At 39.0% G+C, this 72,089-nt stretch overlaps 1 pseudogene; it reads left to right on the forward strand.

Annotated features, from left to right (window-relative positions):
- Positions 1–24,267: 24,267 nt before the first annotated feature.
- Positions 24,268–42,189, forward strand: LOC149158784 (GPN-loop GTPase QQT2 pseudogene; annotated as a pseudogene).
- The last annotated feature ends 29,900 nt before the right edge of the window (positions 42,190–72,089 follow it).

Consider the following 72,089-nt stretch of genomic DNA (forward strand, 5'->3'; position numbering starts at 1 on the left):
CATGTTGTAATGGGGTTCTTTTTCTTGGATGAAATGGATTGCTGGATGGTTTCAAAACTGAGTGGGGTGGTCTCAGGAAAATTTCTAAAGGCCTAGAAATCCCTCGACCGGTAAAGGTGGTATATGCAGTAAAGCCTAAGGGTGGAGACAAGAAAATTACTCATGGTTTAGATCGAGAGATCAAGAGGAATCCATACTTGTATAGGCCTAGTGATCCCTGAACTGGTATATGGTGGGATTGTGGTAAAGCTTGTTAGTGTACATTTCTTGTTTGGACCTTGGAATCCTTGACCAGTATATGTCAGGATTGTGGTAAAGCTTGGTTGTAGAGATGAGGGTTTTGTACTAGGAATCCTTGACTGGTATATGGCGGGATTGCAGTAAAACTAGAGGAAGCCCTAATTGTTTTGTTGTGAGTCCCACATTCATGCTTGGGATATGGAACGAGGGTGATTGGCTAAAAGAATTATTTGGTTTAGCCCAATCTATGGTCGGGTGCTATTTGGAAGTCCCTGACTTGGTTTGATTTCACATATGTTAATAAGAGATATTTTCCTCTTGTGTATTATGTGTAAATGTACTTGTTATTATGTGGCTTTAATGGCTGTTATATCATTGATATTTCTCTGGTTATATGCTGGTTCTAAGCAGGGTTTATGATAGACTTCAGTTATGGATCTCATCATGTTTTGATTAGTAAATGATTTTTTAATGAATGAATCACCTAATAGATGATATTTCTACTATGGTGAGAAGTAATCAGACCTTCTTTATGATTCTCAAATAAGTATGAAATCCCTATGTTCAAATGTGTATTTATGACATGTACATTACATGTTCATGATGTGTTTGATGGAATGTATATCATGGTTAGGATGAGTTAGGTTAGGTCCTTGTTCAAGTTTTGCATTAGAGGCCTTTTATTATTTTTATTTATTGCTTATGAGTGTTTCATCAAATTCTGGGCAGAGGCCTAGGTCCTAGCCCTGAAAAAGTGGCTTAAATCCCACGGTTGCTGACATAGAATTGGTTAAAAAAGTTTGCAGTTGCATGGAGGCCTTGTTGTGGGAGCGACTAGAGGGTTACAGTCATATGGAGGGCTTTTTATGGGAGTGACTGGGGGTTTAGTTTAGCTAAAAAGCAAGTTAACTTAGGGTTTGGGAACCTGGAGTGGTTGGTTCACCTTTGGGGCTCATGAGGAAGATAAGTTTGGTTTTGGTTTATCGATTCCACTTCCTTAACTATACTTGGGGATTTGAATAATATCATAGTAAATCCATCACACATTTACCCTAGTAGGCCAGTTATCTTGGGTAAATGTGGGAGGAGGGTGTTACATAATTCATCCAAGATTCATGTGGAATATGAATAGTACACAATAGTTGAATATGTCGAGACATTTGAAGAGTCATGAGAAGGTGGAAATTCACCTCCCCATCTGTATAACTATATCCTTGTACATCTTACATAGGGATTTTAGCACTTGAGTCCAGTTAGTAGAGAGATAATTGTTAGTACTAGAGCTTTGAGCACTCTTGCCCTTGGAAGGTAGTAGGTTGAGTTGTCGTGAGGCAATATGGTTTTCTTGGAGATGATATGAGTAACCCTCATTCCAGTATTGGATTTTGATGGTATTGTAGTGCATGGACTTGAACTGTAACATTATTAATGAGAAGTTCTTCATTTTTTTTGCATCGATTCCCATGCATTCCTCTACTAGTTGTAATGGCTAACCGATACTCCAATAATGTGTTCATGTGTGATTTCATGTGGGTTATATGTTGATGAAATAGTTTTTTTCCTATTGCTCATGCGTTTGCTTGATTCCATGTTTTCTCGTTCCATGTTAATACTAGTTAACTGTTAACTAATTTGCAACTAAATCTAGTACTTTGTTACTTGTATGTATTGGATGTTTTTTGCAGCTGATTCCTCTTTGAGATGTACTTCTTGTATTTGTTTTATTGCTATATTCTTGTACATTGTTTTGCAAAGTTTTTCAATCGTGGGTTGATTTCGTTCTCATATTCTAGGCATTTCATACTTGTTCTCACACTAGCTTCTTTTGACTTGATATCCAAGAGGAAAAAACACACGATGTTAGTCACACCCACATACTAGATGGGGCTCCTATCCCAAATGGTGTGAGGACTATTTGGTACTTCAAACTGGGGTGACCCCGTCACTGCTTGCGATACATTTTGGCCCGTCAACACATTTGGTGCTAGAAGGAGGGCATATGACAAGATTACCTTGTGGAGCTTACATCTTAAATATTTGATCTTAAATGGCTCCTTCTTGAATCTCTATTTGGGGTTGTTTTTATGGAAGTGTAGATATTGATATACCCATCAAGATAGTTGATCTCTTGTCTCAAAACAAATTTGATGGCAAGGGTGATATCCTTGCATTTGAACATATGCTTCAATTTCTTCAAAAATGTGTTTCTAATGATGTGTAATGTCAAGATTTCATTTGCATATTTTTCTCTTTTGCACTTGAAGATCGCACCAAAGCATGGTGTGTGACCACATCTATTCATTGTTTGGAGCAATTCATTTATGAATTTCAGTATTCTTTTCATAGGTATAATTGTGAAAATCTATTTAAGAAGATCAATGAACTTAAACTGAAACGAAATGAACCATTGGAGGATTTTGCTAATAAATTTCTCAATATTTGTTATAGATTTCCTGAGAGAGAGGCAGATTGGAATCATTTGCACAAAAAACTACCACGTTTGGTTTACCTCCCTAAATATGAATTGGATGTTGATAATCAATTAAAACATGATTCTAACAATATGTAATATATCAATCAACTTGATTTTGTACCTACCTTTTTCATACCAACTTTTTCCTCTTTTTTGAATGTAATTCAAGGTGAACCTCATGCCTTAGACGGGGAAGTGTCACCTCTGATATATGTCATCCTCCACCATATTCATTACCCAATGACCTAAGTCCTTGTGCAAATGATGGTCTTGATTATCCATGAATCAGGCAATGAAGAATTTTTGCATGAAAAAGAGCAAAGTTGTCTTTCTTTACAAGCTATTCTAAATCCCTCAAAATTAGGACAAGCTGAAAATGCCATTGGTAAACCATCTCTTAATTATCATGTTGATGAAATTCAATTTGATTGATTTAATTTTCCATCCCCTCATGAGGTGCTCTTATCTTCACATTCCTGCCATGACAAACATTGTCTTGGGCCCATTAGAGGAAATTTGATTTTAAAAAGTTATTTCTGTGTTAATTAAATGATTTCCATGTCAAAATAACATGAATTTTTATTTTAAAAAGTTAACATTTGTTGAAAATAACAACAAGAAATGTTAAAAATAACATCTAGAAAAATCCTAATTTAATTTGTCCTTGAATTAGATAGGAATTAAATTGTAATTCTAATTCTCATAGCAACTTATAACAATTAAATAAGTTAAGTTGACTTAGTTGGCTCAGTAAACTCGAGTTGGGAGTCTATCTAGAGTCACATAGAGTTATCCCTAAATTTTAGGTGCCCAGGTTGAGTTCTTATTGAGTTGTAATTATTTAATTCAGTTAAATTTAGTTCAACTAGTTCTAACTGATGGAGGAACTAGTGAGAGGTCAAGTGAATTAATTTGGATTTAATTCACATGCAATGATCAATCAGATAAATGATAATTCACTCATAAATAACTCATGCATGTCAGTTCAGAGGAAGACCCAGTTGAGATTAGAGTTCAGGGACAATGTACTATCAGTTGTAAAATCATCTAAATTAAACCGATGGTGCATGCAATCAGAGGAAGGCCTATGGATGGATTGCACAGTTATGAGTGAGGAATTTCCCAATTAAATATGGGATAATTCCCAAGGGAACAATGCAAGGAAGTAGGAGCTTGGAAGGCAACATATTTGGCTAAGTATTGGCTTGAGCTGGTTTGTGAAGCAGTGAGTGAGATTGTACTTGTGCAGAGATTGTTTAGGTTGAACAAGCATTGTATTTTCTTCTCAAATCTTCTAGTTAATGCAATATATAGATAGCAGGGGTTTTTAGCTAAGGATTTCCCCATAAAATTATTGTGTTATGTGTGATTGAAATTCTTCCTTTTCTGCTTCGTGATTTCATCAATCAATTTTTGTTTCTGCTGATGAGTAGAGTAGATTCAAGTCAATTATTTTAGCATATCACAACATGCAAGTTGAATATACAAGAAAATTCTACATGGTATCAGAGTTGAAATCACTATAGAAGAGGAGAATACGAGTTTGTTGTGCATGTGAAATAGAATTTTCAGTTTCATAATTCAAAGCCAGTAGGATGATGTTCTACCGATTGAGACTTGATATGCCCTTGAGGGTAGCTCGACCACCAAGTCTCCATCAGTTGCCTCGCTGCTCAAGGCTTTGCATGCATCTTGAACCTCAAGAGCATACAGGTTCCTGACCCATGAACCAATCTCATGACAACGAAAGCATCTCACCTTCGACTTGTCAACCTTCTTCCCATCACTGGAAGAACTGGATTCGGAAAGAGAACCCTTCTCCTTCCCCTTCTTCACCTTACTCGCTAAGGCACAGTTCTCCTCATCCTGCATGGATGAAGAACCATCTTTGGTGCTCCGTCTAATCTCCTCCTGCATCAAATCCGACCATAGTTGTTCCCAATTTGGCAGTTTCTCCCTTCCATTCACCGAGTCCTGGTAGCTATGCCAACTCTTAGGAAGGTCAAGGAGTGCTAGACTCACCATCCTCATCCGACAGTCATCCCCACACTTCCCAGCTCATCCCCGCATTAGGTGAACTTCGTGAGATACTGGGGCATACTGTCTCCATTCTCACACTGAATTTTTCTAAGTTTATCCTTGAGCACCAACTTCGTCTGATCGCTCTTGCTTTGGAATAAATGAATTCCACCAGCTCAAAACTCAACCGCTTCCGATATAAAATTCATGAGAACAAAGTATTTCTCGTACAGAGATCGACTGTACGGGAATTCACCGGATATCTCACCTTCCAAAAGAAGGATGAATCCAGAGGCTACCTAGCCTGATTACAGACTCTGCCTGAAGAAATAGAATATAAATACTTCCTAAATAGTAGATCAAATGATCAACAACTCTGATACCATGTAGAAATTTTGAATAATATGACGCATATTCACAGAGATTATCCTGATTATACACTTATAAGCGGAACATGCATAATACATAACCTCCTCTACATTGATCATCAATTTACAGAAGCAGAAACATTCATAGGCGTACATAGAAGCATCAATCACACATATCAACACAGTATTTTCCCGGGGAAAGCATCTCGCTAAAAACCCCAACTATCTGTATATTATAGTGATTGAATCATGTAACATTACAAAGTACAATTCTTATCACAAGCAATCTAGTACCAGCTCCACCTGTTACACACAATACAGCTCAGATCTGATCTCCAAATCTCCCCCGCTGCTTGCCTGCCTCCACAACTCAATACCTGCTCAAGAATTGATGAGAATGGTTTACCAAACTTGTATTTGACCTGCAAATAATCACTCACACTATGTTGGACGTGAGCACAGGCTACAATTCCTGGTATTGGCCAATTCATTGGCATACTCAATCCCTCTGATTGTGCAAATCCTCATGCACAACTATAGTCACAACTGATAGCAATATGATCCTCTAACACCTGTCCCTGCTGAACTGAACATGGACTGACATGAAACTAAGTTAACTGATGTATTCTATAGTTGCATTATGAGTTAATAACTTGTGAATTAATTAATAACTAATTCACCCAACTCATCTATAGTCTATTGATCAGTTAGACTAAATACAACTAGTTTAACAAAGTTAAACTGAACACAACTCCATCAACTGCACCTCCAGTCCACTAAACTCAACTCACTTGAGTTCTAACTGAAGTCCTGCATGCAAATATTAGTCATCCCATAGGTAACCACGTATTTCCTTATGGGATCTGCATGTACCACATCCGTATCTGATCCTGAAGTGCTCCAAGAGAATAAGATCAAGTTTATAGTCCAAATATTATTATGAGACAATAATATTTGACTTTTCTATTTTTGACAGCCAGTCTAAAAATAGACTTTGATCACTCATACTGTGATCACCCATACTGCGATCACTCATACTGTGATCACTCCTGCTGTGGTCACTCCTGTTGTGATCATCCCTGCTGGGATCAAAAAATAGAACTTGCGCCATAATTTGCCTGCGGGCCCACTTCGTGAAGGCGACTCCTTTCCACCAAGCTCCATCATCTTGTTGCATTCTCAACAAGCATTTCTTATTGCACACTTTTCAACACTCCCTCTCAACAAGAAAGGCTTGCTCTCAAACCGGATCCTGTAACTCTGGAATGTTCTCCATGCAACACATCTGGCCGGTCCACTTGCTCTGTCATCAAAGTCTTTGACTGCTATTGCCTCTATCAACTGAAAACTCTGCATCTCTGTGCTCTTCACTATCTAACTGCTCTAGCCTCTGTCACTTTGATATCTGACTGCATCCGTGCTGCTGCTGGTTCTATCTCCCAGCATTGCATCCGCACTGCACCTCCCAACTGACCTCCCTGTTGGGCTAGAAACACCCTCTGATGCTGAAGCTCTACCTGCTGCTGACAAGTGCTCCCTCTCTGACATTTGCGCTACTGCAACATCTCCATGCATCTCGCACCATTGCACACCTCTCTGTGCCACCTAACACTGTGCAAAACACTTGTGCCTCCTGCATTGCTGCAGCCTGCTAGCTATGCGCTGTCTTGGGATTCCTTGCACTATCGCTCTCTCTGCCGCTCCATCCGCATCTGTCTCTACCCAATCAGTCAGTTCCTGCTACTACATATCTGGGGCTCCCGTAGCAAGGTCTCATCCAAGAGGTTGGGTACCTCAAGGATCCTGCCCCTCCTCCTTGGGACGATCAATCCACATCACCCCACCTCCTACCTGGAGGTATGGCTGCATGCGATCCCTCAGCCCACCTGGCTCGAAGTTTCCCCCTACTGGAGGTCTCTGGATGAGTAGATGTCTCTACTCGATCTCCTCTCAGCTTCCCCTGTTGTGGCTCCTCCACAACCCCCTGAAGCTGCTGCACCAATCGTGGCTCCTCCACAGTCGTCTGAGACTTCTTCTGGCTCTGCATGTTGAGAGGTAATATACGCTCCCTCTCAACCACCAAGTCTCCATTAGTTGCCTCGCTGCTCAAGGTTTTACATGCATCTTGAACCTCAAGAGCATACAGGTTCCTGACCCATGAACCAATCTCATGACAACGAAAGCATCTCACCTTCGACTTGTCAACCGTCTTCCCATCACTGCAAGAACTAGATTCGGAAAGAGAACCCTTCTCCTTCCCCTTCTTCACCTTACTCGCTAAGGCACAGTTCTCCTCATCCTGCATGGATGAAGAACCATCTTTGGTGCTCCGTCTAATCTCCTCCTGCATCAAATCCGACCATAGTCGTTCCCAATTTGGCAGTTTCTCCCTTCCATTCACCGAGTCCTGGTAGCTATGCCAACTCTTAGGAAGGTCAAGGAGTGCTAGACTCACCATCCTCATCCGACAGTCACCCCCACACTTCCCAGCTCATCCCGGCATTGGGTGAACTTCGTGAGATACTGGGGCATACTGTCTCCATTCTCACACTGAATTTTTCTGAGTTTATCCTTGAGCACCAACTTCGTCTGGTCGCTCTTGCTTTGGAATAAACAAATTCCACCAACTCAAAACTCAACCGCTTCCGATCTAAAATTCGTGAGAACAAAGTATTTCTTGTACAGAGATCGACTGTACGGGCATTCACCAGATATCTCACCTTCCAAAAGAAGGATGAATCCAGAGGCTACCTAGCCTGATTACAGACTTTGCCTGAAGAAATAGAATGTAAACACTTCCTGAATAGTAGATCAGATGATCAACAACTCTGATACCATGTAGAAATTTTGAATAATATGACACATATTCACAGAGATTATCCTGATTATACACTTATAAGCGGAACATGCATAATACATAACCTCCTCTATGTTGATCATCAATTTACAGAAGCAGAAACATTCACAGGCGTACATAGAAGCATCAATCACACATATCAACACAGTATTTTCCCGGGGAAAGCATCTCGCTAAAAACACAGTGTTTGTATATTATAGTGATTGAATCATGCAACATTAAAAAGTACAATGCTTATCACAAGAAATCCAGTACCAGCTCCACCAGTTACACACAATACAGCTCAGATCTGATCTCCAAATCTCCCCCACTGCTTGCCTGCCTCCACAGCTCAATACCTGCTCAAGAACTGATGAGAATGGTTTACCAAACTCGTATTTGACCTGCAAATAATCACTCACAATATGTTGGACGTGAGCATAGGCTACAATTCTTGGTATTGGCCAATTCATTGGCATACTCAATCCCTCTGATTGTGAAAATCCTCAAGCACAACTATAGTCACAACTGATAGAAATCTGATCCTCTAACACCTATCCCTGCGGAACTGAACATGCACTGACATGCAACTAAGTTAAATGACGTATTCTATAGTTGCATTATGAGTTAATAACTTGTGAATTAATTAATAACTAATTCACCCAACTCATCTCTAGTCTATTGATCAGTTAGACTAAATACAACTAGTTTAACAAAGTTAAACTGAACACAACTCCATCAACTGCACCTCCAGTCCACTAAAATCAACTCACTTGAGTTCTAACTGAAGTCCTGCATGCAAATATTAGTCATCCCATAGGTAACCACGTATTTCCTTCTGGGATCTGCATGTACCACATCCGTAGCTCATTCTGAAGTGCTCCAAGAGAATAAGATCAAGTTTATAGTCCAAATATTATTATGAAACAATAATATTTGAATTTTCTATTTTTGACATCCAGTCTAAAAATAGACTTTGATCACTCATACTGTGATCACTCATATTGTGATCACCCATACTGTGATCACTCATACTGTGATCACTCCTGCTGTGGTCACTCCTGCTGTGATCATCCCTGCTGGGATCCAAAAATAGAACTTGCACCATAATTTGCCTGCGGGCCCACTTCGTGAAGGCGACTCCTCTCCACCAGGCTCCATCATCTTGTTGCATTCTCAACAAGCATTTCTTGTTGCACGCTTTTCAACAATAAGAAGAAGGACATGTTGAAGACTAAATGTTTTCACTGTCACAAGCTGTGACACTATGCTACAAAGTGTTCGCACAAGAAGGTAGGTAAGAAGCCCTCCGGAGGAGCGACATGTGGAGCTCTAGCTTCAAAATTAGAACTTGATTTCACTCTCATTGCATGCATGGAAAGAACTGTAATGGGAAGCATGTGGTATCTTGACAGTGGTGCCTTGTTCCATATGACGAAGAATAGAGATCTCTTTAATGAATTGGAGGAGAAATAACTGAAGCAGAACATAGAGTTTGGAGATGATGGGAGGTATAGCGCAACCGAAATCGATACAGTTACTTTTCAGAGGGAGTCTGTCTCCCCTCTCAGACTCACATATGTGATGTATGTTCTAGGATTAAAGATTTTTTTTTTTTTTTTTTTTTTTTTTTTTTTTTTTTTTTTCTGGTCGCAGTATTGGAAGACCATGGCTACGATGTGATATTTAGAAAAGGAAAGGTTTTAATTAGACACATCTCCATGGGACAGGTGAAATAGATCGGTGTATGAGTCAAGAACTTGTATGCACTTGAGGTGCAAGATGCATGCAAAGCCTTGAGGAGCAAGGCAAAGGTTAGAGACTTGGTGGTTGAGAGGGAGCATAAATTACCTCTCAACATGCAACCTCAGAAGAAACCTCCACAAGTTGTGGAGCAACCACAATTGGAGAAGCTGAGAGGAGACAGGGTGAAACCATCCACTCAAGAAGAGATCTACAGTAGGGGGAAATTTCAATTCAAGTGGGCAGAGAGAGCACATGCAACCATACCTCCAGGTGTGAGGTGGGGTGATATGAAACCATAGTCCCAAGAGTGCAGAAATTGGGTAGGATCCATTGAGATGTTTTCTGTCTCATGGATCATTACCTTGCTATGGGGGCCCATGGTATTCAGTAGCAGGAGGATTAGTGTCAGTCAAATATTGAGGAGTGCAAAGAGGTTTTGACAACAGAGCAAGAGGCTAAGTAGCAGAGCTAGCCGCAAAACAATTTTTCCCACTAGGTAGTTGCAGACACAATTGATTCAGTTTATTTTATTTGGATGCTTGTTTGGGTTACATATGTCACAGTAGAAACAACAACATTCACAAGTGTTGCATGGATAACATTCCAAAGGTATCGGATCAGGCTAGAGTTGAATTCATTTCTTGTTGAGAGGGAGTGTTGAAAATAGAAACAAGAAATGTTAAAAATCACATCTAGAAAAATCCTAATTTAATTTGTCTTTTAATTAAATTGTAATTCTAATTCTCATAATAATTTGTAAGAGTTAACTAAGTTAAGTTGACTTAGTTGGCTAAGTAAATTTGAGTTGGGAGTCTATCTAGAGTCATGTAGAGTGATCCCTAAATTTTAGGGGCTGGGGTTGAGTTCTTATTGAGTTGTAATTATTTAATTCAGTTAAATTCAGTTCGACTAGTTCTAACTGATGGAGGAACTAGTGGGAGGTCAAGTGAATTAATTTGGATTTAATTCACATGTAGTGATAAATAAGATAAATGATGATTCACTCATAAATAACTCATGCATGTCGGTTTAGAGGAAAACCCAATTCAGATTAGAGTTCAGGGAAAATGTACTATTAGTTGTAAAATCATCTAAATTAAACCGATGGTTCATGCAATCAGAGGAAGGCCTATGGATGGATTGCGTAGTTATGAGTGAGGAATTCCCAATTAAATATGGTCTAATCCCCAAGGAAATAATACAAGGAAGTAGGAGCTTGGCATGCAACAAATTTGAATAAGTATTGGCTTGAGTTGGGTTGGGAAACAGTGAGTGACATTGTACTTGTGCAAATATTGTTCAAGTTGAACACACATTGTATTTTCTTCTCGGTTATTCTGGTTAATGCAATATACAAATAGCATGTATTTTTAGCCAAGGATTTCCTGAGAAAAATATTGTGTTATGTGTGATTGAAATTCTTCCTTTTCTGCTTCATGATTTCATCAATCAAGTTTTGTTTGCGCTGATGAGTAGAGTAGATTCAAGTCAATTATTTTAGCATATCACAATCTGCAATTTGAATCTACAAGAAAATTCTACAACATTGAATTTCCATGTCATAATGTGTAGGCCAATCAAAATCCTTTAAAATTAAAAAGAGATACATGTGTGACTAGGCACCAACAAATTTTTTAATTATATAATTTACCTACCATAAGTGTGAATAGTACCCAAGTGACCCAAAACTACATTAAACATTAAAAATAAAGTTAATATCTTATTCTACAAAAGTTATAATATCGAGAATTTTTTAATGAAGAGTAAACCATGGGTTGGGTGTGTTTTTAATGACACGTAACTAATTTTAATTTTAAATTTACTTTTCTAATTTAAAATTGATTAAATCTATATATATATATATATATATATATATATATATATATATATATATATATATATATATATATATATAAGCGTGCATTTATTTGGGTGATTTAAATTTAAATTTACTCTTTTAATTTAAATGTGTATTATATATATAGTTATTTTGAAAAACATGACTTTTATTTGTGTAATTTTGATAAAAGTAAATAATAAAAGTGATATATTAAAAAATTGTCTACATGCCATTATTTTATAAATTTCTTAATTTTTCTTAGATGACTATTTTTAAGTTGAAATTTCCTCTAATTGAAAGTGAATGTGAAAATAACTTTATAGAGCATAACAAAAATACTAATTTGGTGATTCCTGAGGAAAATATGCATGTGCAAAATCTAGATTTGAAGTATGATTTGATGGGAATTGATATTTCTTCAAGATAATCTTTTCATCTTTTTCCATATTCAAATCATTACTCCTTGTGTCATGATTTGTTTAATGAGTTTGCTACATGAACAATCACTTTAAATCCTCTAGATCTTCATTTTGTTGGGATATATTGTAATCAAGTACAAGATGGTAATTTCTCACATTTGGAAGAAGAAAATGATATAAATACTTTTCATCTCTTGTTTGATTTTCAATCATCAATATGTGAAGATGGGGATTCTGCAAATTGAACCATTCATGAAATATATTTGGTTGATTCATCCCCGTTCTTGATCATTGAAGAATCTTGTGTTTTTACTTGATCAGTGTGAGAAAATCTAAGCATTTAATCAAATCAACGATTCCAATAGTTGTCTTCTTACTAAATGATCTGATCGATACATTTTATGATGGTTTCTTGTGTACATATATTGATCTTACCAAGCCATCCAGATTTGATCATTCAACATTTGACGGTTTAGATACCTATCAAGAAGATGAGGCACTTCAGTGTTTGCTAATGGTTATGTCTGGACCTCATCATCCTGATAAGATCCTTTGACTAGGTAAGATTGGGGTTTTCTCACAAGAATCTTTGTGTAGCTTAATTGCGTTGAATGAATGCACATCTTCAGAATTTTTTTAGGGTTTTCAAGTTGATCATTTTGTTTATCATGATAGAATCACTGATTGGTTGGAAGAGTCCTTTCATGTAAACTCTTCTGCAAGCAAGCAACCACTCATCTCTATTTTTCCTTCTACAAATTTGTATAAATTTGAATACACATCTTGGAAAGGTTTCCAAAGTTTTCAAGTTTATCATTTTGTATATCAGTTTAATATTCCTTTCTAGCTAAGTCTTTTTCCAGTAGGTGAGACCGACTATCTTTTGTGCAAGTTACATAGGTAAATATCATTGTATTTGATTATTGTTTTGCATTGGTGCTAAACGCTGATATCTATGTCTTTGTAGGTCAGACACAACTCAAGTGGCCACATTGGAATTTTGACTTCACATGATCCCGATCTCCTTTTTAGTTATATTACAATTTGGGTTTAGTTCCAAGTATTTGCTTGTTAGAATAGTTTTGCATGGCTGTTTTCTCACAGAGTTTATTTCATTCTTTGTATTTTATTTTTCTCCCACATGTAGTTGCATTTTCTTTGCATTTACTTGGCTTCATTTCATGGTTCTTTCAATCTTCATTTAGTTTTGTCTCCCAATATTTATTTTCTTTTCATTGCATCTAATCTTTGATGGGTTGTGTTGCATTATTCACATACATTTCATTTAACCCCATTTCTATGCATTAATTTTCTCTTTCATTTCATGTGACTCTATTCAGTCTTTGCATCTATTTTATTCCATTAAATTAATTTTCTTTTCCATTTAACATCATTCCCTGCATTTCTCTTCATTTAATTGCATTTAGCAATTGTTTACATTTCATTGCATGGCTCTTTTAGTTTTCCTTAAGCTTAGTTTTGTTGCATTACATTTTCATTGCATGTAGCTTTTGTACGCTTCATTGCATTGTGCATCTATATTTCATTTAGATTTTCCTCACAATGTTTTTATTTGTCATTGCATTTAGTTTTCTATTTATTTTATGCATTGATCATTTGCTTTCTAGTTAGTGTTTTTTTCTTGCATTTCTCTTTTCAGCTGCATTTAGTTTTGCACTGCATGATTCACTTACCTTTCCATTTCAGACTTGTTCTTTGCATTTTCTCTTTAAAAATTGTACATAAATAAAACCGCCAAGAGATTATTTACCCATCTGACCATAATATTGGAATCCCTAATCAATGGGTATGTGTAAGGCTATGATGGTTGCTCTGTGAGGAAATTACTTGCAAACTTTGGTATTGAACTGCATCCTGATTTATATTTTCCATAAGTCTGATATTTTTAATGAGGAAAATATTAATTAGAGGGGAACTATGGTAATTCATAAGGCCTATATATAATCTAAACTCTATTCCCAGTCTAGTCCTGAACATATTTTATTTTTGCTCTTTTACTATTCACTTGTCAGTTGGAGATGTGACATGAGGGAAAAACTAAGTCAAAAAATATTTAGTTTATGTAAAACAAGAAACAACCTCCCTTTCTCATAAAATACGTTGGGATTCCTCATCCACCCTGGTGCAAAGAACACCCTAATAAATTATGCCAAGTTCTTGTAAAGAGAAAAATAAAATAAAAAGGGTAAATGCATGAGAAAGGCTGCTCGTGCAGAGAGTTGAAGTAAGCGACTTTGTTGGGGCTATGGATGTTCGCTGGCAGTGAAGCAATGCTTGTGATTTATTGAGTGATTCCATCAGGGCTATGGACAATTGCTGGTAGAGGAAAAAAACCTAGAACTCACTTTAAGTTCTGAACATAATAAACTCTCTCTGTCATGTTATTCATAGGATTTCCAAAGACTTACATGCATGATAATTTAGTTTATTGTGTGAAGATAAACAAGAACTAACAATGGGATTGATGAATGACATAAATCAAAGTGGCACCCATAGTATGAGTTCAATTCTTCCTCACAATTATTTTTAAAATTCTATCTTCTAAAGGGACAAAGGCAAAGATGCTAGATTCTATGAGTGGTTTGCCAATTATTGTAACAGTTACACCAACCCCCAAAAGTTTTAACTTCTACACCTAAATTTTGGGCCCCCCTTGCTTTTCAATGTCTTTATGGGCATTCCTGTCGCTGACTTCGTCTAAATCCTTAAATAACCTAACTATCATCAAGGCTATGGTTTCTCATTACTCCCACAAGACACATGTCCTATGCCAAAACACATTATTATTTGTGGCATTTTGAGTTAATCTATTTTGCAAAGTATATTTTAGCCTTGTTTTCAGGATTCCTCCATTTATGTTTACATAGGTGAAGGGTGCTTGATTCTTAAGATGCTGTGAGCACTATTCTCATACATGCCTTTATATGTTCAGGTTTAGGGCATGGTTACAATCAGAATAGACAACTTGCCCCCATTAGAGGAGACTCTTGAAATAAATTTGTTACTATTGGATTTCCTATTCCCTTTCATGGTTGGATATGGGTCAAGTCACTTTAATTTCAAGTGTTCGACGATAAGAAATTCAAATAGAAGTTTATGGATCAAGGTTTAACATGGTTTTTGATGTTATACTCTTCGTCATCAAAAGGATACCAAGAGTTAGAGGGAATCCTAGATCAGAATGTTAACTCATTTCAAGGAATTGTGAAGGTTTGTGTTATCAATTGCCAAATCCAACAAAATGATGAAAAAACCAAAGTTTTTGGCGTTAGAAAACACCAAAATTATATGTTCTCTCCATCAAAATAAATGAGAAAGCCTCCATTATATAATACACTGGGGATTGGAACATGAAGGATGTCAGGAACTATTGCTTAGATCTACTATCAAGGTTTTTGAAAATAATTGATAGCGATGATATTTATGATATGTTGAAGGCACCACAGAAGCTACCTTGAGTGTTATTACTCACCACAAAAAAGAAAAAACTGGTAATTTGGCAGGCTCTTAGTGGGTTATCTTTTAATAGAATACTCTATGAATTAGAGGTTGTTGATGCATCACATCCTATTGCTAGGAAGTTTGGAGTCAAGGAACTTCCAACTATGATAGGAATATTGTCTAATGGTGAAATACTTTTTCTGGAAAGTGGCAACAAATTTGAAAAACTAGGGTCATATAAGGTATAAGAACTTGGAATTCTCATTGAAAAATAAAAAAGAGGAATTTGGAGGCTAGTGATTCCAAAAAAATATTCAATCAAACCAAGGTGAAAGGGACGTATTTTTATGCTTACCAAGGAAAATGAAGACATGTTATGTGGAAAAGATACGCCTCTCTCTATGTTTTGTGTGCAAAACAAAAGACATTTTTAATTGTTGGGCATGGATGCCTTTTGGGTTGCTTACAAGCCTCATCAAGGAAGCTATGATTTTTATAAGATCCCTCTTATCATAGATGACGTGGAAATATTTATTAGTGAGATTTTTAATGGAGATGTTTAATTCAAAAAATTTCTTCGGAAGCCGAAATTATCCCATAGGGAGCAGTTGATAGATCCAAGGTCCCCACAAGTCATATTTATTTAATAGATAAAATTCTCTTGGTTTTTGTATTATTGTTCATTTCTCTTCCCAAATTAATGTAAATTAGGAGTGTTGTCAGCATTTTTCCTTAGTGTCGACCAATGCTCATAGTTAAAAGGAAATATACAAGAAGGGCACTAAATGTAACTATGATTAAAGAAATAAATTTAAGGTAGAATCCTTTTATGAGGCAACAATCTCAATTTTGAATGGTTACCTGTGTAATATCGATCATGGTATAGAAGTCTAATCATGAGAAGGTTATATTCTATGGGAACCGCATTCGAATAATGAAATTTTAGCCTTTGGGTGATTTTTTCGAGTAATCTAATCTATTTTGGAAGTATTGCAATCCATCATATTATTTTCATTGATCATGGACAACTCTAGTAACAAAAAAATATTGTTATGGCCTCCATGGTTGTTCTAAAAGGTTTGGATGGTGATTTGAAAAACGATATGAAGGATGGACAGCCTATTATGATTGAGGGGATAAATTTATATCCTAGTATTTATCATATGCCTGAGGAGGAGTTAATCAAGTGCACATGTGAGAATATTCAAAGATAATGATACAGACACTGCAATTGTATGATTATGAGAAATGATGGAGTTTTGATTCTTGGATTGTAGGGTTTTGATGATATTGGTCATTCCTATACTAATATATATTTTTTAAACCTACAGACAACAAATAGAACTATTAACTTGTGTTTCAAATTATTCTAGTTGTGGTTGGAATTCTTATATAAGGTGTATCCTTTTTATTTTGAGCTAATACATGAGGAAATATGGCATATTAGGGATTCTCCACCTTGATATAATGGTAGGAGAAATAACAAAGATACATGAAGAATATAAAAAAAGTATTTAGTGGGGCGATACAACATTCCACTACAACAAAACAGGCAATTTACGCCAGATTTAGCACCAGATTTTAGTGTATTTTTCTCTCCATTGGGATGATCAGCCTGGCGCTAAATATATCTCTATTGTACAATTTTTAAAGCGTCTTTTTTTGCGCCATATTTTGCATCTTTTTTTACGCCAAATTTTGCATCATATTTTGCACCAAGATTTGCATTTGGTTTTACAACAGGTTTTGCTTCTAGTTTTGTGCCATTTTTTGCATCATTTTTTGCTTCCTGTTTTGTGCCATTCTTTGCTTCTATTTTTGTGTCGTAATTTGCGTAGAGTTTTACACCATCTTTTGCATCTGATTTAGTGCCTTTTTTGCATCTAGTCTTATGCCATTTTTTGCTTCTAATTTTGTACTTATTTTTCCATCTATTTTTGCATCAATTTTTCTGCCTTTTTTTTACACCATTTTTTGCATCTAATTTTGCACCACATGTTGAATTTGATTTAGTGCCAATTTTTTCATCTATTTTTGCACCATTTTTTTCATCCACTTTTTCATTTCATTTGTCTCCCTTTTTTGCATCCTATTTTGCACCTAATTTTGCATCATTTGTTGCATCCAATTTAACATCATTTTTAACAAGATTTCTTGCATCCAATTTTGCATCCTTTTGAGCATCTAAATTTTCACCCTATGTTGGACCATGTGTTGTGTTGACCTTTGAATCCCATTTTGTGTCTAATGTTATGTTCAATTTTGAGCCATATTTTTTGTCTATGTTTGCATTTGTTTTTGCACCAAGTTTTGAATCATTTGTTGCACGTCATTTTGCATCCAATGTTGCATCCAAATTTGAGCCATTTTTATGCCCATTTTCACACCATTTTTTCTACTTTTATGTCCAAATTTTCACCATTTTTTATGTCCAATTTTGCATCCTTTTTGGTGTCTAATTTTTCATCCTTTTTGGCATCCAAATTTGCATCCTTTTTTCTGCCACATTTTGTGTTCACATTTGCATCTCATTTTGCACCTAGATTTTAGTCTAAATTTTCATCTAGTTATGCATCATTTTTGGCATCCTTAGCTTCACCCTTTTTTAGTCCCATTTTTCTTCTTGTTTTGTGTCTTTTCTTACATCTTTTTTGCACCCAAATTTTCATCCTAATTTTACACCATTATTTGCATCCTCATTTTGGTGTCCATTTTTACATCCTTGTTTGCACCCAATTTGGTATCTTTTTGTATGCCCTATTTTTTCCCTTCTTTGTGTCTAGTTTTACACCATTTTTAAATTCTACTTTAAAACCCTTTTTGTCTCATTGTTTGCTTCTTGTTTTGATGGCTAGTTTAACATCCAATTCTACTCCCAATTTTGCATCGATGGTTACATCCACTTTTGGCTTCTTGTTTAGAGTTTTACTTTTACTTCCATTTTACTAATTTTATTACATAGTGAAATATATTACAGTTTCTAAATATCATTTTGCTGTAGGATTTAATGCACAGTTAGATGAACATAAAGCCCTCTCAGTTTATCCTAGAAACCTAAGATAGACTGATTAAGAGAAAGGTTGTCCCAGGGCTCAGGATTCTTAGTAGATCAAGATGTAGAGTATAGATTAAGAAAAGAAGAATGAATTCATGTGCGTCCTCGCATGCAGGTATTGTTGGAGTTTTTAGTGTAGCAGGGAAGTGCTCTTAGATAGCTCCAAATCTTGGTCCTACACACAAGAGAGAGAACAAAGAAAACTTCACAACATAATATCTTGATAATTGAAACTATCATAAACATATAAATGTTACTAAATAAATAAATATAAACCAAAATCCCATACATTCATTAGTTAAATAGGATAAGTAAAGAATTAATAGTAGCATATGGAAGGAAGAACAAATAATATATATTAATAAAGGAGTTGGAGGAAAGTTACAACATACAGTTGCAACAACACCTCCCCCAACTCCTAGCTCCAAAGCTCTCCCTCTCAAGATAGATCTTAGCAGCGTGACAATACATGAATTCCCATCATTTCCTCAATGGCCAAGCCTCCAATATATAGGAAAGTGAAGGCTATGAAGATTTCCCAAATTCCTCATTAGTTCAATTTTGGCAAAATATTTTGGGTGAATAATGTTTCTTCATATAAAAATGGCATTTTCCACTTTTTAGATGCTTTTGTGCTTAGGAAAAAGTTTCCCCATGCTTTATGGCTCTTTCCCACTTTTGTATGCTTTTATTTTTTAGGAAAAATCTAAATATGAGGATAAAGAGATCACGTTCCACCATATAAGTTTCTGAAAGTGAACAAGAGTGTCAAACTCTAGTTAACTCGAGCTTTCTTCCTCACATTAGAGGAATTTTCATTTTAAAATGTTAACATTGAATTTCCATGTCATAATGTGTAAGCCAATCAAAATCCTTTAAAATTTAAAAGACATATAGGTGTGACTAGGAAGTGGATTTTTTTTAATAATATAACTTACCTACTTTAACTGTAAATGCTGCCCAAGTGACCCAAAACTATATTAAATATTAAAAATAAATTTAATATCTTAATCTATAAAAGTTAGAAAATCTAGAATATTTTTAATGAAGTGTAAATCATGGTGTGTTAAATAAATAAATTTAAATATAAAATCCTAAATCCTAAATTTAATTTAAATTTTAAATTTACTTTCTTAATTTAAATTTGATTAAATCTTGTATTGATAAATTAATTTAAATATAAAATATAAATATATGGTTATTTTGATAAAAGTGCATTTATTTGAGTAACTTAAATTTATATTTTAAATTTTCCTCTTAAATTTAAATTTTCTTAAATTTTGTGTTAATAAATTAATTTCAATATAAAATACATGTAGACGGTTATTTTTTTTATAAAACTGACGTTTATTTGGGTAATTTAAATTTAAATTTAAATTTTCTTTAAATTTTGAATTTTCTTTTTTAATTTAAATTTTATTAAATCTTGTGCTAATATATTAATTTAAATATAAAATACATATCTAGTTATTTTGATAAATGTGACATTTATTTGGGTAATTTTGGTAAAAGAATAATAAAAACGATATATTAAAAATTTGTCTACATGGCATTATTTTATTAGTTTCTTAATTTTTTCTTAGGTGGTTATTGTTTTGGTAACAAAAGTTAGATGAAGGGGACAACTTGTTATAGACTAGGATATTGTGGTCCTCATGGGACATAAATTGTATTATAAGCTTATATAGTTTAAGAGAAAGGGATATTTCAACCAACAACATAGTATTCTCCTCCAAGATGATGAGGAGGTATTTTCATGTATAACACATTTAAGAATATATCACAATTCAAATTCATAACTTAGTATTTGTAAACAAATTTAAGGGTAATTGACAACATTCATAAACACTATAGCAGTATCCTCATATATAACAATTCTTCATCAAAAAATCATTGACAATTTTGAATATACATATATTACTACTAAATCAACATTTATCACAGATATCATTATTCCAAGGTAAATTCACAACATTACATCCAAAAGTAGTAATGTCATCATACATAATCATTCTCCATAAAAAAGCATTGACAAGTTTCAACGCATATATAAAGTAACAAGATAATACTAATAATATCCTCATCATCCTTAATCAAATCAACTAAGATTCAAATGTGTGATTATCATATCAAAATATTTCATGAACACCATTATTCTAAGGTAAATTCACAACATCCATCAAAAGATAGTAATATCATCATACATAATAATTCTCCATCAAAATAATGTTGATAATTTTCAATATATACATAAAAGAACAAGATAAAAATGATAATATCATCATTATATTTAATCAAATCAACTAAAAGCCAATGTAAGATTACCAAATAGAAATGTTTCATAGATATCATTATGCTAAGGTAAATTTGCAACATCCATAAAAAAATAGGAATCTCATCATACACAATAATTCTTCATAAAAAAATTGTAAACAATTTTCAACATATTCACAAGGTAACAAGACAGTACCGATAGTATCAACATCATTATTCAAATAAACTAAAATTCAAATGTATGATTGCCATATTAAGACATCCAACTAAATATAAAAAATAACGCATGGCTAGCTAGCACCACGAAAATCATAGCCAAGCTCATCCTCATTATCATTTCCATGATCACCATCCTAACCATCCTGATAATATCATCCACATAATCATCACCAATTCCATCGCCATCCTCATCATCATCATCTCTGATATACGATGTAATCTAAACATATTCTATATCATCATCTTCATGGTCATTACCTATAGCATTCTGAAAAAAAAACAATATTACATGTTAGTACTAATTTTATAGAAAAATGCATATTTTTATTACAATGCTAACAATAAAATGAGGTAGGACATAATAACATTTAATAGTACTAAAAATAAAATGAAAATATGGCTTAAAATATATTGGAGATCCAACTAAGATTACACTTGTAATTCACATTAAGTAGTAGATTCATTTTTTAATCCATATGAAGTAGGTACCCATTTGTTCTTCATATTATATTGTGAATGTTTCTTATGATTTCCATGTAGAATTGGTAAATTAATATTTACTGGAAGCTTTATTTCAAATTACAATTGTAATTCAGATTAGAAATAAAATAAATTTTAACAAAAAAAGAATGTCACATGAAAAAGTAAATTGTTTTTAATGAAAAATAAGTCGTATACAATATGAATGTCACATGAAATATTGAGTTGTTTTTAATGCATGTACTTTTCTCTATAATAAGATGGATCCTAATGTTCTTTCAAGAACAAATGCTCGCAAATAATTATTTCATTTTATCCATTATCACACTTAATCCATTATACCTAGTGACGACAATGATTCCATTCAAATTGCTTTGAACTTTCTAAATATAATGTAAAATAGAAAACTCCACGACCACGACCATGACCGCAACCCCCTCCCTTGCCTTGTCCACCATCAGAGACAATGAAGTTGGAGTTATGACCACGATAGCAACCCCTCCCTTGCCTTGTGTCCACCATTAGAGGCATTGAACTAGGAATTAAGAGTACTCATGTTTTCTTTGCTCTAATTAATCTCCAAGGAATCAAAACTTGATCAATATATCAAAGACTCCATCAAGGAATAGATATATCACTTATCTCTGTTTTATGAAATAACTTGAGTGAGTGGAATGAATGGTGGGAAACACTTACTAAGGAAAGGAATATTTTTGGTCCGTCCTTATTTCTATTATTATTTTTGCTTCTTAGAATGGAGGGAAGTGTTTAAAAAAATTCAAAAGAATATTTTAAATTAAAAAAAAATTGCTTAAGTTTAGTTTTTTTTAATATATATTCAGTTTACTATTTTTTATTTTCTAAAAAATATATTTAGTTTCTAGTTTTTTTTTTATAACAAAAATTATATTTGCTTTTAATAAAAATGGATTTTAAACATCCATTCATGCTAAATTTGTGATTTTATGATATAAATTTAAATTATATATAAAAAAGTAACTTAATGCCATGCGTTGTGTCACTGAGATGGGTATTTTACATCTCTTCCTTGCTAAGTTATAGAATGTGCTTGGGTTTTCTTAATGCAATAAAATTAATTCTTCTCTTCATTATATCTTGAGATGTTCAACTTGCACCTAATAAAACAATAAGGTTAAAATAGGTTTGCCTTTGTCCTTTGTAGATTTCTTTCCCCATTAATCCTTGTCTTAATAGATTAATTGTCTTATGGTGGCCTTGAGTGGCCACTCCCATTAGTTGCATGATTTTTACTTTTATGTTGGTGACATTTCTTAGGATTGATAACATGTTATTTAATTTATGAAAATGTGTTATTTTCCATATCATTGTTAAATATTAATATTAAATATGTTTGTTTTGAACATGGTTTAGCAAAAAGTTCCCAAAAGGTTTATAGATTATAATTTATAATGTAATGCTTCACTGCTTGATGAAATTGTTTTGGATATTTTTTTAAAGATTCATTGATTGATGAAATTTTTATGGATGGTTTTTTTAGTATATTAACTTGTATGTGATAAAGTCAAAAGTCACCTCTTTTTGAGATTTTCATTGGTTAATTTCCCTTAAGGCTATCAAGTTCACCATTCAGTCCCAGGTTAAGGAAATATAGGAGTCATGAAGTGGCATTGTCCAATAACTTAAATCTTGGAACATGTTTTTTTAGTCACATTATACTTCCTTTTTGTGTAAATTCTCCATGAAAATAGTCTCATGGAACATGAGGGACCTCAATAGCAAAGGAAAACAAATACTCCTAAAACAAAAATGGTATGCAAAGCACCCATCAATAATGTTGATATAATCCCGGATGTGGGTAATCGACAAGTACAGTGAGGTGGCAATCCACTGGGTTGGTGTGTGGCTATACCACATGGACTTCCGTAGATTGGCACAGTGGTCCAAAATTGGCATTCACAATAGCCATAAATGCACTTTACACAGGCGCCGTCTCCAACCTGTTAACCGTCACCCACATCAGCTCTGTGCAAACATGAATCCTCGGGAGCATTTCACTTCTGCATCTATCCATCAACCTCTGCCTCTGTAATGCCTCTGCCCTCAAGCCGCGACAGCACCCAGCTCCCGCACAACCACTGGGAGATGCTGCCACCTCCTTTTCTGCATTGATTTCGGCTCCACCATTCACTTCACCCAGAGCCTGGATTGCCATTTTATTTTCCATTTAGCCCTTGCTGTTAATCCCTCTGCTGAGAAGCCCACAAATTCAATAGTGTCTCTGCACCACACTGTGCTTAATTCCAGAAGGAATTCTCATACTCCTGCAGACAACATGCCAAGATTACAACACCGTATGCATAGCTGTAGGGGAGGGAGCCAAGGGAGCCTGAGTTGCCCCCATCACTCTCCTTCTTTGGACACCACTTCCTCCCTGGCAGAGCAGGCCCCGAGGCGTTACCCAAATACTCATAGTGGAAGAGGACGCCTCCATTTGGTGCCCCCTTCCTCGCCTCCCAGTAGCTTTCCTTCCATTTTGGCTTCGTCTCCCAGAGGGACTCTACCCCATCCTCAGCTGCAATCCCAGAATGCCTAATTCACCTTCTAGTCTACCCTGAACAGTTTCATCATCACGACCACAATATCCATTCTCTTTCACGAGGTGGAGAAGATCACAGAGGAATAAGCCACAAAGGTTGTCGGATGCACCAGAGCAATTGCAGAGTAGGGCATTATGAATGGTGGTAGCACCAGAGTCATTGGGGTACAGGACATTACGGGTGGTGGACGCACCACAAACGGATGCAGCCACACCAAAGTCGAACCAGCTATGGCTCAAACGAGCATCTAAGAGGCAATGGAGCAGAATAATGAGCAGAAGACGAGACGTGCAGGGAAGGAGGTACTGGACGAAGTAATGGACCCTTACTGTTGTTTCGTCGAGGAAGAACACCTGGCAATGTAGGCAGGCAACACGGAGATCTCACAACAGGCAGGTGGCGACATGGAGTACAGGTGTTTCATCGTGGACGAACACCCACCGTCTCCGCCTTGCTCCTAGTCAGCCACTTTGCTTGCCGCGTGTCCACCACACAGTATGCCACCTGTCTACCACTCAGATTGCCACGCGTCCGCCACACAGTCTGCCACACAACATGCTACGTGTCTCTTCTCTCAGGTTTTTGGAACTTTGATTCCTAGTTTTTTGTTTCAATAGTTTTGTGGTTCCGGGGAAAAACTATGGGTTTTAGGCTCTTCAGTTAGTTTTTTGTCTCATTATGAACAATGATAACAAACTGGGTGCTTCACTGGTTTCCCCTGAGTGGGCAGCAAGCTAATTTTTTGAACTCTTTTTTGCTAAGGACTGGTTTCCCTTCTTGGGCAATCTAGATCTAGACTTTGCTGGTTTTTGCCATTCCTTAGGCATGGTTAAGTACAGGCTAAGGCCTCAGTGTACGATATCCTTTTTTTTAGTAATAAAATTAGCATAACTTAGAAAAAAATAAAATAATGTTGATATAAGAAATAAAAATATTAAGTGAGGTTCTACCTCATATAATTAGAAAATGGGGGAGGAATTTCCAAGTAGTAGTGATTGATGATTAGATATACTTGGGTGGAATGGCTATTATTTGGAATGTTCAGGGCATCAAGATTACTAATATGTTTACCTATTTTCCAATTATGACAATATAATTTTATTTAATATTGAAAATGCAACAAGATGATGGAGCTTAGTGGAAAGGAGTCGCCTACTAAGTGGGCCTGCAGGCTATTTTTGGTTCAAAGTCTATTTTTAGACTATGTCTATTTTTAGACATATGGATCATGGTCTATGAGTTGCAGGATGCTATTTGTGGATGATTGGTCATGTTGGTAAAAATAGATGGACTTGTATTTTTAGACATATGGGCGGAGTCTATTTTTAGACTGCCAAGCTAAAAATAGAACAGTCGAATATTATTAGCTCTTAATAATATTTGGACTATAAACATTATCTTATCCTCTTGGAGCATTTCAGTTCGAGCTATGGATGTGGCACATGCAACTGCCAGAAGGAAATACACTTTTCTTATGGGTTAGTGGAGCTATTGCATGATGGACTTTAGTTAGAACTCAAGTGATTGAGTTTGGTGGAGTTTATTGAGGAGTTGATGGAGTTGTGTTCAGTTTGACTTGGTTGAACTAGTTGTATGTAGTCTAACTGCAAAATACACTAGTGATGAGTGATGTGAATTAATTATTAATTAATTCACTAATTATTAACTCATAAATCAACTAAAGAATACATCAGTTAACTCAGTGCATGGACAGTTCAGTGGAGATAGGTGTTAGAGGTGAGTGAAAGGGAAAGACAACTGTCAGTTGTGACTATAGTTGTGCATGAGATTTACACAATCAATGGATTGAGTATTGCCAATGAGGATTGCGTGGTTCAGCCAAGGGAAATACGAGTTTGGATCAGCCATTCTCATTTATTCTCATGCAGGATTGCGCAGTGGAGGCAGGAAAGCAGCAGAGGAGATTTGAACCTGTGATTGATTCAGATCTGAGCTAGTTTGTGTGTAATAGGTGGAGATAGTACTGAGTACTTGTGAGGAGTATTATACTATGTATTGTTACATGTTCTCAATCATTATAATATACAGATAGTGTGGGGTTTTTAGCTGTATGCTTTCCCCGGGTTACATACTGTGTTAATCTGCGCATGCGATTGATGTTTCATTGTTTTTCATTCCGCAAAATTGATGATCAACGTAGAGGAGGTTATGTATTATGCATGTATTCCGCAATATTGTATAATCAAGATAATATCTATGAATAAGTGTCATATTATTCAAAATTTCTACATGGTATCAGAGCAGAGTTGATCATCAGATCTATTATTCAGAAAGTGTTTACATTTTATTTCTTCAGGCAGAGTCTGTAATCGGGCCAGGTAGCCTCTAGATTCATCCTTCTTTTGGAAGGTGAGATATCCGGTGAATGCCCATACAGTCAATCTCTGTATGAGAAATACTTTGTTCTCACGAATTTTAGATCAGAAGTGGTTGAGTTTTGAGCTGGTGGAATTCGAATTTGCAGCAGTGTTTTCTTGGTGTCAAAGTTGAAATGTCTTTCAACGGATTGCGATTGGAGTATGCTCTTGAGGGTAGCTCGAATTATATTGCATGGAAAGACAGGATGGAGGCGGTGTTAGATGACAATGGGTTGAAGGATTTCATAGATGCTGAAGTCCCAAAACCTACTGATGCTGCTGAAGCTGTGGCTTGGCAAAAGAAGACAGCAAAGTGTCGAAGGATTCTGTTGGAGGGCGTGAAGGATCACATTGTATCCAGCCTGCATGGAAAGGCTTCTCCATACTTGATGTGGAAAGCATTGACAGATTTATTCCAAAGCAAGAGCGACCAGAGGAAGTTGGCACTCAAGGATAAACTCAGAAACATTAAGTGTGAGAATGGAGACAGTATGCCCAAGTATCTCACAAAGTTCACCCAATGCTGGGATGAGCTGGGAAGTGTGGGGGTGACTGTCGATGATGAGGACTTGGTGAGCTTGGCTCTCCTTGGTCTTCCAAAGAGTTGGCATTCCTATCAGGACTCTGTCAATGGTCGGGAGAAATTGCCAGGATGGGAGAGACTTTGGTCGAATCTTGTGCAAGAGGAGATCAGGCGGAATACCAGGGACGGATCTTCATCAAAGGCATCTGATGAAGAAAATTACGCTTTGGCTGCCAAAGCAAAGAAGGGGAAGGAGAAGGGTTCTCTTTCCGAATCCTGTTCTTCCAATGATGGGAAGAAGGTTGACAAATCGAAAGTGTGATGCTTTCGTTGTCATGAGGTGGGCCATTATAATTCAAATTGTCCACGGAGGAAATCCAAGAAGGGATCAAGGGAAGGATCTGAAGGTGAGGCACTTGCTTCACAGTTTGAGTTGGATTTCACACTCTTCGCATGCATGGTTTCATCCATGGTGGGAAGTAGTTGGTTTCTTGATAGTGGAGCTTCTTTCCACATGACCGGTGACAAGAGTTTGTTCAGTACTTTGGAGGAGAAAGATCTCTAGATACTCATAACAATGGGTAATGATGAGAAGTATAGTGTCTCAGGTGTAGGCATGGTTATTTTTTAGAGGGAGCATGGAGCTCGCCTTACCTTGATCGATGTCAAGTATGTACTAGGACTGAAGAGAAACTTGGTGTCGATCGCGATGCTGGAAGACAGAGGCTATGATGTAGTCTTCAGTAAGGGAAAGGTTTTCCTTGGACACATCATCACTAGACAGGTGAAGCAGATTGGTTCACGGGTCAAGAACCTGTATGCTCTTGAGGTTCAAGATGCATGCAAAGCCTTGAGCAGTGAAGCAACTGATAGAGACTTGGTGGTTGAGAGGAAGCGTATATTACCTCTCAACATGCAGAGCCAGAAGAAGTCTCAGACGATTGTGGAGGAGCCACGATTGGTGCAGTAGCTTCAGGAGGTTGTGGAGCAGCCACAACAAGGGAAGCTGAGAGGAGATCGAGTAGAGACATCTTCTCATGCAGAGACCTCCAGTAGGGGGAAACTTCGAGCCAGGTGGGCTGAGGGATTGCATGCAGCCATACCTCCAAGTAGGAGGTGGGGTGATGTGGATTGATCGTCCCAAGGAGGAGGGGCAGGATCCTTGAGTTACCCAACCTCTTGGATGAGACCTTGCTATGGGAGCCCTGATGTGGAGTAGCAGGAACTGACTGATTGGGTAGAGACAGATGCAGATGGATCAGCAGAGAGAGCGACAATGTAGGGAAACCCAGGACAGCGCATAGCTAGCAGGCTGTAGCAAGGTGAGAGGCACAAGTGTTTTGCACAGTGCTAGGTGGCACAAAGAAGTGTGCAATGGTGCGAGATGCATGGAGATGTTGCAGTAGCATAGATGTTAGAGAGGGAGCACTTGTCATCAGCAGGTAGAGCTTCAGCCTCAGAGTATGTTCCTAGCCCAACGGAGTGGTCAGTTGGGAGTGTTTTTGTTCCAAGTGTTGTTGGAGCAAGTGGATCAGGCAAATGTGTTGCATGCAGAACATTCCAGAATTGCAGGATAGGGGTTGCAGATAATCCATATCTTGTTGAGAGGGAGTGTTGAATATGCAACAAGATGATGGAGCTTAGTGGAAAGGAGTCACCTTCACTAAGTGGGCCCGCAGGCTATTTTTGGTGCTAAGTCTGTTTTTAGACTATGTCTATTTTTAGACATATGGATCATGGTCTATGAGTTGTAGGATGCTAATTGTGGATGATTGGTCATGTTGGTAAAAATAGATGGACATCTATTTTTAGACATATGGGCGGAGTCTATTTTTAGATTGCCAGGCTAAAAATAGAACAATCGAATATTACTAGCTCTTAATAATATTTGGACTATAAACATTATCTTATCCTCTTGGAGCACTTCAGTTCGAGCTACGGATGTGGCACATGCAACTTCCAGAAGGAAATACGCTTTTATTATGGGTTAGTTGAGCTATTGCATGATGGACTTCAGTTAGAACTCAAGTGATTGAGTTTGGTGGAGTTGATTGAGGAGTTGATGGAGTTGTGTTTAGTTTGACTTGGTTGAACTAGTTGTATTTAGTCTAACTACAGAATACACTAGTAATGAGTGATTTGAATTAATTATTAATTAATTCACTAATTATTAACTCATAAATCAACTAAAGAATACATCAGTTAACTCAGTGCATGGACAGTTCAATGGAGATAGGTGTTAGAGGTGAGTGAAAGGGAAAGACAGCTGTCAGTTGTGACTATAGTTGTGCGTGATATTTGCACAATCAATGGATTGAGTATTTCCAATGAGGATTGTGTGGTTCAACCAAGGGAAATAAGAGTTTGGATCAGCCATTCTCATCTATTCTCATGCAGGATTGCGCAGTGGAGGCAGGCAAGCAGCAGAGGAGATTTGAACCTGTAATTGATTCATATCTGAGCTAGTTTTTGTGTAACAAGTGGAGATAGTACTGAGTACTTGTGAGGAGTATTGTACTATGTATTTTTACATGTTCTCAATCATTATAATATACAGATAGTGTGGGGTTTTTAGTTGTATGCTTTCCGCGGGTTACATACTGTGTTAATGTGCACATGCGATTGATGTTTCATTGTTTTTAATTCCGTAAAATTGATGATCAATGTAGAGGAGGTTATGTATTATGCATGTATTACACAATAGTGTATAATTAGGATAATATTTGTGAATAAGTGTCATATTATTCAAAATTTCTACAGTTAATTGACATTGAGGACTACTACCATGTATCCAATGTCTATGACTCCAATATCGCAAATGGAAAATCTCTATTTCTCAATTCTATTTCGAGCACAAGTAATTTATACTCCCAATCTCCGTGGATTATTGGGAGTGAATTCAATATTAACAAGTGTCTCGAGTAACAGAAAGGATGAATCACAATGTTTACCAAGAGATTTTGTAAGATATACCATCAAGGCCCTAAAGTAGTATCCATTAAATTTCTCAAGCAATGAGTCTCCAACCCACACATGTGGATCAATGACATGTAATACATGTGTGTGTGGTGACTAACTTAATACGCTGTTCTAATAACTCCACAAACTTAAGCATTTCACTCTGTCACATGATTGACTGTAGTGTGACATAAGTAAACCAAGAGTAGACATGAAACCCTTAGGCAAGAAAAATTCCCTAGATCCTCAATTAGGTGCTTAAAGGATGAAGTGAAAATGAAAGGGGAAAAGAGGACTTCATGATTTAACTATCACAAACATGTGATCAAGTGTGACTAGGAGTGTATATATTCATATGTTTTCCAAAGAGGGTGTGAATACATGAGTTACCATTCATTGGGCCTTATTTTTATTTCTTATGATTTTTCTTATATATAGGACTTAGGGAATAAGGTTTTCATAAGTTTTTAACAACTCATAGATATAATATTGACATAAATTTTCACTTTAACCTTAGAGTTTAGACTTAGACAAATCATTATAGTGTATATTTAATGATTTTGGCTTTCACTTTTTGATTTTCTTTCATCACAAATGAAAAAAAGGGGAAATATTTTGCCACAAATCTATGAATTCTTAATCATAAAGGCGTCATGCAATGAAAAAAAATTAATGATGTTATTCCCTATGAAAATGATGGGTATTCTTGAGAAACGCATATGCTTGTGGATGTCTCCTCCCTGGTTGAGAGGGAGTGAGCATTGACACCATATTATCCATTTGTCATGGACTATGCCTGAGACTAACAGTTGTAAGCCTACTAAAGACACCAATAGGGAGGATGGTGGATTAGATAAACATATGGGACCAATATTCTTTGAGAATTTGTGCTTTGACTAAGACTAACTGCCATAAGTCAAGTACATTAATCCAAGATAAGAATAGTCATGGGGATCGACTTTTCCTAGTGTCAAATATTATGACAGTGGATTAGGAAATAATCATGTGAGGACATGCCTGATGAACATCCTAGTGCGGTAAGTGCCTAAAGAGGTAGTGGTGTCCAAATTTATGCCTCCCAACATTGTGCTATGATCTAATGGAGATATATAACTTGTTAGTCAAGGCCTTTCTATTTTGACAATGTTGGCTATGATGATTTAAATAATTGTTGATGCTTATCAATCCAAATCCCTTTTTATATGAATATTTCAACTTGATAGTACTTTTTTGTCTCATTATGAGTATCTCCCTAGTTTAGAGGGAATGTCATCATCTTCACTATCATCGTCATCACCACCATCAATCTCATCATTTCATTAGCGTCATAATCACCATTCATGTCACCATCATCATCATCATGATTATGGACAATATTGTCAATTGTTCATAATTATAGGTGTCGTAAGAAATATCATCAACTCAAAAAATATTACGAATGCTCAAAAAGGGTTGTTAGGACACATGATATATGCGAGAGAAATGAGAACTTTATTTTTTAGAGACGATAGACGATCATCATAACCACTACCATTATCATCATCATTACAATTTTCATCATCCCCATCATCATAATTAATGTAATTTCTATCATCATTGTTGTCAACTTCGTCATGAACATCATAATCATCATTCATTCCATTATTGTTGTTGATGATGACCAAGATGAAAATAATGATAATGATGATCAAATGATGATGACTTGGAAGATGACTCTAAAGATAATGATTATGATTATGACCATGACAACATTTAAAAATTGGGATGATTGTCCAAGGTCATTATCATCACCATCACCATCATCATTGTCATCATCATCATTTTCATTATAACCCCCATCATTTTTATCATCATTTTGATTATCATAACAATCACAATTCATATCATCGTCATCATCTTCATTATCATTATCATCATAATTATTGACATTGTCATCAATTGTTGATAATTGTTAATATCATAAGAAATATCATCAATGCAAAAATTATATGAGTGTTAGAAAATGGATGCAAAAGTCAAAAAAAAAATGGGGGCAACAATAGATGTAAAATTGGATAAAGAGTGGACAAAAAATTAGTAGATGCAAAACAAGACAGAAAAATTGACACAAAAGTGGATGAAAAAGTAGATGCAATAGTTGATGCAAACTTGGACACAAAATAGGGTGCAAACATGGATGAAAAAGTGGAAGAAAACATGGGTGTAATAGTAGGCATAAAACTTAGCATGAATTGTTGTGAAATAAATGTGGATACAACAATGAACAAAAAAAAAGACACAAACTTGGATGCAAAAAGGAGGCAAAATTGGATTAAAAAATGGACATAAACATGAACCAAACATGGGTGCAATAGTGGACACAAAATTAGATTCAAAATTGGACACATCAGAAGTGGATGTAAAAGTAGATGCAAAATGGGATGCAAAAAATAGAAAAATTATTTGATGCAAACTTGGACAAAAAAGAGGATGCAAATGTGGATGCAAAATTGGAAGAAAATGTGGGTTTCAATGATAGGCACAAGATATGGCACAACAAAAGTGGATGAGAAAGTGGATGTAATAAAAAACACAAAAAAAATATGCAAACTTGGATGCAAGACAAGATGCAATAAGGGATGAAAAAGTGGATGCAAACATGGGTGCAACAACAGAAACAAAATTGGATGAAAAATGTGGATGCAATGGAATTAGATGCAAAAGATGATACAAAATGAGATGCAAGACCCAACACAAAAGTGGATGCAAAAATAGATGCAATATTTTGATGCAAAAGTGGATGCGAAGATGGATGCAAAATTGGAAGCAAACGTGGGTACAACAGTAAGTACAAAACATGGTACAAATAGTGTCACAACAAAAGTGGATGTAATGATAGATGCAAAAAAAGAAGCAAATGAAGATGAAAAATAAGATGCAAAAGTGGACATAAACATGGGTGCAAAAATGGATGAAAAATATGATGCAAAAGTTGGTGCAACAAAATTAGATGCAAAAGTAGATGCAATATGAGACACAAAACCTGATGCAAATCTTGATGCAAAGGGGATGCAAAAAATGATGTAAAAATGGATGCAAAAAGTAATTTAAAAAATTATGCAAAAGATGATGCAAGATATGATGAAAAAGTTGATGCAAGTATAGGTGCAAAAAGTGGATGCAATAAATGACACAAAAGTTGGTGAAACAAAATTAGGTGCCAAACTTGATGCAAAACATGGTGCAAAGGATGGCACAAAACTTGGCATAAAAATTGGCAATAAACCTGGTGTAAAACCTGATGCAAAACCTATTGCAATACCTAGTGTTAAACTTGGTGTAAGACTTGGTGAAAAACTCGGTGCAAACTTTGCATCAATTTTTGCACCATATTTTATAAATGGACACAAATAGCACCAAAAATGGGCTCTAGAAGCACAAAAGGAAGAAAAAAAGGATGATAATCTGTTGTTGGGAAAAGTATCTATTCAGAACGCCCCTATCCCACTCTAAGGTGTGACAGTGCCTTAGCAACAAACAAGGAAAACTACTTGAGTATTCTTCTTTATGAAATGTAAATGAAGAGGAAGGATGTAACTAACCCATGTCTTTCGCTAGTTTGTTGATCCAATCTCTCTTCTCTTTGTTCGCTTCCCACTGCCTACTCCCTTACTAGCCCAGCTTCACTAAGTTCCTGCAAGATCACAGAAGAGAGAAACTACACGAAGATATAGATTTACATTCATAAAAAGCTCAGGATCAGATTAAGCTAAACATGCAAATATAACAAAACATCACTGATATACAAGCATGTAGAAGAAACTCAAATAGTTTTATTGATATGATAAGAAAGTCCAAGAGGAGATACAACCAAGTGAGTCCCGATCCAGCATCTACCTCCCAACAAAGGAATCCCTTCCTCACCTCCAACAAAGCATAAATCACCCAATGTACTAATCTCAATCTCAAACCAACAGCAATTCTCTGCAAAGTACAAAATTCCAGCCTCCTGGATCTCTGTGATGAGGGATCCATATATAGATGTAGGCAGAGAGGATGAGTCAGCTTATGTTTTGACTTGTGGCTTCTCTCTGTGAGTTCTTGCTTCCACTTGGAGGCTGAGAGCCTCTTACTCATCCTTGGTTGAACTCAGCGAGGCAAGTGTCATTGAGGAAGATTCTGGAAGTTTCCATTGTCTGTACACCTCGCGGAATGACACTGCCATTTGGAATTTCTCACTCAGCGCACCCTGGTAGTGCATTTAGGTGCGTTGCAACGCATGTAGCTAGTGTACTGGGGTGCTTTGCAACGCAGGCAGCTAGTGGAGCACTTGGATTGATCCTGATTTGACTGATTCTGAGTAGTTTTTGGTGGAGAACTTCTGGGAGAAGCTGTCATTGGTTGACCTTGTTCCTTTAGGGGCAGGAACAACACTTTTAGGGACTTTGGATCCCTTGGATTATGGACATTTCATGCTCAATGCTGTAAGGCACAAAAATGTCTATAACAGTTTCCCCCTAAAGTATGAGGCCGTTTATCGGGTGAAATGCTTTATTAGGAGGATCCGAAGTTCTTTCAATGCTGGGAGGAGACCTGTAATAAGATACAATACAATACATTATTTTTCATACTGTTTTCATGATCTAGCTGAGGAGGGCATTCCCATGCTCAGCTTTATAAATTCATTTTTATGTACATAGGACAGACAATCGTCTGATGGTAGACTGATGATTCTGATGAAATCATCATCCTTTTGGTAGGATGATTATCTATTCTGCAATGTTCTACATGTCAATGTCTTTATTTTTCCTGAATATATATCGCAGCCCAGATGGATGAAACTAGATCCGGGGTCTTCAATCTCGTCCGATCTTCACTCTAAGTACAAGTCGATCCATGTGAGAAATGTTTTTGAAGTCGAACATGGAAAGACATCGCTTGATTACCAGTCAATGATGTAAACTGTTAACAAGCGCGAGAGGAATCACCGATAATGATAATGACCCTCAAGGTACTGCAGTACAATTCACGTGGTGTGAATAAAGGACTTGGCGTCGAACTCCACGCAAAATCTTTCGGTCGAAGGTCATTGATGTATACCTGTCACCGGAAGTGAGAAACTTGCCATTGAGGCATGCAAGCTTCAAAGTACTGAAGGGGGTGTTCCTAGATCAACTTCTTGGATAATGAGCTGATGTCGACAAGAAGCGATCTGTCAAAGGAGGGCCTTGATGTATCCCACATCAATGACATGGAACGGAGCAAATGATTTTGATGGAGGTGAAAACGATCTGATGATATATGGTTCAGGGTGGTGGTCATGAAAGAATGAAGTATAATGTATGGTAGTGGATAGGACACGGGTGACTTCTCTGGATGAATTCTCTTGAACATATCGGCGACACTTATATGATGGATTAGTAGCATTTACCCCAAAGGTGGATGGTATGGCGAGACCATGGTGATGTGACTGGTGAATGAAACAACCCAACCCGACTCAGGCACGGAGTGGAAGTGTCATGTTCAAGAGCGACTTGCTACCAATAAAGACTTTTTGAGTTTCTTCCCAAATTTTCCCCAGTCATTGCTAACCAGTACCTCTTTATTTTTGTCAAGCTTGAGGAGGATAACATATGCTTGTTCTATAATTTTCCCTTCGGGCAAACCCATCGCTATGTTTTAACGAGCCTAGCGATAGTGAAACTCGTTCTCGTCTAAAGACAAGTTTGTCGCTATTAATCTTTTTAACGAGTCTAACGACAAAGATAACTCGGTCCTTTTCATTTTTAGAGAGTCTGAAAAGATACTTAAAGTTAACTCCGAAATTCCTTTTTCGTCATCTAATCCCTTAAGTCCGAAAAAGTATAAAACAATACAGAAGGGATGAATTTTCGATAGTTTTAACGAGCCGAACAAAACAAGCGCTCGATCTTTTTGTGCAATAATCCCTCAAGTCCAAAAAGATTAAAATTTAGAGGAGGGATAGCACTTCCGGTCGCTTTTACGAGCTGGAAGGCCAAAACTCGGCAATCTTTTCATATTTTACGAGTCAGATGAAAAGAGATTAAAGAAGACTCGTCTTTTGAGGAACGAGTGATAAAACGGGTAGCAGCTGATTCAACGTAAGGGTTGGAATTTTCCAATCACGGCAGTGTCACAAAGATGGCTAGTGAAATCACTCTTCGCAACTGTTCCTCAAAATGGGTAAACAATCAAATGGAGGTGAATGATCGGCCAATGGAAAAGTGGAGGTGACGGTGCAAACACGACGAAGGCTTTAATGGCTGATAATGTTACATTCACAGTGGTTATTTACCGGAGGATAGTTCATTTTTTAACGAGCTTAAATGCGGGTTGAAACACTTGCTCGATCTTATGTTTATTTTTTAACGAGCATGAACTATGTGATAAAACTGCTCGATTATCCAGTCATATGATAAGAATTTCTCATATAAGATGCCATTTTTTATGGAGCTTGCGCCTTACAAAGCTTTGCTCCGGAATCCTTTCTTTATGCAAGTTCGGAAACGACTAATCCTACGAGTTTAAAGGATTAGAGGTCCTAAAAATTTAAAAAATAAATAGCCACCCCTTGCTTGCACTCCAAAAGGTTTGCATGCCCCCAGGTATAAAGTACGATTTCAAGGTTACCCCTCAATTTGCAGATAAAACATTTGTTCTACCAGGAAAGGCCTACCTCTTTCAGGTTACCAAAGATTGTCTCATTTGCGCAGCAAACAAAAACACTTCTTCGGCGATGTCTACCGAGATAAACAAAGGTGAATGACGACGCCCGTCGATTCACATAACTTTGACAAAAGAATCTTATTCTAGAACAACCCCTCTTCCAATCACGGACGGGGTACGGACTAGTCATATTCTCCCGCGGAAACCTACCCTATACCCAAAGTTTTCCTGCCGAAGCAGACCAGGACGCATGCCCCCTGGGGTCCAGTCATATCCTTCCGAATCACTCGCGCTCATTGGGAGGACGGACCGTGGGTTGAGACATTTCTTGCGTGAAGAGACCATTTAGGGATGGTATATGACTATTTGCGATGCGTGATCCGGGAAATGAAAGCTGGTCTACGAGCTTGACCACTCTTCCTTCGTGCGGGAAACACATTACTCTAAATAGTGAGGAGACGATGGCTCCCACGCAATATAGTCTCGTCCGAGGAGTAGGTTATAATCCAAGGGTCCTTGAACGACCATCACGTTCATTTGAACAATCTTCCCTTTCAATGTTATGGGCACATTGGGGAGGATCCCTAAAGGTCGACTGGTTCCTTTATCAAAGCCTGTCAGATTTCTCATCTCAGGCAAAAGCGATGGCGAACCAAGCGCTTTCCAAGCAATAGAGGAAAGGATACTCACAGATGCCCCCTCATCAATGATGGTGCCAGCCATGACCATTCTGTATATTTAAACGATAATTCGGAATGGTATGCTTGCTGGTAAACGGGGTCTGCCTAGATGGTTCCAGTCGAAGGATACAACTAGGTTGCTTGGAGGTGGGACCGAGTAGACGGACAAGTACGGCTCTGACGAACTTCCTTCCTGTGATAAAGGAATGGGTAGGTTGCCCCCGTGTTCTTCGGAGTCTGTGTTGATGAAGAGAATTTGGACGATGTCATCCTTGTTCTCTTCAGTGACTGTGTCATTCGAAGATAAATCCTCTGAAGGCAAGACCGGGTCAACTGCTGCCTCGACCTTTTGACTTTCGTTGGGTATGGATTCAGCCGGTTCATCTTCAATGACAAGCGCTTCAGTTGACCACTTGAGCGGGCCAGCTGGATTTTCAACTAATGAAGGACTCGGCAAGAGTTTTTTATATCCAGGAGGAAGTCGTAACGGTGAAACCGGACGATCATCCAAAACTCTTTTAGCTTCATCTAAGAAGGGACAACGGTGGATGGTGTGATTGCCTTCGCACAGTTTACAAGGAGATCTAGCTCTCCCTTTTTGTCCTGGGACTTCACTTTTGCTAGTTGACGGTGTGCTTTCAACATGGCTATCAGAGGTTGACGCCACCGGATTGTGCAAACGGGGAGACCAGTCCCTTAGTATCCGAGGGATGCAGGGACAATCTCTGTGAAAGTGATCTCCCTTGCAAATGACACATGGTGATTTAGGCCTGGTCAGTGCAGTGTGTGGATTTTCGTTAGACGACACTCGTTTGCCCCCATTCGCTTTCGGCTCCTTCTTCTTCTTCTCTTTCTTCTTCTTTTCCTTCTTCTCCTTAGGAACTTGACTTTTGGCTTTGCTAGCCCCATCAAGTGAAGAGGAAGGAGGAGAGGAAGAATTAGAGGAAGTGGAAGGCTGGTGGGTAACTCTGGACTGGTCTAATTGCTGATTTGACTGTTCAGGAATAGTGGTGTTCTGAACGACATTGGTTGAGAAGAGCCAGACTGGCAAGCCAATTGTCAGTCCTGGAAGAGACAATGTGGCCATATGGGGTGCACCAACATCTCCCCAAGAGGAGAAGGGACTAGGATTTCCACCAAGGGGAATTCCTTGGTTGGTAGGCTCCATTTTCTCAACCTAAAGATCAACGCGGGAAAAAGGGTATGAATATTCCGTTTAAAATAAATTTTAACGACGCTTGGAGACAACTTTCTTTTTCAATTTTAAAGAGTCGAGAAAAAGCAAAAGATGACTCTAGTCTCCTTCGATTTTTAATGAGCCTGAAGTGACAAGTGCTCAGATGGACCTTTTCTGTTAAGGAGTCTGAAAAGGAACGAAAGGGACTGCTCTGGAGATCTAGGTAGAGGGTGTGCCAAACCAATCACAAAACCGCAGAATACTTTTTAAGGTACGGGCGGTCAATCTTCCTGAATGCTGTGTTCAGTGCATTGCGATCAGTAGGGCGGCTGACATGGCTTCCTATGGAGAAAGGTTTTATGCCTATAGGGGTCTCCCAATATATACTCGACAGTACGTGGGAGCTCAATCCGTACTGGCACTTATCGTCTCACAGTGGAGGAATCACCCAACCATCAGTGAGGACAACAGTTACCAGGCTTTACGACGCCGGAACACGTCTCTAGCCTAGACCTCTATGTTGTGCGTTAAGTTACAAAGCATTGTTAAGTTCATTCAATTTATTTTAGGTTGATCTTTCTTAGAAGTTTGCCTTTTTGGATCACCACGAGATGTAGATACAATTCCTAAATGCAGTCTAAAGATGATAAGCAAGCTTTTATCTCTTTTCAACAATGAAAATCCTAGCTACAAGGGGAAAAGAAAGACACAATCTTTTCTCAAAGAGCATAGAGCACACTGTAAATGCACTTTTCCTAAATCAAACCATACAAACTGTCAAAATGCAAATCCACTTGTGCATGTATTTGTTTTCACTTTCTTTATATTGATGCCTAAAAAGAAAGTTGTTGTACAAATTTGAATTCGATTTCAAGTGAAAACACAAACAAGTTTCTTTTTGAAATCAAAAAGACGATTACGACACTTTATGATTTTGAAGTAAACACTTGTTTCGACACTAGAAATTCACAAATTCAAACCAAAAGACAAAAGTAAAAGCCAATCAACTCTCAACAGCAAACAAATTTACTCCTAAGATCAAAACGACACTTACGACAAGTCTAGATCTAAGGGCGACAGTATGACTAGTTTACTTTTGTAATGGAAACTGCAAATGATGTAACAAATACACAAAAACAAATACAGTTTCTTTTATACAACTGAGGTGGAATTAAGGCAAAGAAAAGGGGTTTTCAGATAGGTACACACACTGATAACAGGCTGCAAAAATCAGAGATAAAACTGAACAAAATGAAGCAAAGAACCACAGCTTCACAGGGCAAAGGCTGATCAGCGCACCTGTTGCACAGAGAAACTAAATTGCAGCACAGGTAGCCCTCTCGGGACCTGCGTTGAAATGCAGAACCTCTTCACAGAGCCTGCGCTGAAGCAAAAACGAGAATTTTCTCTGGGTTCTGAGTCATGGTTTGCAGTTTAATCTATGGTTTTTGGCCGGATAAAAGCTATAAGGTACAATTAGAGGGATGATTTAAAGGAGGACAAAGAGCTATCACAAAGGGCAGTTAGAGCATTTGTGGATCAGTTGTTCAGATCATAAACAGGCCCAGTGAATGGACTAGAGTAGCAGATCTCTACTTTTCATTTTTGAATGGCAAATGCAGTTCGATTCGCCACTCCTAAGTTTATGAGAAGAACAACAATAGAAACACAAATAAACTAACTAGATACGATCCCCAGTGGAGTCGCCATTCTGTTGTTGGGAAAAGTATCTATTCAGAACGCCCCTATCCCACTCTAAGGTGTGACAGTGCCTTAGCAACAAACAAGGAAAACTACTTGAGTATTCTTCTTTATGAAATGTAAATGAAGAGGAAGGATGTAACTAACCTGTGTCTTTCGCTAGTTTGTTGATCCAATCGCTCTTCTCTTTGTTCGCTTCCCACTGCCTGCTCCCTTACTGGCCCAGCTTCACTAAGTTCCTGCAAGATCACAGAAGAGAGAAACTACACAAAGATATAGATTTACATTCATAAAAAGCTCAGGATCAGATTAAGCTAAACATGCAAATATAACAAAAAATCACTGATATACAAGCATGTAGAAGAAAATCAAATAGTTTTATTGATATGATAAGAAATTCCAAGAGGAGATACAACCAAGTGAGTCCTGATCCAGCATTTACCTCCCAGCAAAGGAATCCCTTCCTCACCTCCAACAAAGCATAAATCACCCAATGTACTAATCTCAATCTCAAACCAACAGCAATTCTCTGCAAAGTACAAAATTCCAGCCTCCTGGATCTCTGGGATGAGGGATCCATATATAGATTAAGCAGAGAGGATGAGTCAGCTTATGTTTTGACTTGTGGCTTCTCTCTGTCAGTTCTTGCTTCCACTTGGAGGCTGAGAGCCTCTTACTCATCCTTGGCCGAACTCAGCGAGGCAAGTGTCATTGAGGAAGATTCTGGAAGTTTCCATTGTCTGTACACCTCGCGGAATGACACTGCCATTTGGCATTTCTCACTCAGCGCACCCTGGTAGTGCATTTAGGTGCGTTGCAACGCACGTAGCTAGTGTACTGGGGTGCTTTGCAACGTAGGTAGCTAGTGGAGCACTTGGATTGATCCTGATTTGACTGATTCTGAGTAGTTTTTGGTGGAGAACTTCTGGGAGAAGCTTTCATTGGTTGACCTTGTTCCTTTAGGGGCAGGAACAACACTTTTAGGGACTTTGGATCCCTTGGATTATGGACATTTCATGCTCAAAGCTGTAAGGCACAAAAATGTCTATAACATAATCACATGGTTTTGTTGCAGTGTTCAAAGGATACATTTGTAGCACAAAAGGATACCTTTTGACTCTAGGAAAATACCAGAGCTTTGAGTTTCTCGAAAAGTGGAGTAGTTCTACCAAGCACATGATGCTTGATCCTCACACTGATTTTGTTAAATTTTTAACCAATAATAGTGCGGAAATATTTGTCTATGGCTTGGTAATAAACACTATTTTTGTGCACATAATTGTTGGATTTATCTTGATGATTGTATGGTTATTCTTGGGTCAATCGTTAATTGATTAAAAATACTTATGACAGGACATGTCTACCCTGATCCCATGGAAGAATGTTGTAAGTTATAGGATTAGTCAAGAAGATGGAAGATGATCTTGACAACGTTCTTATAGATACACCAAGGTAGTTAGAAATATGTATTTGGTATACTTCAAGAGCCATAATTACATCATATTTTTCTTCTCCCTTTCCCATTTTGGTGTCTTATGTGATTCATACTCCTCACTCAACAAGTTTTCCTACTTTTATGAGAAATATGAGTTTTGCATGCAATATTCGATACAAGACACCCTTGCCTCTTGTTCTTGTGTTTAACAAGATTTATGTGTCCCACCATTAGTTTTTTTAAGATACATTTGGTAGAATTTTCTAATTGATGGTGGTAGACATGGAAAGACAATGGATAAAATATTTCGAGGCATTTCGGGTAGCAATAGAGAATGAAAAATTGTACACTTTTGACCTCACTATAAGCTTATGTCTCATGCTTCATGGGTTTTATCAAAATTTTCCCTTTATTGGGGTATCAATAGAACTAGGTGTTGGAATGGATGAGTTCTTTGCAATAGTTAAAGCAAGTACATGGAAAACTACAAGGTTGATATTAAGAAATGACGTGCAGAGAAAGAATGCTTAGAGGAGGAGAAAAAGAAAATAGACTTGAAAATATTGATAAAATATTTAGATGATTCAAGGGGTGAATGGTTGTTTTGAGCTCTGGTCCATGTAAGGAACATGCCACAAAAGATAATGAATATGTATTGTGAAATGTATGGCGTCATTTCTCACCTTCCCCATCCTAAATGATAATAATATTCATGATTGAAATGGAGAACATTCTTCGACATAAGGAATGTTATATGATAATTAGAAAATCTGACTGTTACACTAAAAAATGTCACCATGACTACTTACAGTTAGTATGGCTCAAATCAACAGTCATGCTACCCTCTTAGGCAAGTCTTATGCCTCTGCTATCCATCTCAAACTCAAAGGAGAGAGAAAGTCTTGTAAAAAATGTGTTTATCTCTGGGGTCGCAGGTTCTCTCTAGCCTTACCTGCGGGGAAGCTCACAATGTTCACAAAAGTTGCGTCCTTGGACGCTCTGTATGTTAAGGGACATGTGCGTCCTTCTGTAAAAGGCAAAATGCGCGAGTTTCATCTTAAAAAAGTTACTTGTGGTTACTTCTAGAACTTTCTAGAGGTTGGTTTGATGAAATTGATACGCCTCCAGTTGGTTCATGTATCCCTATTAAGGAGGAACTTATCCCATCAATAAGGGAGCTATCCCACCCAAAGAGGGGGATTATCCCATTGATGGTGGACCTGAATAACCTCTTTACAGCACTATAAATAAAGACATTGAGCCAGAGGGAGGAGAGGTTGGAGCTATACATTTTCTTTGGGTAAATGCTGCAGGAATTAGGACTCCCATTTAGAACCTTGTGAGGAGAGATTGTCTTTGCTTGATTCTACTTGGAAGTGGGTGAGCTTTGTCAAAGTAGAGGAAAACCCTTGATGGACCCTGGGAGGAACTTGCACAACACCAAGGCCAGGTTGTAAGAGTTTCTTTGTTTCGTTATTAATACAAACTGGTTTATTTTTCTCAATAGCTTGTGTTAATGAGTTATTTCATGTGTTCCTTGGTCTGCATGTTGAATATATGTTTTATTATATGAAATGCAAGTGCTTGGTAATTGTTTGATTGTTTGTGGTTGCAGGAATTGACTTGAAGGAGGAGCTCATCCGGATCGGCAAGGACGGACTACAACAACAGCGTTTTGGAATAAGGTAAGCCTAAACACTTGTAGTTTTCATGTTTTAAAAGGTATATTTAGAGAAAGATCACTCCATTTTGTCTTGTTTGTCGCTAGAGAGTTTAGACTCCTAGGGAGGTCAGTTGTGTCCGCACAAACAACTTTTTCCGCCACGACAAAATGGAGTGATCTTTCTCTAAATATACCTTTTAAAACATGAAAACTACAAGTGTTTAGGCTTACCTTATTCCAAAACGCTGTTGTTGTAGTCCGTCCTTGCCGATCCAGATGAGCTCCTCCTTCAAGTCAATTCCTGCAACCACAAACAATCAAACAATTACCAAGCACTTGCATTTCATATAATAAAACATATATTCAACATGCAGACCAAGGAACACATGAAATAACTCATTAACACAAGCTATTGAGAAAAATAAACCAGTTTGTATTAATAACGAAACAAAGAAACTCTTACAACCTGGCCTTGGTGTTGTGCAAGTTCCTCCCAGGGTCCATCAAGGGTTTTCCTCTACTTTGACAAAGCTCACCCACTTCCAAGTAGAATCAAGCAAAGACAATCTCTCCTCACAAGGTTCTAAATGGGAGTCCTAATTCCTGCAGCATTTACCCAAAGAAAATGTATAGCTCCAACCTCTCCTCCCTCTGGCTCAATGTCTTTATTTATAGTGCTGTAAAGAGGTTATTCAGGTCCACCATCAATGGGATAATCCCCCTCTTTGGGTGGGATAGCTCCCTTATTGATGGGATAAGTTCCTCCTTAATAGGGATACATGAACCAACTGGAGGCGCATCCATTTCATCAAACCGACCTCTAGAAAGTTCTAGAAGTAACCACAAGTAACTTTTTTAAGATGAAACTCGCGCATTTTGCCTTTTACAGAAGGACGCACCTGTCCCTTAACATACAGAGCGTCCAAGGACGCAACTTTTGTGAACATTGTGAGCGTCCCCGCAGGTAAGGCTAGAGAGAACCTGCGACCCCAGAGATAAACACATTTTTTACAAGACTTTCTCTCTCCTTTGAGTTTGAGATGGATAGCAGAGGCATAAGACTTGCCTAAGAGGGTAGCATGACTGTTGATTTGAGCCATACTAACTGTAAGTAGTCATGGTGACATTTTTTAGTGTAACAGATTGCCCCCTAAAGTGCGAAGCCTGGAATAGATTAGGGTTTTGTAATTCTAGGAAGGGTGAAGCGCTTTATCATTTCAAGGATTGTCTTGTGGATGACCTGGTTGGAACCTGCAATTTTCAACACAAAATACATGTATAAGATTATATCAGCACTGAGGTAGGCATTCCCATACTCAGATTCAAAACTTTAACTAATGGACTAACTATTCTGATACAGGAATGATCTTGCAGTACATCATTTTTTATAGACTTTTGTAGACACAGTATGGACGCAGCCATCTGTTTATGATTAGTCTACATAGATAATGAATACAAAACTCCTCGCAGCCTGGATGGTAGAAACTAGATCCAGGGTCTTCACTTCTACTTCCCGAATTGGTACGATTCTAGCCATGTGATTTAAATGATTTGATGTCGAACATGTTAGAAACCACTTGATTACCAGCCGATGATGTAAACTGTTAACAAGCGTGAGAGAGACCACCAGTAATGTCAATGGTTCTCAAAGTACCAAGCACAACCCGTGAAATGTGAATAGATGTTTTGATGTCGAACACTTCACGGAATCCTTTGATCGAAAGTCAATGATGTAAACTGACGTCAAAGGCGAGAAACCTGCCATTGATGCATGCAGACTTCAAGGTACTGTCGATTCCTAAGTCATCTTTCTAGATAATGTATCGATGTCGATAGAAAGCGACCCGTTGCAGGCAAGCCCGCAACACGAAATCATTGTTCAAGTTGAAGAAATGTTGCTGTAAGGACTGACTCAGGGATGGTCAAATGGATGACAAGTATTTTGCAGATGAAAGTTTTGCTTGCAGACCTCTTGAACACGTAACGACACGACAGATGGCTTGGTGACGAATAACTCAAAGTTAATCCCCGGAACCCGGTTAAAGACTTTCAAAGTGGTTTGGTCAACTGTGAGGTAAAAGATTTCCCAACCCAGGTGAATGAAAAGTGTCGTGTTCAAGAGTGGTAATAAAGTTTCTTTTGAGACAAAAGGTAACAAATAGGTTCATTCTTCTCTCTTTTCCCCCACCATTTCTGGCAAGTACCTCTTTATTTTTAACAAGCTTGAGGAGGATAACATATGCTTGATTATAAGCTCATCCTTTGGATGAGTCCAACCTAGTTTAAATTCGAACCCTAGGAAGGAGTGGTTCGTTCCTGTTTGTAATTGAACAGGTCCTTTACTGTGAAATGTTTAACGAGCCCAGTATAGGAGAAACTCGGTGTTTTTCAATTTTAGAGAGTCTGAAAAACTTAAGAAGACTCCACGTTGAACTTTTTCGTATATTTGTGTCCCTCAAGCCCGAAAAAGTATAAAATAATACCTGGGGGAACCGCTTGATCTTGCGACCAAGGAGTACTTTCATAATAGTGTCGTTGACCTGAAAAGTAAAAAGCGATCAAGGACACGTCGTTTTATTTCCTTATCGAGTTTGAAACGACAAAAACCCGGCAATCTTTTCCTGATTTTGCGTTCAGAAAAGAGCTAAAAGGGGACCGTCTTTTAATTCCGTTTTAGCGAGTGTAAAAGAAACGCTCGGCGATCTTTTCATGTTTTAGGAGTCAGAAAAGAGCTTAAAAGATGACTCTGATATTTTTGTTTGTGAAAAATTACAATTTCCCTCGAAATCCCTTTGTCCTGCACAAAAGCAACACATTACTCATACCTGTTTAAAATAGGCAAAAATACATCGAAAAATATCTTTTCATGGTAAAAAATGAACTAATTCATCCAAAAAACCTATAAAAAGACCTTTTACCATGTCATTTTTACCGTTTCACTGTTGAGGTTGAAAAAGGAGCTTTTGACAAGAAACTTCCCGTGGTCGCTGCGGAAAATCCGACCGTCGGAATCGAACGCCGTCTCATCCAGGTATTTTACACATCCTACTCTGCATTTCTATCCGTTTAGAATCAATTTTTAGGTCTTAGTTTCATTTTTTGGGGGGGTTTTGGTTTTGGAATGCGCCTCTCGGCGGACGCGGGTGCCCTTCGGGTGACCCGCGTCCCCCGACTTTTTCTCATACGGGAAAATGGTCGGAAGACGCGGCCCGCCTTCAGGCCAGCCGCGTCCGGGCGCCCTGTGCTACAAAGCCGGGGTGCGTCTTCCGAGAAGTGCGCATTTCAAAACCCCAATTCCCTCAAAAAACTACCAAAAATTCCCAAATCAATTTCTAATTGCTATTTTTGATGTGCAGGGTATTAACCATGCTAGATTGGAGAGAAAGAGAGCATGTAGAGGATGATGAAGTTGCAATAAATCATCAACCTTCCCTGGATGCCCTAAGAGCATGCGGATTATACAAATATTGGACCATACCGGGCATGAGGGGCCAGGTAAGATTCTTGGAATGGCTGGTTGAGCGATGGAACGTTCAAGAACAATGCTTTTACATAGGAGGGCACCAGCTCGAGATAGAGCCCTCGGATGTATACTTTCTCACTGGCTTGCCGAACAGATGTGAGCAACTCAGTCTTGCGGGGACTAGGCCGAGTGGCCAATCCCTTGATAGTCTCCGCGACGAGTGGTGCACACCTGGGGCTCACCATTCAAAAGGCATAGAGATAAAACACATCACTCTGCGTGAACTCAAAGTCATAGCGTTCACGGTTACCAGAATTTGCGGCCCGGCCGCTTTACACATTGCTTCCGGATCCCAAATGCGGATGGCAATTGACTGTTACCAAGGCACCATTTTCAACTGGTGTGAAGCTGTGTCGACTCATATGAAGAGCCAACTGACCAAGGCAAAGAACGGACGACTAAAGACTTTTGGATATGGGCCTCTAGTCATGAGCTTTGCCTTGGAGAGAGTTCCAATGCTGATCCCTCAGCAACTCACTGTTGATATCTTGGGTCCTCGGGAGCCAAAGCTGATACGATGGGTTGCGATGATGGCCTGGCATCCTGACGAGGGTGCGACAGTGGTTCGATTCTCAGATAGTTACTTTCACTGGTTAGAGGACCAGGTTTTTTCGATACAGGACTTTCCGTATGCCGGAGTGGATTTTAGAGGTGATCCGGACATGGTTCTTCCACCGGGAGAACAATGGGATGACAGAGGTACTTTTATTTTCACAAGTTCTCTAATTATGTATTTTTTTATTTTTCATATATATCGTCTCAAAACTAACAGTAAAATTTTCAAAATGCAGATGTTGGTCCACAGCGTCCAGCCAACCTCCGGCCTTTTGATAGACTACATCCAGCTGCACCGGTACCGGCCCCACAGGACGCGGTTGCAGAAGTACTAGCTGAGTTGGAGCATGATCTAGAGCGTCTCACGGCAGATATACCTGAGACTACTATGGATGACATTCCTACCCGGCTTCAGCGCTTCGTAGTCGCGGTCCCTGGACCGTTTAGGAGATTTTTGCGTAAGGTAGCCCACGCAGTGGTGTCATACAGAGAGCACCACCAGTGATTGACTAGTCACTTTTGTAGTCACATGTGACATTTTGACTTTTTGTACTATCATTTTGCCGATCATAAGGTGTTTTCAACCTATGATCGAAGACGATGTATATATTTTTTGACACACTTCTATCTATATATATATCACTATTACCGGCTTATCTTGTTTAACATATGCGATGAAATGTTTTTTAAATTTACTTGCATGATTATCGTAAATGTCTGTCCAACATTCGAGAAGCAATTGCATCTGCTAATGTATTCAAAGACCTTGGAATATGTTGATATTCAATGTAATCAAATTCACGTTCCAAGAGACACACTCTCAAAAACAACCTTAATAACACAGGATTCCTAATGGCATAAACTCTATTAAGCTGTAATACAACAAGTTCAGAATCTAACCTCACTATCAAACGTCGAATTCCAAATGAAATAGATTCGGATAATAATTCAATCACTGCACTGTATTCTGCAATGTTGTTCGTTGTTTGACCGAGGCTTACCCCATGCATAGAAACTAACTCGTCAGAGGGCGAATAGATAACCCAAGCTACGGAAGAGATGTTCCGTGTACTACGACAAGCACCATCAGCAAATCCAATGTATGTTTGGAGAGGCGTCGACATCTGCAATATCAAGAGTAAAACCAAGATAAGCCAGAATAACGACGAAAAACCACACTCTCTAAGCTAAGCACACTGACTAAACTAACACACTTGCTAGCTAGAAAGAAAATCTAACCTATCTAAAAATTTCTCCATACCCATCATTTAAGCATAATACCTCTTTAGGTAAAGTCCATTTCTGGGTTTACCCAAAGAGTCCCGGAATCTTCTCGTGTAACGTACCCGATTGAGTGTAAACTAAGTCAAGGTATTGTGCCTGAGCAATGACTTGCTCCTCAGTAACTACTCCGGCCTTAGCTACATCTTCAGTAATCTTCGGTAATAATGATTTGACAAACCATTCAGCTAAGATTTGGTCTGGGATAAAAACTTTCACTAATCTCCTTCGACGTCTCCACTCATGAATGTGATCAGAAATATACGTGGACGTCGATTGTTTTAGTGAAGTTAATAACTCCGTGCCGTTATCGTATCTGACCGGCAACTGAAAGTGAGTTAAGAACGAGGTAGCTAACTGGCTAAAGTTGTAAAAAGAGGCCCGTGGTAACTCAATGTACCACTTGGCCGCGAGACCAATGAGTGTACGCTGGAAAAGACGTAAGCGGATGGAATCATCTGAGATAGAATTCGAAGCACACCAGAGGTGGTAAGTCATCACATGATTGGACGGATCCTCTCCAGACTTACCTTCGAACTTGGGTATATCGCTGGGCAACTTATTTGGCATTGGCGGCCAGAACTGAAGATATTGAATTGGATCGTTCGTTAGGCGCGTCAAGTCGGGTAAATCCAAAGTTGCAATAAACGGTAACTGCCGGTTAGGATCTCTAAAACTCTGGGTCACAATACCAGCCCCAGGAGGAGGATATCCAGGATAACTAGGAACAAGAGTCGCATTTGGGATATTATATCCTCCTGGAAAACCAGGATTAACCGGACCGTACTGGGGTTGTTGAGGTTGTTGATAAGTGTACCCAGGATACGGTTGATACTGGTAAACCGGTTGTTGGACAGCTTGCCCAGGTTGGTACTGTCCCTGGTACGGAGGTTGAACAAATTGAGGTTGAGTAGTGACAACCGTACTTATACCAGGCTGACCTACAGGCATCTGGACCATGGTTTGAATCGTAGATCCAGACAACGGTAAAGATGTCTGAGGTGTGGTAACAGGGACAGTAGAAACTGGAGCCGTCGATACTCCAGAAGTAAGTATGGTAGATGTAGCGATAGTTGCAGTAGCCGTTTGAGATGGAGTACTAGGTGCAATTGACGGCTGAGTAACTACCGAAGCTACAGAGGTTTGAACATTTGGCTGGACAGGTTGCTGTTGCTGGGTTGGACCAGAAACTACGGGTTGTCCAGCTTGAGGAACCATCTGTACACTTGGCTGCAACACCGGTTGACCCTGTGATGGATCCCACACTAACATTCCAGGGTACTGACCCGTAACAGGTTGAGGATACTGAGATCCATAACCAGATTGAGGGTAGGATTGATAATTGTAAGGTGCAGTTCCCATACTTGGAACATATGACTGACCTTGAGGCGGTTGATAACCTTGACTTGAGTATTGACCTTGAGGTTGATAACCTTGAGGTAAATACTGATACTGGGGTTGACCTTGACCTTGAGGTTGGTACCCTTGAGGTTGATAACCTTGGGGTTGATACCCTTGAGGTTGCCATCCTTGGGGTTGCCATCCTTGAGGTTGATTATTTTACTAAGTGGGCCGAGGCGATGCCTACATTCGACGCAAGCGGCAAAACAGCTGCAGTTTTCATATTCAATCATATCATAACTAGGTTTGGTGTCCCACAAGCAATCATTACTGACCATGGGAGCCATTTTCGAAACGTCATGATGACTGAGCTTACAAGCCAGCTTGGTTTGCGCCACGATAGCTCTACTCCTTATTATCCGCAAGCCAACGGTTTGGTTGAGTCTATCAACAAAGTTCTAGTTATCATGATCCGACGAACCATTGGTGTTCATCGGTCGAATTGGCACAACATGTTATTTTCAGCGCTATGGGCATACCAAACCTCAGTGAAAAATTCAACAGGGTTCACTCCTTTCCAGCTAGTTTATGGCTTAGAAGCTGTGTTACCCATTGAATGCGAAATCCCATCACTTCAAATGGCTGTCGAATTACTTCCAGCTACTTCCGAAGAGGAGAAACGTTTATTGTACTTGGCTAAATTAGATGAGACTCGACATGACGCTACATTGGCAATCGAGACTCACGCGAAACGAATGAAAGCTCAGTATGATAGAAATGTAACCCCTCAAAGTTTTTCGGAAGGAGACCTAGTACTATTATATGATCAAGCTAACGATACGCTAGGTGCCGGAAAATTCGTTCCCATGTGGCATGGGCCCTACATTGTAAAGCGAAAGCTAGCAAAAGGGGCTTATGAGCTAGTTGACTTTGATGGGGACTCTTTGGGTAAACCCAGAAATGGACTTTACCTAAAGAGGTATTATGCTTAAATGATGGGTATGGAGAAATTTTTAGATAGGTTAGATTTTCTTTCTAGCTAGCAAGTGTGTTAGTTTAGTCAGTGTGCTTAGCTTAGAGAGTGTGGTTTTTCGTCGTTATTCTGGCTTATCTTGGTTTTACTCTTGATATTGCAGATGTCGATGCCTCTCCAAACATACATTGGATTTGCTGATGGTGCTTGTCGTAGTACACGGAACATCTCTTCCGCAGCTTGGGTTATCTATTCGCCCTCTGACGAGTTAGTTTCTATGCATGGGGTAAGCCTCGGTCAAACAATGAACAACATTGCAGAATACAGTGCAGTGATTGAATTATTATCCGAATCTATTTCATTTGGAATTCGACGTTTGATAGTGAGGTTAGATTCTGAACTTGTTGTGTTACAGCTTAATAGAGTTTATGCCATTAGGAATCCTGTGTTATTAAGGTTGTTTTTGAGAGTGCGTCTCTTGGAACGTGAATTTGATTACATTGAATATCAACATATTCCAAGGTCTTTGAATACATTAGCAGATGCAATTGCTTCTCGAATGTTGGACAGACATTTACGATAATCATGCAAGTAAATTTAAAAAACATTTCATCACATATGTTAAACAAGATAAGCCGGTAATAGTGATATATATATAGATAGAAGTGTGTCAAAAAATATATACATCGTCTTCGATCATAAGTTGAAAACACCTTATGATCGGCAAAATGATACTACAAAAAGTCAAAATGTCACATGTGACTACAAAAGTGACTAGTCAATCACTGGTGGTGCTCTCTGTATGACACCACTGCGTGGGCTACCTTACGCAAAAATCTCCTAAACGGTCCAGGGACCGCGACTACGAAGCGCTGAAGCCGGGTAGGAATGTCATCCATAGTAGTCTCAGGTATATCTGCCGTGAGACGCTCTAGATCATGCTCCAACTCAGCTAGTACTTCTGCAGCCGCGTCCTGTGGGGCCGGTACCGGTGCAGCTGGATGTAGTCTATCAAAAGGCCGGAGGTTGGCTGGACGCTGTGGACCAACATCTGCATTTTGAAAATTTTACTGTTAGTTTTGAGACGATATATATGAAAAATAAAAAAATACATAATTAGAGAACTTGTGAAAATAAAAGTACCTCTGTCATCCCATTGTTCTCCCGGTGGAAGAACCATGTCCGGATCACCTCTAAAATCCACTCCGGCATACGGAAAGTCCTGTATCGAAAAAACCTGGTCCTCTAACCAGTGAAAGTAACTATCTGAGAATCGAACCACTGTCGCACCCTCGTCAGGATGCCGGGCCATCACCGCAACCCATCGTATCAGCTTTGGCTCCCGAGGACCCAAGATATCAACAGTGAGTTGCTGAGGGATCAGCATTGGAACTCTCTCCAAGGCAAAGCTCACGACTAGAGGCCCATATCCAAAAGTCTTTAGTCGTCCATTCTTTGCCTTGGTCAGTTGGCTCTTCATATGAGTCGACACAGCTTCACACCAGTTGAAAATGGTGCCTTGGTAACAGTCAATTGCCATCCGCATTTGGGATCCGGAAACAATGTGTAAAGCGGCCGCGCCGCAAATTCTGGTAACCGTGAACGCTATGACTTTGAGTTCACGCAGAGTGATGTGTTTTATCTCTATGCCTTTTGAATGGTGAGCCCCAGGTGTGCACCACTCGTCGCGGAGACTATCAAGGGATTGGCCACCCGGCCTAGTCCCCGCAAGACTGAGTTGCTCACCTCTGTTCGGCAAGCCAGTGAGAAAGTATACATCCGAGGGCTCTATCTCGAGCTGGTGCCCTCCTATGTAAAAGCATTGTTCTTGAACGTTCCATCGCTCAACCAGCCATTCCAAGAATCTTACCTGGCCCCTCATGCCCGGTATGGTCCAATATTTGTATAATCCGCATGCTCTTAGGGCATCCAGGGAAGGTTGATGATTTATTGCAACTTCATCATCCTCTACATGCTCTCTTTCTCTCCAATCTAGCATGGTTAATACCCTGCACATCAAAAATAGCAATTAGAAATTGATTTGGGAATTTTTGGTAGTTTTTTGAGGGAGTTGGGGTTTTGAAATGCGCACTTCTCGGAAGACGCACCCCGGCTTTGTAGCACAGGGCGCCCGGACGCGGCTGGCCTAAAGGCGGGCCGCGTCTTCCGACCATTTTCCCGTATGAGAAAAAGTCGGGGGACGCGGGTCACCCGAAGGGCACCCGTGTCCGCCGAGAGGTGCATTCCAAAACCAAAACCCCCCCAAAAAATGAAACTAAGACCTAAAAATTGATTCTAAACGGATAGAAATGCAGAGTAGGATGTGTAAAATACCTGGATGAGACGGCGTTCGATTCCGACGGTCGGATTTTCCGCAGCGACCACGGGAAGTTTCTTGTCAAAAGCTCCTTTTTCAACCTCAACAGTGAAACGGTAAAAATGACATGGTAAAAGGTCTTTTTATAGGTTTTTTGGATGAATTAGTTCATTTTTTACCATGAAAAGATATTTTTCGATGTATTTTTGCCTATTTTAAACAGGTATGAGTAATGTGTTGCTTTTGTGCAGGACAAAGGGATTTCGAGGGAAATTGTAATTTTTCACAAACAAAAATATCAGAGTCATCTTTTAAGCTCTTTTCTGACTCCTAAAACATGAAAAGATCGCCGAGCGTTTCTTTTACACTCGCTAAAACGGAATTAAAAGACGGTCCCCTTTTAGCTCTTTTCTGACCGCAAAATCAGGAAAAGATTGCCGGGTTTTTGTCGTTTCAAACTCGATAAGGAAATAAAACGACGTGTCCTTGATCGCTTTTTACTTTTCAGGTCAACGACACTATTATGAAAGTACTCCTTGGTCGCAAGATCAAGCGGTTCCCCCAGGTATTATTTTATACTTTTTCGGGCTTGAGGGACACAAATATACGAAAAAGTTCAACGTGGAGTCTTCTTAAGTTTTTCAGACTCTCTAAAATTGAAAAACACCGAGTTTCTCCTATACTGGGCTCGTTAAACATTTCACAGTAAAGGACCTCTTCAATTACAAACAGGAACGAACCACTCCTTCCTAGGGTTCGAATTTAAACTAGGTTGGACTCATCCGAAGGATGAGCTTATAATCAAGCATATGTTATCCTCCTCAAGCTTGTTAAAAATAAAGAGGTACTTGCCAGAAATGGTGGGGGAAAAGAGAGAAGAATGAACCTGTTTGTTACCTTTTGTCTCAAAAGAAACTTTATTACCACTCTTGAACACGACACTTTTCATTCACCTGGGTTGGGAAATCTTTTACCTCACAGTTGACCAAACCACTTTGAAAGTCTTTAACCGGGTTCCGGGGATTAACTTTGAGTTATTCGTCACCAAGCCATCTGTCGTGTCGTTACGTGTTCAAGAGGTCTGCAAGCAAAACTTTCATCTGCAAAATACTTGTCATCCATTTGACCATCCCTGAGTCAGTCCTTACAGCAACATTTCTTCAACTTGAACAATGATTTCGTGTTGCGGGCTTGCCTACAACGGGTCGCTTTCTATCGACATCGATACATTATCTAGAAAGATGACTTAGGAATCGACAGTACCTTGAAGTCTGCATGCATCAATGGCAGGTTTCTCGCCTTTGACGTCAGTTTACATCATTGACTTTTGATCAAAGGATTCCGTGAAGTGTTCGACATCAAAACATCTATTCACATTTCACGGGTTGTGCTTGGTACTTTGAGAACCATTGACATCACTGGTGGTCTCTCTCACGCTTGTTAACAGTTTACATCATCGGCTGGTAATCAAGTGGTTTCTAACATGTTCGACATCAAATCATTTAAATCACATGGCTAGAATCGTACCAATTCGGGAAGTAGAAGTGAAGACCCTGGATCTAGTTTCTACCATCCAGGCTGCGAGGAGTTTTGTATTCATTATCTATGTAGACTAATCATAAACAGATGGCTGCGTCCATACTGTGTCTACAAAAGTCTATAAAAAATGATGTACTGCAAGATCATTCCTGTATCAGAATAGTTAGTCCATTAGTTAAAGTTTTGAATCTGAGTATGGGAATGCCTACCTCAGTGATGATATAATCTTATACATGTATTTTGTGTTGAATTGCAGGTTCCAACCAGGTCATCCACAAGACAATCCTTGAAATGATAAAGCGCTTCACCCTTCCTAGAATTACAAAACCCTAATCTATTCCAGGCTTCGCACTTTAGGGGGCAATCTGTTACACTAAAAAATGTCACCATGACTACTTACAGTTAGTATGGCTCAAATCAATAGTCATGCTACCCTCTTAGGCAAGTCTTATGCCTCTGCTATCCATCTCAAACTCAAAGGAGAGAGAAAGTCTTGTAAAAAATGTGTTTATCTCTGGGGTCGCAGGTTCTCTCTAGCCTTACCTGCGGGGACGCTCACAATGTTCACAAAAGTTGCGTCCTTGGACGCTCTGTATGTTAAGGGACAGGTGCGTCCTTCTGTAAAAGGCAAAATGTGCGAGTTTCATCTTAAAAAAGTTACTTGTGGTTACTTCTAGAACTTTCTAGAGGTCGGTTTGATGAAATGGATGCGCCTCCAGTTGGTTCATGTATCCCTATTAAGGAGGAACTTATCCCATCAATAAGGGAGCTATCCCACCCAAAGAGGGGGATTATCCCATTGATGGTGGACCTGAATAACCTCTTTACAGCACTATAAATAAAGACATTGAGCCAGAGGGAGGAGAGGTTGGAGCTATACATTTTCTTTGGGTAAATGTTGCAGGAATTAGGACTCCCATTTAGAACCTTGTGAGGAGAGATTGTCTTTGCTTGATTCTACTTGGAAGTGGGTGAGCTTTGTCAAAGTAGAGGAAAACCCTTGATGGACCCTGGGAGGAACTTGCACAACACCAAGGCCAGGTTGTAAGAGTTTCTTTGTTTCGTTATTAATACAAACTGGTTTATTTTTCTCAATAGCTTGTGTTAATGAGTTATTTCATGTGTTCCTTGGTCTGCATGTTGAATATATGTTTTATTATATGAAATGCAAGTGCTTGGTAATTGTTTGATTGTTTGTGGTTGCAGGAATTGACTTGAAGGAGGAGCTCATCCGGATCGGCAAGGACGGACTACAACAACAGCGTTTTGGAATAAGGTAAGCCTAAACACTTGTAGTTTTCATGTTTTAAAAGGTATATTTAGAGAAAGATCACTCCATTTTGTCTTTTTTGTCGCTAGAGAGTTTAGACTCCTAGGGAGGTCAGTTGTGTCCGCACAAACGACTTTTTCCGCCACGACACTGACATGGAAAATGTTATATGATAACTAGTGAGTCTGAATGGAGAACATTATCTGACATCAAATTGTTAGAATTTGGGACAATACTAAGAAGGGGGTGAATCAATATTGTAGGAAATTTTGAAATTTATTTTACTTATGTAGAATACTAGGACACCAATAAAAAAATTAACAAATAATTCATATCAGTAACTCATCCAGGTGGATATTGGTGGCCACCTGCCAAGTCCACTTGGACCCCCACCACTGTTTCTTTTAGCTTTTCAATTTCATTAATTGTAGCACATTTTAATATTTTTAGTAGTTTTTTGGGTCCTGAACTTCCGGAGTTGTTTTGAGGCCATAAACGACGTTTTTTTGGGAAAAATGGAAGCAACATGGGTCCTTGAACCAATTTTTCTCTTCCCAAAGTTGTAGTTCTCATATAGATCTTTCTAACGAGATATTGTGTGTGTCAAACAGAGATCATATGCCAAAGTTACAACCCGGGAAGTTGATGTACCAATTTACCCAAATGGGGCCCACAGTTTGGCGTTTCATCTTCTAGGGTTAGGTTTTTGGATGTTTAGGGTTTTCCATTGTTCTCAACAATAAATAGGCCTTTGAGCCTCATTGTAAGATAGTTCAAAGGCATGTAGCTGCCACATCTCTTCTCAAAGATAAGCTACCATCACCCTAGCTGGTTTATTTCCATTGCTATTTGTAAGCATATTACAGTATTTTACATTAATGAAATGAAGTATTATCTCCGATGCATCTTTGTGTTTATGGTTATCTCTGTAATTTGTTGTGTTCCCATTTAAATCCGAATTAGTGGTATTCGAGTGGTTTCTTTTTCTCTGTTTTTCTTTGCATGTCCCCAACGAGGTCGGGATATAAGGAGTTAGGGCTTGAATTGTCGAACCTTTACAAGACCAGCCTTGCAAATCTTGATGGCCTCCCATGGCGGATGAAAAGAAAGATGAGGGGGTAGGAGATCCTATCAAAATCTTGCTTGAAGAAGCCCTCGAGTGACAAAGGAACGCGATGATGGACAACTTTGCCCAGATCCTTCAGTGGCTACCCAGGGGCGACGCATCGGCTTCCAACAACTACTCTGTAAACGTCACATGATTTAAGGTACAAGTTAATTTTTAAATCCCCATATTCGAGGGTCAAATAGACATAGGTGTTGTTGATAAATGGTTAAATCTGCTAGAGGGTTAATTTTTTGTTCATGATTTTTCTAGTCGGGAAAAGATTCCCCCACGTCAAGGACTGGTGGGAAACCTACTGTGAGCATAAGGATAAAAGTACAAGCTCTCTATTTTCAGCCGCACTCACTTGGGATTCATTCTAAGATGACATCAAGGATCAGTACTACCCTGTCGGAAGCTATGAGGATCAATACATAAAGTGGACCACGCTGTGGTAGGGAAGGGACCAAGATGTGCCGGATTTTACCAATATTTTCCACCCTTTGCACAAAGTTGGGTATCAAGGATTCAAAGCAGCATTTGGTACTCAAATACCGCAGCTACCTGCACAAGTACATCCAGGAAGAAATAGAATTCCTGAACATCCCCTCGCTCGGCACGGAATACCGATATGACGTGAAGGTCGAGCAAAAGTTTAAACAGAAGAAGCGAGACTTTGGATTTGTGAATCCGAAGCAAGGGAAAGGTGCCCCAAAACCGTAGAACAAAGGACAAAGCCAAGGTGGGGCGGCCCAAGACAACCCGCCAAAGCAGTAAGCAAAGAACAACGCCGTGAAGCTGAAAAAGGACATTGGAAAGTGGTGTGAGTTCAATAAGAGCTCCACTCACAACACAAGTGAGTGTCGGGAAAAGCAGTCACTAGTGGCTAAGCTAAAGGTTTCATAATCAGATGCATGTTCTAACTCTGAGTCAGAACTCGACAAGGGGAATGATAAAGGGAAGCAGATTATTGATGTGGGGCGCAACGCCACCGTTGCCACCACGAAAATCAAGAAGGAGGAACCCGAAGATCTAGAGGAGGAGGAGCGTCCCTTCCACTCCCAGATGTGGGTAAAGGGCTCCCCACTATAGTTCATTGTCCATAGCGGGAGCCAAAAGAACCTCATTTCGGTAGAGGTCATGAAGCGGATAGGCTTACCGACCATAACACATCCACAACCGTACACCATCGGCTGGCTTCACCAAGGACGAGATCTTCGCGTGAGCCAGAAGTGTTGCCTTCCATACAAAATCAAGCCCTTTACAGATGAGGTATTGTGTGACATTGCTCCCCTTGAAGTTTGTGATGTATTATTAGGACAACCATACTTGTGGAACCGACATGCTGTGTATGAATCAAGGCCCCGTGTTGTTATTATTAATTTGGGAAATAAGCTGTACAGGATACTGGAGGTGGCATCGCCTACCACCATCTCCTTGATTATTGCAAAACAATACAGTAAGCTCATTTCCAAAACCAGGAAATTAGTTTTCCTGATGATACACCCTCAAGGAAAAAAGAAGACAGTGGCCACGACCTCCAGACAGGGCCCCTCCGCATGACAACTACGCATGAAAGCTACAGATGGACAAGGTTGTAGAGGAGTACGAGGACATCTTCACGTCCCCCGCAGGGGTTCCTCTGCACTGTCAGGTTAAGCACTCCATTGATCTAACCCCAGGTGTGTTGCTGCCCAATGGACCAATCTATCGGCACTCTGTTTTGGAGAATGATGAAATCAAGGGGTAGATTCAGGAGCTGCTGCAAAAAGGTCAGATCCGTCCATATTCATCGCCATGTGGGAGCCCAATCGTGTTGGTACAGAAGAAGGATGGGACTTGGAGACTCTATATTGACTATCGGGCGCTGAATAAGATCAATGTCCATAATAGGTACCTAATCCCACGAATTGATGACCTCTTGGACCAACTGAAGGGGGGAAAATATTTCAGCAAGATCAATTTGAAGTCAAGATATCACTAGGTGCCAATAGAACCCTCTGATGTGTTGAAGATTGCCTTCAAAGCCAAGGAGGGCCTTTTCAAATGGTTGGTTATGCCTTTCGGATTGAAGAATGCTCCTGCAACCTTCATGAGGCTAATGGATGACATCTTGTGGCCATTCACCAACTCATTTGTAGTGGTATACTTGGATGACATCCTGATCTTCAGCCAAAGTTGGGAAGAGCACCTCCACCACATCCAATAGGTTATCCAAACACTCCAGCAACACAAGTTATGTGAGAATTTGGAAAAAAATGCACTTTTGGCATGACCCAGGTTCAGTATCTGGGATACATTATTGATGAATAGGAGGTGCATGTGGATCCATCCAAGATCCAAGTCATTTGAGATTAGCCATCTCCAACCACTTTGACAGAGCTCCGCAGCTTTCTAGGTCTTGCCAACTTCTATTGCAGGTTCGTGTTGGGATTTTCTCATATCACTTGGCCCTTGAGTCAAGTCACTAAGGGAGGAGCAAAAGAAAATTTATTTTGGTCTGAGTCTCAACAGAAGGCATTCACGGAGTTGAAAGATCACCTTTGCATGACACTAGTTCTCACATTACCAGACTTGAAACAACCATTTGAGGTCGAGGCAGATGCCTCTGACTATGCTATTGGGGTAGTCCTTACTCAACATGGGTATCCAGTGGCATATCACAGTGAGACACTTTCAGACACAGTCTAGAAGTATCCCACTTATGACAAAGAGATGTATTCCATTATGCAGGCTTGCCGACAATGGAAGCATTACATTTTGGGGTAGGAAACGGTCATCCACACAGACCATCGACCCTTGCAGTTCATACATACCCAAGGGAAATTAAAGAATGGTCGCCATCAGAAGTGGTCCACATACCTGCAACAATTCCATTTGAATATCAAGTATAAGAAAGGTAGCACCAATAAGGTTGCAGATTACCTTAGTCGATGACCAATCATGGCGTTAACCACTGTGCTCAACTCTTGTGGGCATGAGACTTCTAATTGGCTACTTCTCTACAAAAGCGACCCAAAATTTGGCCACACATACCAACCACTCTTGGAGGGACAACATGTTCCATATTTTCACCTCTAGGATGCCCTGTTATGCCACCTGGGTCACCTTTGTGTTCCTTCGAGCGAGCGTGCCAAGATGATTTGGGAAGCACACTACAGTCGGGCTACTGGAAATTTCGGGGTCGAGAAAATAGTGGCAGTACTGTAGAAGTATTTCTATTGGCTGAATCTTCGACAGGATGTTGGGAAGTACATCAAATCATGCATTGCCTGTGCCATTGCCAAACTAACCATCAAGAAGCAAGGCCTCTATACCCCGCTGCCTACCCCTAGTCAACCTTGGGAATCCATCTCCATGGATTACATGTTAGGCCTCCCTTCCACTAAGCATGGAAACGACTGTGTTTTTGTGGTCGTTGATAGGTTCTCGAAGATGGCCATTATGGCTGCCTGCAAGAAGAATATCACAACAGAAGCCACTACTAAACTCTTCTCTGAATGAGTGTGGTACACTTTTGGATCCCACAGTCTATCATCTTAGATCGGGATAGCAGGTTCCTCAGTACATTTTGGTCCAATCTCTGGTCGATGCTCGACACCAAACTCACTAAGTCCACAACCTTCCATCCTCAAACTGATGGCCAAACAAAGGTTGTCAACAGGATGATTGTACACATTCTATGCATGTACAACTCAAAGCATCCACACACATGGGACCAGAGCCTCCCCTATGTTCAACACAGCTACAACTAGGCTCTCCATAGCTCGACTAGCCACAACCCTTTTCAAGTGGGCTTGGGATTCCAGCCACTATGTCCCATTGATGTGGCCACGCCATTTGTAGCTACTCACGCAGATTCAGCTCATGTCCATGGACCGATGTTTCTCTTACAAAAGTTGTATTTCTTGGATGGATATTTCTAACGAGATACTGTGCGCATCAAATGGAGATCGTATGCCAAAGTTACGACCCCGGGAAGTTGATGTACCAATTTACCCAAACGGAGCCCAAAGTTTGGTGTTTCATCTTCTAGGGTTAGGTTTTTGGATGTTTAGGGTTTTCCATTGTTTCTCAATAGTATATGCCTTCGAGCCTCATTGTAAGATAGTTCAGAGGCATGTAGCCGCCACATCTCTTCTCAGAGATAAGATACCATCGCCCTAGCTGGTTTATTTCCATTGCTGTTTGTAAACATATTTCAGTGTTTTACATTAATGAAATGAAGTATTATTTCCACTGCATCTCTGTGTTTATGGTTATATCTGTAATTTATTGCATTCCTATTTAAATTTGGATCAGTAACACATGAATCAATCATTAGAACCACAAATGCATAAAAATTATTGTGTAGATCTAAAACTACTCATGAAATTTACTAAAACACAAGACTCAAATCTACTCTACTATTTTGTGGAATTCAATTCACGATTGAGAACAAAAATCATAAACCTGCCAGAATAATTTTCACACATGCACAAAGATTTATCTATGGGAAAGCAACTTATCAAAACCCCTTCCTCTCTGTACTGCATTAATCAAAGAATAGAGATGAATAGATATGCTTGCTCAAGCCTAAGCACAACATGCAAGTGCATAATCTGTCTGTCTTTCTAACTAACTGATTCTGGCCAACACTTAACCAATTTTCAAGCTGTCCAAGCTCCTATTTCCTTTCATTGTTCCTTAAGGAATTTGGCCCCCATTATTTAGGAAATTCCCTCAATTGGATTGCACAATTCCTCTAGGTTCTTCCTATGAATGCATGCTACACCTTTACACATTGGAATAGTCTAACTCTAATAGTACACTGCCTTGGAATCTCAATCTCAACTAGGTAACTCAAATTATCTGCATGCATTAATTACTTTGGGCTAATTTATTAGTTAACTGGTTGATCATTGAGTGTGGTTGAAGTTCCACTTCCATAACTTGACCTCCACTAGTTCCTCTAACAAATAGAACTAGTTTAACTGAATATAGCTCAATTTAACTAAAATAAATTGCTACAAATTAGAAATCAATCATATTAAAATGAAATCAAGCTTCCCCAGTTCGAATTAACTGAGTTAGCTGTGTGAAAGTGCCATGTCACCTCAATTAACTACCTCCAAGATTTCTGTTGAAATAGAAATTCCAGTTTTCTCTAGTTTGACCAAGTCAAAGTCAAACTGATATTTTCTTCTTGCATTTTCAACACTCCCTCTCTACAAGAAAGAGATGATCAACCACTCCTGTCTTGCACCTATGGAACTCTAACTTCCCTCTTAACAGGTCCATTGTCAAAATGTTAGCATCTTGTTATGTTGTCGGAATGTACTGCAACAACATTATTCGCCTCTACACACAATCCCGTAAATGGTGATATTGGATATCTATATGCTTGGATCGATTGTGAAAAACATGATTTTCATAGAGCTTGATGCAACTTTGACTATTAGAATAAACCATAGTTGGATCCATCATATGACCAAACAATCCAACAAGTATCTTTCTGATCGAGATCGCCTCACATGCTGCTTGAATTGTAACCATGTTTCTACATATGCCGAGTTGAGTGCAACAAATATTTTCTTCCTGTGGTACCAAGAAACTGCTGTGGATCCAACACTGAAAATTCAACCTATGTACTCTTTCAGTTTGATGGAGTCCCTACCCAATCTATATCTATGAAGCCACTCAACTTCACTCCCTCTGTCTGTTTGTACTATATTCCAAACTAGGTAGTGACTCTGAGGTATCGTAGAACATGCTTAAATACCCTCCAAAATAGTTTGGTTGGCCTAACCATATCTTTGCTTAGCTAGTTGACTGCATAACACACATTTGGTCGTGTGTTCACAAGATACATTAGTGGACCCACCAACTACCGGTAGACAGTAGAATCCACTTCCTCACCTGAAGCGGCATCCTCTTTCCTCCAGTTGGTCACCATAGGTGTCTCCATGGGTTTTCAGCTATCCATGCAGAACCTCTGAAGTATCTCATTGGCATACTTTCACTGAGAGACAAGCAATTCCCCATCACCTTGCCATACTTACAATCCAAGGAAGTAGTGCATGAGACCCATATCCTTCATTTCAAACTCTTTTGCAAGGTCCTCCTTGCAATATTTGATCAACTGCTCATCACCAGTTAAAATAAATTCATCAACATATAAGGAAATAATAAAAAATTTTCCTTATACAAAAATTTGATAGAGGTTTGCATCCGCTTCAATTTTGATGAAGCCCAAACTGGTGAGATAACTATCGATCCTCGTGTACCAAGCAGAGGGTGCTTGCTTGAGGCCATGCCATGCTTACTTGAGTTTGCATATATGACACTCTAGATCAAAAGTATCGAAGGCTTCTGGTTGCTTGATATACACCTCCTCCACAATAAATCCATTGAGAAATTCTATTTTCACATCATCTGCTGGATCTTCCACCCCATCCGTGCATTCAGAGAAAGAATTGATCTGATGGATGAGTACCTTGCTATAGGAGAAAAGTATCCTCATAGTCAATCCCTTCAACCTAAGAGTACACCTTGGCCACAAATATGGCCTTGTACTTTTCTATGCTTCCATATTCTGCATACTTTACCTTGAAGATCCATATTGAACCCACAACTTATTTTTCTGCTGGTATTGGGAGCACTCCCCAAACACTGTTGTTTACAATGGATTCATACTCCTCCACCACATCAACCCATACAATTTCCTCTAATTCTTCCTCGAAATAGGATGGCTCAATATCTACAAGCTTAGTCATTAGAGCCATGTAGTTAGTGTACCGATCTGGCGATCTTCTTTGCCTGCACGTATTTGAAGTAGCACCCACATTCTCCCTCATATCCTACAAAATTATCTCAACTTCCTTGGTCCTTTTCCTGCCTTCTATAAATGGTTATGCTTCAGTAGTTGTCTCTATTATCTGCTCCTTAATTTGTGGCTGCTCCAAAACTTCTTGAGGTTCCTCCTTTGGAGCTAACAACTCCTCTTCTGGTGGGATTGAAGCTCCATCTTAAGAGATCACCGCATGATCCAAAATGGATTCAGTAAAGCCTCCAAATGAAAAGTATTCAAATACAAGTGAAAGTAGGATTATGTTGAAGTGCTTGTTAATACAAAGCCAACGGTGCAAATAGTGTGCAAATCTGAGTTTGGATGAAGAAATTAGGGCCAATTAAAGATTTGGGCCAAAAAAGTCAATGCCTACGTCAGTAGGACATGTGGCAACCTGGGAAAGAGTCACAGGTTCTTGATGATGTCAGCGCAGAAGATAATGTGGCAGTCTGTGATTGGTTCATACCACAGGCGATGGGATCAGCGAACAAGGGCGGAGATCGTTCGATCAAAGGAGATTGACGCATATTGCGTTGAAACATGCAAGCAGGTTATCTTGGAAAATGGACGTGATGAGATTATGCAAAAGAAGTTAAACTCCTTTGAGTTCGGGTAGAGAAGAGATAAGTGGTTTATCATGTGCCTTCAAGGCAGGAAATGGTTTTCCAAAAATTTGCATGATTCCACTTAACGGTCGACACGTACCATCCTAAACCACTTTCTCGCGTGCCTTTGGAGAATTAGCAAACGTGCTAGTTGGAGCGCGAGATCGTGCAACAACCATCGGATCCCTCAGAACAGATCAATGGTGCAGATTGTCTGGAGTAGTTGATGAGTAGGATGCGATAGCCATTGGATTGTTTGTTCTTGAGATCAGCACCGAGAAAAGGCTGGACGGTCGGGGTCCACCCTGCGCCTGCCGGTCCTTTGGTTTATAGTCTGTTTCTATTATAAACGTATTTTTATGCATTTATTGCAGTTTGTAATTGTACGTGGCATATAAATACCATAACATGAAAAAGTTGAGAGAGGGGAGTGTGTTGTGAACCATTCCAGGGGGTCTGGAGGTCAGGGTGACCAAGTACAGTCGAGTGTATCATCATTTCGACTCAAAGATTTAGGTTGAACACAGCGATGAGATCTATTTTCATGGTTGAGAATTTGTTTTTGAGCTCACACCTGTAACAACTATATTTGAAGACATAATAAAGAGGTCAGCACTGGAAGCTAAAGGACCAGGAGATGTAGCCAGGAAGTCTAGTGAACTCCTTTATCAATTTTGGTTGTGTTGATGTGTTTGATTGTGTTTTATAATTGTTTAAGTGTTTATGTTATTTGCAATATTATTGATCCATTGCACTAAGTAACATAGGCAACTTCACACATAGTCTGTAATACCTTTTTCAAGATCAGATCAAGTGGTATCAAAGCTTAAGGTTTTTAAGGTTTGACAAATTTGCATGGAGATTTGAATGCTTACTAGGTTGAGGCTCGGACGAGGTGAAGGTGAACTTGTTGAGGCAATCTAGAGATTGGAATGGACATTTCACAAAGAAGGATGGCAGATGAAACACCACTTGGGCTAGAATCCCAGTTCTTGGATAGTTTCATGATGATACGTGCTATGGTGGAAAAAATTTATAATGAGTTTAAAAAGGTCAAAGATGAAGGTACTTCATCACCTAGACCAGACAAAGTAGCAGAGGAACCTTTTCTTTTTGTCCCTCTAGATAAAGACGATAAAGGAAAAGGAGAAAAGCCTCCTCCATCTCCTCCATCATCACCATCATCATCATCATCATCATCGTCTTCTTCTCATAAAACTAGTTCTTCTATGAAGAAGAAAAAGAAATCCTCTTTGATCAAATTAGATGCAAAATTTGATTTGCCAATTTATGATGGAGAACTTAATGATGGAAATCTTGATAATTGGATAAGGAAAATTGATGTATATTGTAGGGTGAAGAAATTTGATTCGGAAAAGAAGAAGATCCAGCTGGCTAGCCTTCGACTTGGAGGAACCACACTTGTGTGGTGGGAAGGCAAGACACAAGTAAATCTCCAAAAGCATGGTAAAATCATTTCAACTTGGAATGAATTTGTTTCTGCCATTAAAAAGAAATTTTATCCTTTGGCTTATACACAACAAGTAATGATGAGTTGGCAAACACTATGTCAATTGAAGGGTCAAAGTGTTCAAAGTTATACTTAGAAATTTGCTTTAACATTAGGCATATCATTGGACTCACCAGAGACATTGTTAAAATATATAGGTGGTCTTCATAGTTATTTGAAGCATACTATACTTATGTTTAATCCCACTAGCTTAGATGATGTATCAGTTCAAGCAACTCATCTAGAGGCTAGAGGTAAAAATGTAACCCTAGATGTTGGGAAATCATCCAAATCTATTGAAAGTAAGATTAAAGGTAAGAAGAAACTGAAATGGAAGGAGAGGAAAACAAACACTGTGAAGAAGGATAAACCTTAATGCACTCATTGTAAGAAGGAAGGAGACGATGAGGCACACTGCTGGTCTTTGCATCCATAATTGAAGCCTAAGAAGTTAGGGAATAAATAGTGAAAGAATGCCACTGCTATTCAAAAGGACTTGGGATTAGACTCAGGTTACGAGACAATGGTTACAACTACATGTATAGAAGGTAAATATTCTAAAGCATCTACAAGTAATTCTTCAAACTCTGTTGATAATGAAAGTTATGAGAGGAAAAGAAATGAGCTATTTCATATTAGACTCATTTCCAGGCACACTAAAATTGATACTTTATCTGATAGTGGGTCACAAGTTAGTTTGATTTCTGGAACAATTGTAAAGAAGTTGGGTCTAGAAACAAAACCTCATAAAAAGCCATATCCATTAGGTTGGGTGTGTGATAAAACAAAACTACTAGTCACGAAACAATGTAAACTTCATTTTTCTATTGGGTCAACATTTGTAGATAAGGTTGAGTTAGACATAGTCCCATGGACATATGTGGAATCGTATTAGGAAGTCCATACTTGTACGATAGAAAATCTATCTTCTATCGAGCTGAAAACAAGTATCAACTCACTAAGGATGGAATTGAATATATTGTAAGGGCTCATAAAATCAAAGATAAATTTTCTCTCATACATTCAGGATAGACGAAAAGAATTGTAAATTCAAGTAAGCAATTTTTACTAATGATTGTAAAAGCAAAGGATCTTGATAAATCCGATGCATTCCAAGGCTGTAATCCTAAACAGAAAGCAGATCTAGTTAAAGTTGTTTCCGATTATGATATTCTGTTTCAAGAACTTAAAGGGCTTCCACCTAAGTGAGAGATAGAACATGAGATTTATTTGTAGCAAGATGCTCCACTACCTAACATTAGAACGTACAGGTTATCAACTCTAGAGAATGCAGAGATAAAGAAGTAGGTATAGGAGTTGCTTGATAAAGGGTTTATTCGACCAAGAACATCACTCTGCGGATCACCTATTGTGTTAGTGTGAAAGAAAGATGGTTCATGGCGGATATGCATTTATTTAGAGTACTAAATAAAATCACAATAAAGAATCATTATCCTCTTCTTTGTATTGACTGTTGGGTTGTGTTATATTCTTCCCACGACTAGCCCACGTAGTTAACCAGGGGGTTTGTTGTTGGGAAAAGTATCCAATTCGGAATGCCCCTATCCCACTCTAAGAGGTGATAGTGCCTTAACAACAAACAGGTAAACTTATTCGAGTATTCTTCTTTATGAAATGCAAGTGAGGAAGAAGGATCTAACTAACCTGTATCTTCCGCTAGTTTGTCGATCCAAAACACTCCTCTCTTCAGTAGCTCCCAGCTTCTTGCTCCTTCACCGACCCAGCTTCACCGAATTCCTGCAAGATCACAAGAGAGAGAAACTACACAAAGATACAGATATACATTCATAAAAAGATCAAGATCAGATTAAGCTAAACATGTAAGCATAACAAAACATCATTGGTATACAACATGTAGGAGAAACTCAAATGGTTTATTGATAAGATAATAAAGTCCAAGAGGAGATACAACCAAGTGAGTTCCGATCCAGCATCTACCTCCCAGCGAAGGAATCCCTTCCTCTCCTCCAACAAAGCATAAATCACCCAATGTGCTAATCTCAATCTAAAACCAACAGCAATTCTCCGCAAAGTACAAAATTCCAGCCTCCTGAACCTCTGGGTGAGAGATCCATATATAGATGTGAGCAGAGAGGATGAGTCAGCTCATGTTTTGACTTGTGGCTTCTCTCTGTCAGTTCTTGCTTCCACTTGGAGGTTGAGAACTTCTTACTCATCACTAGTCGAATTCATTGAGGCAAGTGTCATTGAAGAAGATTCTGGAAGCTTCCAGGGTCTTTCCACCTCGTTGAATGAACTTTCCATTTGTCATTTCCCGCTCAGCGCACCCTGGTAGTGCTTCTACCTGCGTTGCAGTGCACCTAGCCAGTGTAATCTCTGCATTTCAGCGCAGACAGCTAGTGGAGCCTCTGAATTGATCCTGAATTGACTGTTTCTGAGTGGTTTTTGGTGGAGAACTTCTGGGAGAAGCTGTCATTGGTTGACCTTGTTCCTCTAGGGGTAGGAACAACTCATTTAGGGACTTTGGATCCCTTGGATTATGGACATTTCATGCTCAATGCTGTAAGGCACAAAAATGTCTATAACAGTTGCCCCCTAAAGTATGAGGCCGTTTATCGGGTGAAATGCTTTATTAGGAGGATCCGAAGTTATTCCAATGCTGGGAGGAGACCTGTAATAAGATACAATACAATACATTATTTTTCATACTGCTTTCATGATCTAGCTGAGGCGGGCATTCCCATGCTCAGCTTTATAAATTCATTTTTCTGTACATAGAACAGACAATCGTCTGATGGTAGACTGATAATTTTGATGAAATTATCATCCTTTTGGTAGGATGATTATCTGCTGCAATGATGTACATGTCAATGTCTTTATTTTTCCTGAATATATATCGCAGCCTGGATGGATGAAACTAGATCCGGGGTCTTCAATCTCGTCTGATCTTCACTCTAAGTACAAGTCGATCCATGTGAGGAATGTTCTGAAGTCGAACATGGAAAGACATCACTTGATTACCAGTCAATGATGTAAATTGTTAACAAGCGCGAGAGGAATCACTGTTAATGATAATGACCCTCAAGGTACTGCAGTACAATTCACGTGGTGTGAATAAAGGACTTGGCGTCGAACACCACGCAAAATCTTTCGGTCGAAGGTCATTGATGTATACCTGTCGCCGGAAGTGAGAAACTTGCCATTGAGGCATGCAAGTTTCAAAGTACTGAAGGGGTTGTTCCTAGATCAACTTCTTGGATAATGAGCTGATGTCGACAAGAAGCGATCCATCAAAGGAGGGCCTTAATGTATCCCACATCAATGACATGGAATGGAGCAAATGATTTTGATGGAGGTGAAAACGATCTGATGATATATGGTTCAGGGTGGCGGTCATGAAAGAATGAAGGATAATGTATGGTAGTGGATGGGACACGGTTGACTTCTCTGGATGACTTCTCTTGAACATATCGGCGACACTTATGTGATGGATTGGTAGCGTTTACCCCGAAGGTGGATGGTATGGCGAGACCATGGTGATGTGACCGGTGAATGAAACAACCCAACCCGACTCAGGCACGGAGTGGAAGTGTCATGTTCAAGAGCGACTTGCTACCAATAAAGTTCTTTGAGTTTCTTCCCAATTTTTCCCGAGTCATTGCTGACCAGTACCTCTTTATTTTTGTCAAGCTTGAGGAGGATAACATGTGCTTGTTCTATAATTTGCCCTTCGGGAAAACCCATCGCTATGTTTTAACGAGCCTAGCGATAGTGAAACTCGTTCTCGTCTAAAGACAAGTTTGTCGCTATTTAATGCTTTTAACGAGTCTAACGACAAAGATAACTTGGTCCTTTTCATTTTTAGAGAGTCTAAAAAGGTACGTAAAGTCAACTCCGAAAGTCCTTTTTCGTCATCTAATCCCTTAAGTCCGAAAAAGTATAAAACAATACAGAAGGGATGAGTCTTCGATAGTTTTAACGGGCCGAACAAAACAAGCGCTCGATCTTTTTGTGCAATAATCCCTCAGGTCCAAAAAGATTAAAATCTAGAGGAGGGATATCACTTTCAGTCACTTTAACGAGCTGGAAGGCCAAAACTTGGCAATCTTTTCATATTTTACGAGTCAGATGAAAAGAGCTTAAAGAAAACTCGTCTTTTGAGGAACGAGTGATAAAACGGGTTAGCAGCTGATTCCAGGTAAGAGTTGGAATTTTACAAGCACGACAGTGTCACAAGGATGGCTAGTGAAATCACTCTTCGCAGCTGTTCCTCAAAATGGGTAAACAATCATATGGAGGTGAACGATCGGCCAATGGAAAAGTGGAGGTGACGGTGCAAACACGACCAAGGCTTTAATGGCTGATAATGTTACATTCATGGTGGCTATTTACCGGAAGATAGTTCATTTTTTAATAAGCTTAAACGCGGAAAAACACTGCTCAATCTTATGTTTATTTTTTAACGAGCATGAACTATGTGCTAAAACTGCTCAATCTTATGTTTATTTTTTAACGAGCATGAACTATGTGCTAAAACTGCTCGATAACATGGTCTAGTTTTGATTTTTAACCATAAATAGCTTTGCCCTTTTCAAAGATAGTACTGTACCTTCAATTGCTGCATCAAACTAGTTAGAAATGAATAACATTTGCTTGAAAATGAGATTAAAACCCTAATTTGCTTTGAACTATGTAAAAAACAATTAAAAAGTGTTTTTACCTCTCATTTTACCATTTCATTTGAACTTGGTTTGTTGGAGCTTTGGAGGTGCCTCTTCCCCCTTGATTTTCATCAGCTAATTTCGGGAGATTCTGTGGACGATTCTCGGCGCCGTCTGGACCAGGTAGGAGCTAAACTTGAGCTCTTTCATTTCATGGTTTCCTTTCTGCATTCTGTGCTTGATTTCCTGTTTTCCTGAGCCCCTGGGGTTTGATGGGGTCGCTCTGCCATCAGCGCACCCAGTTCACTCGAAACCTGCGCTGAATGTCAAGCTGTATGAAGGCAGTTTGACCTTCAACGCAGGTGGAACACTGGGCAGGTGCGCTGGGCGCAGAAAAAGAGTTTTGTTGCACAATTTTTGATGAAATTTTTGCCAGTTTCTCATCAAATCCAGGATCTAACTCCTCTCATGTTTGTTTTTCAGAGATATTGGAGAAAAATGACCCTTACATGGCGAGAACGAGAACATGAAGAAGAGGACATGATTGCCCTACATGATCCTGTCACGGTGAACGCGCTGCGGAACTGTGGCCTGCTGAAGTTCTTCCGTATCTCTAGCATGAGACAACAGATCTCCCTACTGCAGTATTTGCTCGACGCTTGGGATCCTATCAGCCATGTATTTCAGATTAGGGGCAAATCTATCCCCTTGACCGTAGTAGACATTTACTTCTTGACTGGCTTGTCGAGGTGGGGTGCCCCCATTTCTTTGTTAGGTTCAGCCCGAGGGAGTGACTCTGTGAGATATTATGTCTGCTAGTATTGCAGGGAAGGATCTCAGCCGAGTAAAGATGGCAAGATCGTTATCCATGAGGTTGCTGACAGGTCCCTCAGGTCTATCTTGTATACTATTGGTAGGATGGCCGGTAGCGCGTCTCTTCACGTAGCCAACAGATCCTATGTGCAGCATGCCTTGGAGTGCCTCCAACCGAAAATATTCAACTGGTGTGATGCAGTACTTCTTCAGATGAAAAGTCAGTTAACCAAGGTAAAGGACGGGAAGTTGAAGAACTTTGGGTTTGGTTCTATTTTGACCGCCTTTGCTTTGGAGAAGATACCACTGATGCAGCCACAGTACATTGCACTCGACTTGCCTTCTCCTACTGAACCACGCATGCAGAGATGGGTTGATCACATGTCTAGGCATGCCGGTCAATCTCAGATTTCTTTCTCTGATACCTTCTTCAGGTGGTTCGAGCATCAGGAGATGGTCTATTCTGAGTATCCATATGTTGGTATGGACTTCCGGGGCGATCCGGATTTGGTACTGCCGGACGGCGAGCAGTGGGGCGCTATTGGTAAAATCTTCGACCATATCACTGTTTACTGTTTTTATTTATAATGTCCT

This window comes from Pinus tabuliformis, chromosome 5_2, assembly GCF_031772625.1.
Source record: "Pinus tabuliformis cultivar Carrire ecotype Pingquan chromosome 5_2, CPIR1, whole genome shotgun sequence".
Lineage (NCBI taxonomy): Eukaryota > Viridiplantae > Streptophyta > Pinopsida > Pinales > Pinaceae > Pinus > Pinus tabuliformis.